We start from the raw sequence: 72,089 nt of genomic DNA on the forward strand, positions 1-72,089 counted from the left end.
GCCTGTTCCTCAGCCCATCCCTCCATCCCAGGGACCATCCCAGTGAACCTCCTGTAAACTGCCTCCAGTGAAATGTTCTCTCTCCTTCAATAGAGGGAACTAAAACTGCCCAGGGTACTCCAGATGTGGTCTCTCCAGCCCCCTGTACAGTTACAAGAGACTTCCCCACTCTTAAAGAGTCATATAGCACGGAAACAGACCCTTTGGTCCAACCCGTCCATGTTGACCAGATATCCCAACCCAATCTAGTCCCACCTGCCAGCACCCGGCCCATATCCCTCTAAACCCTTCCTATTCATATACCCATCCAGATGCCTTTTAAATGTTGTAACTGTACCAGCCTCCACCACTTCCTCTGGCAGCTCATTCCATACACGTACCACCCTCCAATCTAACCCCCACCTTTGAAATACAATCACAGCTGATTCTCTATCTCATGCCAAATTCTCACCTTTTCCTCTTGGTGCAGAGTTGTTGCAAGATGGCGGCAGAATAGGACGCTGTGCCTGTTCTCCTCTTTTCCTTCTTCAGTACTCTTTTTTCTTCTTTTCCTCGTCTTTTTCTCTTCAATTCCTGGCCTCCCAGCGTTGGCATGCCAACCACCCAGCCTCCCTCAGGGGCCTTCCGGCGTTGGCATAGCAACCTCTTGGCCTCCCATAGGGGCAACCTGGCATTGGTATGGCAATCTCCCGACCTCCCAGCTTCCCATAGGGGCAACCTGGTGTTGGCATCGCGACCTCCCAGCCTCTCACAGGGGCCTCCCAGTGTTGGCATGGCGACTTCCCAGCCTCCTGCAGTGGCCTCCTCCCATAGGGGCCTCCCGGCATTGGTGTGTCACCGGTGCGGTGTGGAGCCAGGGCCCGGTGCGGTTTGGGAGCTAGTGGCCAGCGTGGCGTTGTTGTGTTGTACTGAACTTTAATTTTGGTAACGCCGGACCTTTCACTTCTCTCTCACGTCTGAGATCTTGTGACCGTGGAAGCTGTGCCTGCGTACCTTTGTATCTACGTCCCCCCTGTAATTGGCGGCGAGTAGACTTTACACCGCACCCGCTGAGTTGACGTGATGATAAAAGCCTACTCTGACACCTTCAATCTATCAATCGCAGCATCATTTCGGTGCAGGAAGCCTGTAATTGTGTCTGCACCCGGTCTATTCCCCCAGCACCAAATCTCCTGCTTCATCCCAGCCTCCCTACCCACCAGCTCTGTCCAAATCACCATCCGATTCCCCTTTGGAACGCCCTCAATTGATCAGTGCCTTCCAGACCCCAACTGCTCACTGGAGGGGGGAGTGGGGGGAGGGGGTGAAGAAAGACTTTCCTCACATCAACCTCGCTCCCTTTATGCGTCACTTTTAATTCACTTGCCCACCCCACCTTTGTCTGTGTTCCCTTCTCCGAGCGGGAACAGCTTCTCCCTGTTGGCTCTGTCCAGACACGCCCCCCCCCCACCCCTCATGATTCTGGAAAACCTCCATCAGATCTCCCTTCTCTCTCCCAGGACGCAGAACAGTCCTTCGGTCTCTCCTCATCCCTGGAACCGTTCCTGTAAATCACTGCCGCGTTCTCTCTCTCTCCGTCTCTGACGCGTTGATGCCTTCCCCATGATGTGTCGCCCCCCCCCCCCACGACTCTACGCCACGCTCCCGCTGAGCCCTGTGCGCGTATCGATCACCGTTTCTCGGATGTACCCAGCAGCCCGGCCTCCACTTCCAACCTCCGAGTAATGCAGCGCCTCGGGCCTACACCTTATCCTGAACCTTATTCAATTATATTCACTGGAATTCAAGAACAAGGGTGGGGGGGGAATCTTCTAGAAACGTATACAATTATATAGGAAATAGTTAAGATAGAAGCAGCAAGGATGTTTCCACCGTTGGGCGAAAGGTGTAGCGTCAAGGTTAGAGGAAGCAGACTTAGTTCTCTCTCAGTAGAGTCCTGAGGGTTGTGAAGTTGTGAAATTCCTTGCCCAGTGAAGTAGTTGACGCTAACGTTTTAAAAGCGAAGACTTTTTTTGAAGGAATTAAGGGATACGGTGATCTGCTGGGTAAATGGAGACGAGTCCACGATTGTGGGAAAAGATCTCCCACCCCACACAGAACACGGAAATACAAGGAATACCCAGAATGCCTCAGCATTGATCAAACAGGCCAACGAGGGAGACCAGACATCACCGCAATCACTCGCAGACCGGGGAAATACCCTTCCCAAGGCAAATGGATAATAAGGGTCCCAAAGCCCTAAGGGCAGTCTCATAGCCCAGTGACAGCAAAGCCACACAAAGGATAGGTTAGCTGGAGAGGCACCAGAATACCTCGCTCACAGGAGAGCAACAGCGGAAACACCTTTCTGCTTTAGAAGGGAAGGTTCCCTCAAGAGATGCCTCCTCCGACCCAGGAGAACACAGTCTCTCCGACTGCTCAATGGCCCCACGACGCCACCTCAGAGCGGTGGTCACTGCCGGAACTGCAGGTCTGACTGTAATGTTATGGCGTTGACCCTAGCCCAGATCCCCCCATGGAGCTCCACCGTCCCCTCCCCCACTCCTCCCAGAACAACCCACTACACCTACCCTCCTGATCCCATCAAGAACTGATTGATGCTGCCGAGGATGCTCCATTATATCGACGATCAGGACATTTTTTCTGATAACTGCTTTGTAATTATCACTATTGTATTTCCCCCATTCTAATCAGCCTCATTGTATACAAAACCTGGTTTGATTCTCAGCTCTGGGAAGAGAGTTCCAGCAACTTGGACAGATTGTGCTGTTTGAGAGTCATCGATTTCTCTTCTGTGATATCGCTGTGTTAATAAACTTTTTTAATTTCACTTCGATCAGTGCTCTGTCAGCCCTGCTTTTTTTTAATTGGGCTAATTTCTCCAACAATGATAAATAACCGTCATGATCTTATTGAATGGGGGACTAACCAACCCCTGCTCCTCCAGTCCACTATCGCCCCAGTCGAACCCACCTCTCCTCATACGACAGCCCTGCTGTCCCCAGCACCAGCCAAGAGCACCCCTCTCTGTGGCAATTAAATCCTCTCTCTGAAATGGGGAGACAGAAACAGTCCAGGAGTGTTCTCACCGAGATTCAGTGTAACTGCAGGAAAAGAGAGAGACAGACAGGAAGAGAGAGACAGACAGAGAGAGAGAGAGAGATACAGAAATAGAGACACAGAAAGAGAGAGAGAGAGACAGACACAGAGATAGAGAGAGAGACACAAAGATAGACAGACACAGAAAGACAGAGAGATAGAGAAAGAGACAGAGAGAGAGATAGAGCAACACAGAAAGAGACAGAAGAAGCACCATATCACGACTGCTCTGTACCATACTGAATGAATGTTCTTTTGAGAACCTGCATCCACCTCTGTGGTTGTTTTGGAGGGGGGGGGCGGGGGAAGGGAAGTGGAGGTTAAGAGGACCATGGGGGAACTGGGCAGGTGTCAACGCCATGCATCAAGGTCAGGCCCGCAATTCCGGTAGTGACCTCCGCTCTGGGGTGGCGCCAGTGGGACCATTGAGTAGTTCGAGGGACAGTGTTCTCCTGGGATGGAGGATGCATCTCTCGAGTGAACTGTCCCCAATCCCCACCACCTTCCCCTACCTTTGGGGGTTGATGGGGTGGAGAAGGTTGGGTGTTTCAACTCTTTATGGAGTTGTGTGGATGACCCCTGACCCTGAGGGCTCAGACACCCAGTCAGGTCAAAGGGCACAGTGCTGAGAATCTTTGATCTTCGTCGGCCTCAATTGTTTCTCGTTGAGTCTTTAAGATGGGAGACAGATCTCTCCGAGCCGGAGGCCGTTCAGGCTATCGGGCTTATGCTAGCCCCTTTGGAAAAGCTCTCCAATTAATTCCCCATCTCTAGTCTCTGCTAACCCCCAATTCCTGCAACAGCCCTGGGAAATCACCTTCAAGCACTTCCCCAATTGTCTCCCCACCATGTTTGACTGGGTCAAATAGGAGTGAACTGGAAGGGGATTGATCCATTGGGATTGGCTCCTAGGAAGTGAACTGGAAGGGGTTTGATCCATTGGGATTGTGCTCAATGGGAACACAAAAGGGATGGGAGTTGACCCATTGGGATTGTGTCCAATGGGAGCGAACGGGAAAGGAGTTGAACCATTGGGATTGTGTCCAATTGGAATGAACAGGAAAGATGACCCATTGGGATTGTGTCCAATGGGAGTGAATGGGAAAAGAGTTGACCCATTGAAATAGGGTCCATTTGGAATGAACAGGAAAGGAGATGACCCATTGGGATTGTGTCCAATGGGAGCGAACGGGAAAGGAGTTGAACCATTGGGATTGTGTCCAATGGCAATGAACAGGAAAGGAGTTGAACCATTGGGATTGTGTCCAATGGCAATGAACAGGAAAGGAGATGACCCATTGGGATTGTGTCCAATGGGAGTGAATGGGAAAAGAGTTGACCCATTGAAATAGGGTCCATTTGGAATGAACAGGAAAGGAGTTGACCCATTGGGATTGTGTCCAATGGGAGCGAACGGGAAAGGAGTTGAACCATTGGGATTGTGTCCAATGGCAATGAACAGGAAAGGAGATGACCCATTGGGATTGTGTCCAATTGGAATGAACAGGGAAGGAGATGACCCATTGGGATTGTGTCCAATGGGAGTGAGCAGTATGGTGGGAATCTCCTCCTGAATGCTCCTTTGACTCTCCCATCAATAGACAGAGACAACTCGGAGACCTGGAACTTTTTAAGAAAAGTCTTTATTCTCATAAAACAATACTTTTTCTTTCATGTAGAAATGTATAATAAATTATGGAATGTTTTTACATATTTATATATAATATAGCTATCTATATATCTATATCTATATATATCTATCTATGTCTATATATCTATATATATATACACACACACATATACATATATACACACTCAGCCCAAATAACTTCTGAACAGACAAAATTAAAACAGAACTGATTGTATATGTGTCTGTTAGCCATTTTTCCCCAATTGACATATTAACCTCTCACCTTTGACTTGCCTTGCAGCCCCAGACATGGCGACAGGGTCGTGACCCTGCCCCCCCCCGCAAGAACGTGGAACCATGTGGGACACCAAACGGAAAGTAAGCGTCTCCTTCTTTAGATATAAAAGCCCTTAAAGAAATATTTACTAACCTTTTGAATTCTCGTGCCCCTGAAATTGCTTTTCGTGTTTAAATCGCGAAGGGAATCTTCAAAGCAAAAACAAAGAGAAGCCATGAAATGCGAGACCACTTCGTCAACACATGTCCTGTCACGGTCGGCAGCCATCTTGTTTTTCAGGGCGGCAGCAGCGGGAAAATAAAGCCTGGAGGTTGGAGATGGCGTGACTGAAGGTTTACAGATTGAGAGTGAGGCTGTGAATGGTCACCCTACAGACCCCTCCCACCAGCCTTAAAAACAAATGGCGACCCGAGCTAGTATTTAAAGAAACGTGCAGGCTTTTGGCCTAGTCAATCCTTGGGTTTTCGGCCTGCGTTATGGGACAGCCCAAAATTAATGGTCCTTTGGGTTCAAATATTCTTCGGCCAAGGCTTTACTAGGCCCAGAGCCCATCCTGAGGCCCTGTCTTTCTGACTAATTTAGTCCCCAAGTTGGTATGGTTTGTAAGAAGGCCCGAGGGTTTGGCCGATGGTGTAACCGCTCCTCCTAACTCAGCCATCACCTATCCCCTCCTCCGGACACCACCCAACCCTTCTTTCCCCATCCCATCCCTCCTCCCCACCCCGCTGTGCGTCTCCATGACAACCTGGGCCCAGGACGATGTGTTTGGTCCTACTCTGACCGCCTCTGATGCAAGAAAATGCCTGCTCAGATTAGGCCAAGCCCTAAGATTGGTGGTATCGCGGCACAGTGGAGATGGTTATCTAAGCTTACAACAGGATCTTGATCAATTGGGCCAATGGGCTGAGGGGTGGCAGGTGGAGTTTAATTTTGATAAATGCAAGGTACTGCATTTTGGTTAAACAAACTGGGGCAGGAGGTCTTCAGTTAACGGTGGGGCCCTGGGCAGGGCAGTGGTGTAGAGCAGAGAGACCGAAGGGCTCAGGGTCATAATTCTTTGAAGTTTGCGTCACAGGGTGGTTAAGGAGGTGTTTAGCACACTTGCCTTCATTGCTCAGATCTTTGAGTATAGGAGTCGGGGACTTCAAGTTGAGGTTGTACAGGACATTGGTGAGGCCTCGTGTGGAGAACTGTGTCCGGTTCCGGTCGCCCTGTTACAGGAAGGAGATTATTAAACTGGGGAGGGTTCGGAAGAGGTTTACCAGGATGCTGCCAGGCCTGGAGGGTTTCAGACCAGAGGCCTGTGACCAGTGGAGTGCCACAAGGATCGGTGCTGGGTCCTCTACTTTTCGTCATTTATACAAATGATTTGGATGTGAGCATAAGAGGTAGAGTTGGTAAGTTTGCAGATGACACCAAAATTGGAGGTGTGGTGGACAGCGAAGAGGGTTACCTCAGATTACAACAGGATCTGGACCAGATGGGCCAATGGGCTGAGGAGTGGCAGATGGAGTTTAATTCAGATAAATGTGAGGTGCTGCATTTTGGGAAAGCAAATCTTAGCAGGACTTATACACTTAATGGTAAGGTCCTAAGGAGTGTTGCTGAACAAAGAGAGCTTGGAGTGCAGATTCATAGCTCCTTGAAAGTGGAGTCGCAGGTAGATAGGATAGTGAAGGCGGTGTTTGGTATGCTTTCCTTTATTGGTCAGAGTATTGAGTACAGGAGTTGGGAGGTCATGTTGCGGCTGTACAGGACATTGGTTAGGCCGCTGTTGGAATATTGTGTGCAATTCTGGTCTCCTTCCTATCAGAAAGATGTTGTGAACCTTGAAATGGTTCAGAAAAGATTTACAAGGATGTTGGAGGGTTTGAGCTAAAGGGAGAGGCTGAACAGGCTGGGGCTGTTTTCCCTGGAGTGTCAGAGGCTGAGGTTTATAAAATGATGAGGGGCATGGATAGGATAAGTAGACAAGATGTTTTCCCTGGGGTGGGGGGAGTCTAGAACTAGAGGGGCATAGGGTTAGGGTGAGAGGGGAAAGAGACCTGAGAGGCAACATTTTCACACAGAGGGTGGTACGTGTATGGAATGAGCTGCCAGAGGAAGTGGTGGGGGCTGGTACAATGACAGCATTTAAAAGGCATCTGGATGGGGACATGGATAGGAAGGGTTTGGAGGGAGATGGGCCGGGTGCTGGCAAATGGAGCTAAATTGGGTTGGGATATCTGGTCAGCATGGACGGGTTGGGCCAAGTGTTCTGTTTCCGTGCTGTACATCTCTCTGACTGTACGAGAGGCTGGGATTTATTCCCCTGGTGCGTAGGAGGCTGAATGATGACCTTAGGGAAAAGATATGTATGATTTGATAAACTTTTCCTGAGATGGGGGATTTCAGGACTGATGGACATATGTTTAAGGTGAGAGAAGAAAGATCTAAAAAAGAGAGAGAGAGAAAGACAGAAGGAGAGAGAGAGACAGAGCAAGAGATAGAGAGAGAGAGAGCGAGGTTCGAGGGGGCGATTGAGTGAGAGATAGATGAGAGAGAGACAGACGAGAGAGAGAAAGAGAGAGGGATAGATGAGAGAGAGAGAGAGAGAGAGAGCTCACCGTGCTCCCATTGGCTGAGAACGATGGGTACTAGTTGGGAGAGAAATGGCCAAGGGAGCCTGGGATCAGAGGGCCTGTGTCCAGTTTCCCACCCCAAACCATTCCTCCCCCAACCTAAAAACCAGGCAGATGGGAGGTCAAAGGTCACCTAGAGGTTGCAGTCTGAACCATGTCCTGACAATAGGGCCGCCCACCAACCTTCCATCTTGGGGGTTAAAACAAACAAACTTTCAAAAGCAAAGACGGGAGGTCGGTGGGACAAGGGGGGGGGGGGTGTAGATGGAGCGGGGAAAACAAATATTAACCTTTGACCTCATGTCACTAAGAGGGCCAATCTCAGGTTACCGTGCCCGCCATTTGGATGAGACACATTGGTGTAGAGTCATAGAGATGTACAGCACGGAAACAGACCCTTCGGCCCAACCCGTCCACGCCGACCAGATATCCCAACCCAATCTAGTCCCATTTAGAGTCAGATAAATGTACAGCATGGAAACAGACCCTTCGGCCCAACTCATCCATGCCGACCCAGATATACCAACCCAATCGAGCCCCATTTGCCAGGACTTGCCCCGTATCCCTTTAAACCCTTCCCTATTCATGTCCCCATCCAGATGCCTTTAAAATGTTATCATTGTACCAGACTCCATCACTCTGGGATGTCGGTCTCACAATATCCCCCCCCCCCCCCGGGCTCTTTTTGCCCCTCCTCAGACTCCCTAGCTCCTTTTGCGGCCTAACTTGAGGCCTTGCTCCCCCTCAGAACCTGGCACTCCTCGCTCACCACCACTGGGCTGGGGCTTCGGGCCTGGTCACCCGTCGGTTTCTTCTTCCTCAGGGTGTCGATCCAGCTGGAGCTGGAGCGGCTGGCGAAACTGGACAGGGCCAGCGAACTCAGGCACATGTTCTTGCCGGAGGTGATGAGCTCGCCGAAGCCTTCCTGGTGAGAGAAGGCGTAGCCTGATCGCCAGGTCCCCGTCTGGCCCGCCCTCCTCAGGCAGCGATGCGGAGGCTTCTGCTTCTTCCAGACCAGCTGCGTGTAGCGGACCTGGGGGGGTGGGGGGGTGACAAGAGAAACAGGAGTGAGAACCAGGCAAAGGCCTGAGGCCTACCGATCAGGAGACGCAGCGGGAGGGCCTGGGGCCCGTCGCTTGGGAAAGGAAAGGCCAAGCTGCAAGAGGGGGCCAACAACGACAGGAAAGAAGACCAGGGAGGGCCAATCACAAAAGGGCGGGAGGGCCAATCACAAAAGGGCGGGAGGGCCAGAGAGGGCCAATCACAAAAGAGCGGAGGGCCAATCACAAAAGGGCGGGAGGGCCAATCACAAAGGGGCAGGAGGGCCAGGGAGGGCCAATCACAAAAGAGCGGAGGGCCAATCACAAAAGGGCGGGAGGGCCAATCACAAAGGGGCAGGAGGGCCAGGGAGGGCCAATCACAAAAGGGCAGGAGGGCTAGGGAGGGCCAATCACAAAAGAGCAGAGGGCCAATCACAAAAGGGCGGGAGGGCCAATCACAAAGGGTAGGAGAGCCAGGGAGGGCCAATCACAAAGAGTAGGAGAGCCAGGGAGGGCCAATCACAAAAGGGCGGGAGGGCCAATCACAAAGGGTAGGAGAGCCAGGGAGGGCCAATCACAAAAGGGCGGGAGGGCCAATCACAAAAGGGCGGGAGGGCCAGGGAGGGCCAATCACAAAAGGGCGGGAGGGCCAATCACAAAAGGGCGGGAGGGCTAAGACAAATGAATATAAGGCTGATAAAAGGCCCTGGATTGGACCAGTTGACCAAGATCCCCCGCCTGCCTCGTCCATACAGTCCACGGAACCGGGACAAGGGGTGGTCGGGATCTGCTAGCTGGGCGGGTTACTCCAAAACCTGGAGGGTGGGATCTTACCGTGTCAGCAAGCCGGGGCTTCAGCTCCGGTTTGAGGAAGCGAAAGGCAACGACGGGCACAATGCAGATGACGGTGGTTAAGGCGATGGTAAACCAGACAGTCAGCTGGGCCAGGGGGTTGTTGGCATTGGCTGTGGGTCAGACACAACAGGTACACCGTCAGCTCCCCAACATCACAGGACGGATAATCCCCACACCCCCCCTCCCCTCCTCACCGGGCGACAGTCACAGACACACAGCAAGATCCCGCTAAAAGGAAAAACCACCATGGGGGCAGCACAGGGGTTAGCGCCGCTGCCTCACAGCGCCAGGGACCCGGGTTCAATTCCCACCTCGGGTAACTCTCTGTGTGGAGTTTGCACATTCCCCCTGTATCTGCGTGGGTTTCCTCCGGGTGCTCCGGTTTCCTCCCACAGCCCAAAGGGGGAAATCGGTCATGTTAAATGGTCCCATAGTGTCAGGTGCATTAGTCAGGGGTGAATGTAGGGGGGTGGGCTGCTCTTCGGAGGGTCGGTGTGGACTTGTTGGGCCGAAGGGCCTGTTTCCACGGTATTGGGAATCTAATCTAATACAGCACAATTATGGACAGTTAGCAGGGCACGGCATGGCCCACTGGAGTACCAGGAACACAAGGGAGGAAACCTCCAACCTGGTCACCCAACAGGGAGACACAGGAACGGACTGACACCCAGACAGGTTCTGGGTCAGTGGTGCTGAAGAGCAAAGCAGTTCAGGCAGCATCCAAGGAGCAGCGAAATCGACGTTTCGGGCAAAAGCCCTTCATCAGGAATAAAGGCAGTGAGCCTGAAGCGTGGAGAGATAACCACACACAATGCACTCATACACTGTAGACCGGGCGCTGTGTGAACACTCTCTGTAGACCGGGCGCTGTTTGAATACTCCCTGTAGACCGGGCGCTGTTTGAATACTCCCTGTAGACCGGGCGCTGTGTGAATACTCCCTGTAGACCGGGCGCTGTTTGAATACTCCCTGTAGACCGGGCGCTGTTTGAATACTCCCTGTAGACCGGGCGCTGTTTGAATACTCCCTGTAGACCGGGTGCTGTTTGAATACTCCCTGTAGACCGGGCGCTGTGTGAATACTCCCTGTAGACCGGGCGCTGTTTGAGTACTCTCTGTAGACCAGGCGCTGCTTGAATAGACTCTATGACTCTAAACAACGTCCGGTCTACAGAGATGTACAGTGCGGAAACAGACCCTTCGGTCCAACCTGTCCATGCCGACCCGATATCCCAACCCAAATCTAGTCCCACCTGCCAGCACCCGGCCCATATCCCTCCAAACCCTTCCTATTCATATACCCATCCAAATGCCTCTTAAATGTTGCAATTGTACCAGCCTCCACCACATCCTCTGGCAGCTCATTCCATACATGCACCACCCTCTGTGTGAAAAAGTTGCCCCTTAGGTCTCTTTTATATCTTTCCCCTCTCACCCTAAACCTATTCCCCTCTAGTTCTGGACTCCCCCCACCCCAGGGAAAAGACTTTGTCTATTTACCCTATCCATGCCCCTCATAATTTTGTAAACCTCTATAAGGTCACCCCTCAGCCTCTGACGCTCCAGGGAAAACAGCCCCAGCCTGTTCAGCCTCTCCCTGTAGCTCAAACCCTCCAACCCTGGTAACATCCTTGTCAATCTTTTCTGAACCCTTTCAAGTTTCACAACATCTTTCCGATAGGAAGGAGACCAGAATTACACGCAATATTCCAACAGTGGCCTAACCAATGTCCTGTACAGCCACAACATGACCTCCCAACTCCTGTACTCAATACTCTGACCAATAAAGGAAAGCATAATAAATGCCACCTTCACTATCCTATCTACCTGCGACTCCACTTTCAAGGAGCTATGAACCTGCACTCCAAGGTCTCTTTGTTCAGCAACACTCCCTAGGACCTTACCATTAAGTGTATAAGTCCTTCTAAGATTTGCTTTCCCAAAATGCAGCACCTCGCATTTATCTGAATTAAACTCCATCTGCCACTCCTCAGCCCATTGGCCCATCTGGTCCAGATCCTGTTGTAATCTGAGGTAACCCTCTTCGCTGTCCACCACACCTCCAATTTTGGTGTCATCTGCAAACTTACTAACTGTACCTCTTATGGTCACATCCAAATCATTTCTGTAAATGACAAAAAAAGTAAAGGACCCAACACCGATCCTTGTGGCACTCCACTGGTCACAAGCCCCCAGTCTGAAAAACAGCCCTCCACCACCACCCTCTGTCTTCTACCTTTGAGCCACTTCTGTATCCAAATGGCTAGTTCTCCCTGTATTCCATGAGATCTAACCTTGCTAACCAGTCTCCCATGGGGGACCTTGTCGAACGCCTTACTGAAATCCATATAGATCACATCCAACACTCTGCCCTCATCAATCCTCTTTGTTACTTCCTCAAAAAACTCAATCAAGTTTGTGAGACGTGATTTCTCACGCACAAAGCCATGTTGACTATCTCGAATCAGTCCTTGCCTTTCCAAATACATGTCCATCCTGTCCCTCAGGATTCCCTCCAACAACTTGCCCAGCACCGAGGTCAGGCTCACTGGTCTATAGTTCCCTGGCTTGTCCTTACCGCCCTTCTTAAACAGTGACACCACATTTGCCAACCTCCAGTCTTCCGGCACCTCACCTGTGACTATCGATGATACAAATATCTCAGCAAGAGGCCCAGCAATCACTTCTCTAGCTTCCCACAGAGTTCTGGGGTACACCTGATCAGGTCCTGGGGATTTATCCACTTTTACCCATTTCAAGACATCCAGCACTTCCTCCTCTGTAATCTGGACATTTTGCAAGATGTCACCATCTATTTCCCTACAGTCTATATCTCCCATATCCTTCTCCCCAGTAAATACTGACGCAAAATATTCATTTAGTTTCTGCAGCTCCACACAAAGGCTGCCTTGCTGATCTTTGAGGGGCCCTATTCTCTCCCTAGTTACCCTTTTGTCCTTAATATATTTGTAAAAACCCTTTGGATTCTCCTTAATTGTATTTGCCAAAGCTATCTCATGTCCCCGTTTGTCCCTCCTGATTTCCCTCTGAATTTTTACTCCTACTGCCTTTATACTCCTCTAAGGATTCACTCGATCTATCCTGTCTATATCTGACATATGCTTCCTTCTTTTTCTTAACCAAACCCTCAATTTCTTTCGTCATCCAGCGTTCCCTATACCTACCAGCCTTCCCTTTCACCCTGACAGGAATATACTTTCTCTGGACTCTCATTATCTCATTTCTGAAGGCTTCCCATTTTCCAGCCGTCCCTTTACCTGCGAACATCTGCCCCCAATCAGCTTTTGAAAATTCTTGCCTAATACCGTCAAAATTGTCCTTTCTCCAATTTAGAACTTCAACTTTTAGATCTGGTCTATCCTTTTCCATCACTATTTTAAATCTAATAGAATGATGGTCGCTGGCCCCAAAGTGCTCCCCCACTGACACCTCAGTCACCTGCCCTGCCTTATTTCCCAAGAGTAGGTCAAGTTTTGCACCTTCTCTAGTAGGTACATCCACATACTGAATCAGAAAATTGTCTTGCACGCACTTAAGAAATTCCTCTCCATCTAAACCCTTATGACTATGGCAGTCCCAGGCTATGTTTGGAAAGTTAAAATCCCCTACCATAACCACCCTATTATTCTTACAGATAGCTGAGATCTCCTTACAAGTTTGTTTCTCAATTTCCCTCTGACGATTAGGGGGTGTCTATAATACAATCCCAATAAGGTGATCATCCCTTTCTTATTTCTCAGTCCGAACCAAGTAACTTCCCTGGATGTATTTCTGGGAATATCCTCCCTCAGCACAGCTGCAATGCTATCCCTGATCAAAATCACCACTCCCCCTCCTCTCCTGCCTCCCTTTCTATCCTTCCTGTAGCATTTGTATCCTGGAACATTAAGCTGCCAGTCCTGCCCATCCCTGAGCCATGTTTCTGTAATTGCTATGATATCCCAGTCCCACGTTCCTAACCATGCCCTGAGTTCATCTGCCTTCCCTGTTAGGCCCCTTGCATTTAAATAAATGCAGTTTAATTTATTAGCCCTTCCTTGTCCCTGCTTGCCCTGACCGTTTGACTCACTTCTGTTCTCAGCTGTACCGGTCTCAGATCGATCTCTTTCCTCACTATTTTCCTGGGTCCCACCCCCACCTGACTAGTTTAAATCCTCCCGAGCAGTTCTAGCAAATCTCCCTGCCAGTATATTGGTCCCCTTCCAATTCAGGTGAAATCCATCCTTCTTGTACAGATCACTTCTACCCCAAAAGAGATTCAAAAATGTGAACCTTTTTCAGCTCCTCAGCCACGCATTCATCCACCCTTTCCTCCTCTTCCCACCCTCACTAGCTCATAGCACCGGGAGAAATCCAGATATTCCCACTCTTGCGGTCCTCCTTCGCAAATTCCTGCCTAACCTCCTACGTCTCCCCCTCAGAATCTCATCCTTTTCCCTTCGTTGGTGCCACTGTGGACCGTGACCTCCTGCTGGTCCCTCTCCCCCTTTGAGAATCACCTCTCAACCTCCGACACTCCAGGGAAAAACGTCCAAGCCTCTCCTGACAACTGAAACCTTCCACTCCCAGCAACATCCCGGGAAATCTCATCCTGAGCCCTCTCCAGCTGGATAATATAATTCTGGGGCTCAGTATTGGTTCCCTCGTCCAAGGACTGGATTAAAAACAGTTCAGAAAAAAAGTCTACGCATCTAATACCTGGGTAAAAACAAGGACTGCAGATGCTGGAAACCAGAGTCTAGATTAGAGTGGTGCTGGAAAAGCACAGCAGGTCAGGCAGCATCCGAGGAGCAGGAATATCGACGTTTCGGGCAAAAGCTCTGCCTGGACAGGCTAGGTTTTTGTCTGAACAAAGACTAGACCTGTTTTCCACTTTAACTAACAACAACTAGGAGATTACAGGTTTAGGGTGAGAGGGGAAAGATATAAAACAGACCTAAAGGGTAGCTTTTTCACACAGAGGGTGGTACGTGTGTGGAATGAGCTGCCAGAGGAAGTGGTGGAGGCTGGTACGATTGCAACATTTAAGAGGCATCTGGATGGGGACATGAATAGGAAGGGTTTGGAGGGATATGGGCCGGGTGCTGGCAGGTGGGACTAGATTGGGTTGGGATAGCTGGACGGGTTGGACCGAAGGGTCTGTTTCCGTGCTGTACATCTCTATAACGGGTTGGGCCGAAGGGTCTGTTTCCGTGCTGTACATCTCTATGACGGGGTGGGCCGAAGGGTCTGTTTCTGTGCTGTACGTCTCTATGACGGGTTGGGCCGAAGGGTCTGTTTCCGTGCTGTACATCTCTATGACGGGGTGGGCCGAAGGGTCTGTTTCCGTGCTGTACATCTCTATGACTCTATGTCTCTAAGAACCTGAGGGTATGGGAATATAGAACATGAAAGCCAGGGAAGGGTTAAAGCATGGAGACCACTGTTGCAAGGGGTCTGTGGAAGGCAGGGTGGGATCAGAACAGTGGAACGCTGTTACATCATAGAACATAAAACATAGAAAAATACAGCGCAGTACAGGCCCTTCGGCCCTCGATGTTGCGCCGATCCAAGCCCCCCTAACCTACACCAACCCACTTTCCTCCATATGCCTATCCAATGCCCGTTTAAATGCCCATAAAGAGGGAGAGCCCACCACTGTTACTGGCTAAATTAGTAGAGTAAGGTTGAGGCTGAAAGATCACCATAGCAAGATACGATAACACAGTTAGTAAAGTTAACCTCCCCATTCAATATCGTCATGACAAATTTGAGACCATAAATATTTTAGACATGACATTTAATGTCTGATCAATAGTTCGTAGAGTCAGCCTGCTTGAGACTATTGACAATAAATATCTAATCACGACATTAGGTGGGGTCTAGAATGAAAGCTGACGCTCAATATCTGACCGTGACATTAGAATAACATTAAGTAGAACGTAGGAAAAACTACAGTGGGACAACTGAGGGGATAATGAGAACTAACCTCACTGGTTTATTGTGTAGTTCGAGTGAGGTACGTTGGTTAATATAGTTGGACATAAGCTAACAGAAACATAATTAAATAAAAGATATAAAAATCCACGGACCCTGAGGTTCGTGGGCATTTGAGAATCTGCTTTCTGAGTGTCACGGTTTTTTTATTTGCAAATAAAAGTTCTTGAAGAACTCTCTGCGTCTCCTGGAGATTTTCTACATGGCATTGTGGGTGGCACAGTGGTTAGCACTGCTGCCTCACAGTGCCCGAGACCAGGGTTCAATTCCCGCCTCAGGCGACTGACTGTGTGGAGTTTGCATGTTCTCCCCGTGTCTGCGTGGGTTTCCTCCGGGTGCTCCGGTTTCCTCCCACAGTCCAAAGGTGTGCGGGTCAGGTGAATTGGCCATGCTAAATTGCCCGTAGTGTTAGGTAAGGGGTAAATGTAGGGGTATGGGTGGGTTGCGCTTCGGCGGGTTGGTGTGGACTTGTTGGGCCGAAGGGCCTGTTTCCACACTGTAAGTAATCTAATCTAATCTAAAAAAGAGCTCTTAGCAGTATTGATGTAGAAAGAATATCTCTCCTCTGGTCAGAGATTCCCACTGGTTCCAAAGTGGGAATCCCGCATTCAGGATCAGGACAGGGCAGAATCTCTTCGCTTTTCTCAGAGAGTCCTTCGAATTTCTGTCCTCCAGACGGCTTTCAGAGCTCCTCGAAAGTGGAGCCTCAGGTCGACAGGACAGGGAAGAAGGCGTTTGGTAACGCGTTCCTGTCTGCCTCGGGTGCAGGAGGTCACGTTGCGGCTGTGGCTGGTGAGGCCACTTCGGAATACTGCCTGCAATCCTGGTCTCCCGGCTGCAGGAAGGACGCCGTGCGACTCGAAAGGGTTCGGAGAAGGGTTGACAAGGATGTTGGGGGGTTTGAGCAGCAGGGAGAAAGGGCAGGGGCCAGACGCAGAGGCTGGAAAAGCTCAGGTTGCTTTCTCTTGGTGGGGGGGGAGGGAGAGTCGATAGAAGTCTGTAAAAATTGTGCATGGATAATGTTGACAGAATACTTTTCCCAGGGCTGAAATGTCTGATACCATTTAAGGTGAGAGAGGGGGAAAGTTCAAAGGTGACGTGAGGGGCAGGTTTGTTTTTTTAGATGGAGAGTGACAGGGGTCTGGAAGGTGGTGCCAGGGATGATGGTGGAGACAGGCACGATTGGAGCGTTTAAGGGGTTTTTAGATCAGCACATAGATCGACAAGGGATGCAGACAACAAGAGCGTTTAAGGGACTTTTGGATAAGCCCATGAATTTGCAAGGAATGGAGGGATATGGACCGAGGGCAGGCAGAAGGGATTAGTTTAATAACACCGTGGGCCATTGGGCCCGTTCCTGTGCTGTCCCTAGTCTGTGAGAGGCTGAACAGGCTGCGGGCTGTTTTCCCTGGAGCATCGTAGGCCGAGGGGTGACCTTATAGAGGTTTCCCAATAGGGTAAATAGACAAGGTCTTTTCTCTGGGGTGTGGAGGGGGGAGTCCAGAACTAGAAGGGGATAGGTTTAGGGTGAGAGGGGAAAGGGCAACTTTTTCACACAGAGAGTGGTACGTGTATGGAATGAGCTGCCAGAGGAAGTGGTGGAGGCTGGTACAATGACAGCATCTAATAGGTGGATGGGGACATGGATAGGAAGGGTTTGGAGGGATAGGGGCCAAACGGGACTCGATTGGTTGAGGATATCTGGACGAGTTGGACCGAAGGGTCTGTTTCTGTGCTGCATGGCTCAATAGCAAAGGCGAGTCCTGATTTATTTCTCAGGCAGCGGTTGCTAGGTCAGGGAGGGTCAAAGGTTACCAGAATCAGGCAGCACTGTGGGGCCTGTGAAACCGCCGTAACTGAACTGAACGGGGCGGGAAAACAGGTTCAAGGTGTAGAAGGTGTCGATCCTAATGTTGCGCTCGCACTTACGTTGACGTTATTTAAGGACAATAATCGAAATATTTCACCCTTTTACCCGCGTGGGCGCCCCTTGAACCCACTCGATGTCCGCGGGGTCTCAAGGTTGAGTCTCTTTTTCTCAAACTCGGAATTCCTCCTCCGATGGGATCAGAGACGACGGTCCCATGGGTTGGTTTGAAATCACAGGCTTCCCCTTCACCAGGCGACGTGAGAGGGGAGCACCGCAGACACACAACGCTAAATGTGAAGTGATTCACTTTGGTAAGAGTAACAAGAAGATGGAGTACTGGGCTAATGGTCGGCTACTTGGTAGTGTGGATGAGCAGAGGGATCTTGGTGTCCATGTACACAGATCTCTGAAAGTTGCCACCCAGTTAAATAGTGCTGTGAAGAAGGCATATGGTGTACTGGGCTTTATTGGTAGAGGAATCGAGTTTTTTTTTAGATTAGATTAGATTACTTACAGTGTGGAAACAGGCCCTTCGGCCCAACAAGTCCACACCGACCCGCCGAAGCGCAACCCACCCATACCCCTACCCCTACATTTACCCCTGCCCCTAACACTAAGGGCAATTTTTAGAATGGCCAATTCACCTGACCCGCACATCTTTGGACTGTGGGAGGAAACCGGAGCACCCGGAGGAAACCCACGCAGACACGGGGAGAACGTGCAAACTCCACACAGTCAGTCGCCTGAGGCGGGAATTGAACCCAGGTCTCTGGCGCTGTGAGGCAGCAGTGCTAACCACTGTGCCACCGTGCCACCCCGGAGTCCTGAGGTCATGTTGCAGTTGTATAAGACTCTGGTGCGGCCGCATCTGGAGTATTGTGTGCAGTTTTGGTCGCCATACTATAGGAAGGATGTGGAGGTACTGGAACGGGTGCAGAGGAGGTTTACCAGGATGTTGCCTGGTATGGTAGGAAGATCGTATGAGGAAAGGCTGAGGCACTTGGGGCTGTTCTCATTGGAGAAAAGAAGGTTTAGGGGTGACTTGATAGAGGTGTACAAGATGATTAGGGGTTTAGATAGGGTTGACCATGAGAACCTTTTTCCACGTATGGAGTCAGCTATTACGAGGGGGCATAGCTTTAAATTAAGGGGTGGTGGGTATAGGACAGATGTTAGGGGTAGATTCTTTACTCAGCGAGTCGTGAGTTCATGGAATGCCCTGCCAGTAGCAGTGGTGGACTCTCCCTCTATATGGGCATTTAAACGGGCATTGGATAGGCATATGGAGGAAAGTGGGCTAGTGTAGGTTAGGTGGGCTTGGATCGGTGCAACACCGAGGGCCGAAGGGCCTGTACTGCGCTGTATTTTTCTATGTTCTATGTTCTAACGCATAGGCCGAGAGATCCCAGCAAGGTAACCCCAGGGAGTTCAGGACGAGTGGTGTGGCGAGGAGTGCTGGACTGAATGTGAGGCCGAATAATAATAATGTCCCCCGCGGGTGGTCAGATGAAGGAACACACAGCCGACTAGCGAATGAAGAGGTGGTCTACAGACCGAGTGTAAGGCAGCGAGACCGTTGTCGAGAGTGCGGTGTTGCAAAGGCCCAGCAGGTCCGGCAGCATCCGGGGAGCAGGAGAATCCACGTTTCGGGCATGAGCCCTTCATCAGGAATGAGGCTTGTGGGCCAGGGTGGGGTGCTGAGAGGCTAATGGGGGGTGGGGTTGGGAAAGAAGGTAGCTGACAGAGCAATGGGTAGGTGGAGGTAATGGTGGTAGAAGGGGAGGGCGGAGCTGATGGGTGGGAAAGGCGATGGACGGGTCAGGAGGGCGGTGCCGAGATGGAGGGATTGGGATACGGTGGGGGGGGGGGGGGGAGGGGATATGGAGAAACTGGTGAAGCCCTGGGGTTGGAGCGTTCTTCCTCCAGGCGTCTGGTGGTGAGGGAGCGGCGGTGGAGGAGGCCCAGGACCTCCATGTCCTCGGCAGAGTGGGAGGGGGGAGTTGAAATGTTGGGCCACGGGCCGGTGGGGTTGATTGGCGCGGGTGTCCCGGAGATGGTCCCTAAAGCGCTCTGCTCGGAGGCGCCCAGTCTCCCCAATGTAGAGGAGGCCGCATCGGGAGCAACGGGTACAGTAGATGATATTAGTGGATGTGCAGGTGGATATCTGTTGGAAGTGGAAGGCTCCTGTGGACGGAGGTGAGGGAGGAGGTGTGGACGCAGGCTTTGCAGTTCCTACAGTGGCAGCGGAAGGTGCCGGGATGGGAGGGTGGGGATGGTGGGACCTGACAAGGGTGTCGGACAGGGAAGGGTCTCTCCAGAACGCTGATAGAGGTGGGGAGGGAAATATATGTGGTTGGACCCGTTACAAATAATGAAAACCAAGGTGGTGCTGCAGACAAACCAAATGCCTGGACTAACAGGATGGGGGTAGGAATATTCCGCTAACTAGAGAAACAAGCCATCCAAAAACGGTACCACCTCATGAAGTTAAAAATCTCACAACACCGGGGTATAGTGCCACAGGCTAATTAGAAACCACTGGCTTTCAGACCAGCCTGAGGAAGGGGCAGTGCTCCGAAAGCTGGTGCTTCCAAATAAAGCTGTTGGACTCTCACCCGGTGTTGGGTGACTGTTAACTCTGTCCACCCCACAGTCCAACACCCACGTCAAACCCACGAAGGTAGAGGGACCGTAACAATTTGTCACGGTGTCAAAACAGGAAGGAAGATTTTACAGACGGACTTCAAAATAGAGGGAGTTTTCCCTGGAGTGTCGGAGGCTGAGGGGTGACCTTATAGAGGTTTATAAAATCATGAGGGGGCATGGACAGGGTGGACAGCCTTCCTCCCAGGGTAGGAGAGACCAACATTAGAGGGGCATAGGTTTAAGACAAAGTGGGAAATGTTTAAAAGGGACCTAAAGATGATAGACAAGGTCTTTTCCCAGGGGTGGTCCAGAGCAAGTGGGCAGAACCTGGGTGGCACGGTGGGTCAGTGGTCAGCACCGCTGCCTCACGGCGCCAGGGTCCTAGGTTCGATTCCAGCCTCAGGGTGACTGTCTGTGTGGAGTTTGCACGTTCTCCCTCCGGGTCTGTGTGGGTTTCCTCCGGGTGCTCTGGTTTCCTCCCACAGTCCAATGATGTGCAGGTTAGGGTGGATTGGCCATGCTAAATTGTCCCGTAGTGCCCAGGGATGTGCAGGTTAGGGTGGAGTGGCCATGCTAAATTGTCCCGTAGTGCCCAGGGATGTGCAGGTTAGGGTGGAGTGGCCATGCTAAATTGTCCCGTAGTGCCCAGGGATGTGCAGGTTAGGGTGGAGTGGCCATGCTAAATTGTCCTGTAGTGCCCAGGGATGTGCAGGTTAGGGTGGATTGGCCATGCTAAATTGTTCCGTAGTGCCCAGGGATGTGCAGGTTAGGGTGGATTGGCCATGCTAAATTGTCCTGTAGTGCCCAGGGATGTGCAGGTTAGGGTGGATTGGCCATGCTAAATTGTTTCGTAGTGCCCAGGGATGTGCAGGTTAGGGTGGATTGGCCATGCTAAATTGTCCTGTAGTGCCCAGGGATGTGCAGGTTAGGGTGGATTGGCCATGCTAAATTGTTCCATAGTGCCCAGGGATGTGCAGGTTAGGGTGGATTGGCCATGCTAAATTGTCCCGTAGTGCCCAGGGATGTGCAGGTTAGGGTGGATTGGCCATGATAAATTGTCCTGTAGTGTCCAGGGATGTTCAGGTTAGGGTGGATTGGCCATGCTAAATTGTTCCATAGTGCCCAGGGATGTGCAGGTTAGGGTGGATTGGCCATGCTAAATTGTCCTGTAGTGTCCAGGGATGTGCAGGTTAGGGTGGATTGGCCATGCTAAATTGTTCCGTAGTGCCCAGGGATATGCAGGTTAGGGTGGATTGGCCATGCTAAATTGTCCCATTGTGCCCAGGGATGTGCAGGTTATGGTGGATTGGCCATGTTAAATTGTTCTGTAGTGTCCAGGGATGTGCAGGTTAGGGTGGATTGCCCATGCTAAATTGTCCCGTAGTGTCCAGGGATGTGCAGGTTAGGGTGGATTGCCCATGCTAAATTGTCCCATAGTGCCCACGGATGTGAAGGTTAGGGTGGGTTGGCCATGCTAAATTGTCCCATAGTGCCCAGGGATGTGCAGGTTAGCAGTCGTGTCAAGGGTTGTGTCGGTTAAGTGCATTAGTCAGGGGTAAATGTAGAGTAATAGGGTGGGTGTAATGGGTCAGGGTGGGATACTCTTCAAAGGGTCTGTTTCTGCACCTAGCGATTCTATGCATTTTCGGGTGAGAGGGGCAAGAGATAAAAGGGCAACCTTTTCACACAGAGGGTGGTGCGTGTGTGGAACGAGCTGCCAGAGGAAGTGGTGGAGGCTGGTACAATGACAGCATTTAAGAGGCATCTGGATGGGGACATGAATAGGAAGGGTTTGGAGGGAGATGGGCCGGGTGGGACTAGATTAGGTTGGGTTGTCAGGTCAGCATGGACGATATGGGCCGAAGGGTTTGTTTCTGTGCTGTACATCTCCCTGACTGCATGTTGGGGTTGTACAGGACATTGGTGAGGTATCGTCTGGAGAACTGTGTCCAGTTCTGGTCACCCTGTTACAGGAAGGAGGTTATTAAACTGGAGAGGGGTCAGGAGACATATACCAGGATGTTGCTAGGAATGGGGGAGTTTGAGTTCAAAGGAGAGACTGGATAGACTGGGACATTTTTCACTGGAGTGTTGGAGGTTGAGAGATGACATTATAGAGCTTTATAAAACCATGAGGAGTACAGATAGAGTTAATGACAGCTGTCTTTTCCTGGGGATAGGGGGATTTCAAGGTGATGGGGGACATTTTTAAGGTGAGAGAAGGAAGATTTGAAAAGCTCATGAGGGGACGATATGTTTTTCACAGAGGGTAGTTTGCATGTAGAATGATCCTTGGAAAGCACCCGCTCCATCAGCGCTAACCCTCCGACAGCGCCCACTCCCTCAGCACTGACCCTCCAACAGCACCCACTCCCTCAGCGCTGACCCTCTGACAGTGCATTCCCTCAGCACTGACCCTACGAAAGCACCCACTCCCTCTGCGCTGTCCCTCTGATAGAGCCCGCTCACTCAGCACTGACCCTCCCACAGCGTCTGCCCTCTCAGCACTCACCCTCTGTCAGCACCTACTCCCTCAGCGCTGACCGTCCAACAGCACCCACTCCCTCAGCGCTGACCCTCTGACAGTGCCCGCTCCCTCAGCGCTGACCCTCTGACAGTGCCCGCTCCCTCAGCGCTGACCCTCTCACACTGCCCGCTACCTCAGCACTGACCCTCCGACATTTCCCGCTACTCAGCACTGACCCTCCCACAGCGCCCACTCCCTCAGCACTGACCCTCCGACAGCACCCACTCCCTCAGCTCCGATCCAGTGGTGGATTGTGGGTATAGTTAAAAGACATTTGGATTAGCACATGGGCAGGAAAGCTTCCGAGGTCCGGGAGAAGGTCTAGTTTAGTTTGGGAATGATGAACATGTCGGGCTCAAAGGTCTGTTTCCGTGCCATGTGACTCCGAATTGGGGTGCGGGGGAGGGGGAGGGCAAGGCAGAATCGCACCAGCAGAGACTGATGGCCCTCGAGAACGATCACAACGCTGACCTTTGGGTTCCTGACTCGGGATACCTGACACCCACCCCCCCACCTCCCCCTACCCCGAACGCCCTGGCATTTCTGACCCTTGTCCGCCCCAGTCCAGCGCTTGCACATCGGAAAACCGAACGCTTGTTCCGTTCTGCGGTCGGTTCCGAAGGAATCTTACTGTCTGTCTCCAGAGATGAAGAGAACTGAGGGAGCCATCTTGTCACGGAGTCCTGACTCGATGAGTACCAGCCAGAAGGAGAGGTTCCCTGGCTCGTCTTAGCGTCTCTCGCCCGTAGGTGTTCAAAGTTTGGGAGAAGATTTGTAGCTCGGGTGCTCGTTGTTGTGGTTGTGTTCGCTGAGCTGGGAATTTGTGTTGCAGACATTTCGTTCCCCCTGTCTGGGTGACACCCTCAGTGCTTGGGAGCCTCCTGGGAAGTGCTTCTGTGTTGTTTCCTCCGGCATTTATAATGGTTTGTCTCTTCCGGTGGTCAGTTCCAGCTGTCCGCTGCAGTGGCCGGTATATTGGGTCCAGGTCGATGTGCTTATTGATAGAATTTATGGATGAGTGCCATGCCTCTGGGAATTCCCTGGCTGTTCTCTGTTTGGCCTGTCCTATAATAATAGTGTTGTCCCAGTCGAACTCATGTTGCTTGTCATCTGCGTGCGTGGCTCCTAAGGATAGCTGGTCGTGTTGTTTCGTGGCTAGTTGGTGTTCATGGATGCGGGTTGTTAGCTGTCTTCCTGTTTGTCCTATGTAGTGTTTTGTGCAGTCCTTGCATGGGATTTTGTACACTACGTTGGTTTTGCTCATGCTGGGTATCGGGTCCTTCGTCCTGGTGAGTTGTTGGCTGAGAGTGGCTGTTGGTTTGTGTGCTGTTATGAGTCCTAGTGGTCGCAGTAGTCTGGCTGTCAGTTCGGAAATGCTCCTGATGTATGGTAGGGTGGTTAGTCCTTTGGGTTGTGGCATGTCCTCGTTCCGTTGTCTTTTCCTGAGGCGTCTGTTGATGAAATTGCGCGGGTATCCGTTTTTGGTGAATACATTGTATAGGTGTTCTTCTTCCTCTTTTTGCAGTTCTGGTGTACTGCAGTGTGTTGTGGCCAGAACAGCTAGACTACTGCGACCACTAGGACTCATAACAGCACACAAACCAACAGCCACTCTCAGACAACAACTCACCAGGGCGAAGGACCCGATACCCAGCATGAGCAAAACTAATGTCGTGTACAAAATCCCATGCAAGGACTGCACAAAACACTACATAGGGCAAACAGGAAGACAGCTAACAACCCGCATCCATGAACACCAACTAGCCACGAAACAACACGACCAGCTATCCTTAGTAGCCACACACACAGATGACAAGCAACATGAATTTGACTGGGACAACACTGCTATTATAGGACAAGCCAAACAGAGAACAGCCAGGGAATTCCCAGAGGCATGGCACTCATCCACAGATTCTATCAATAAGCACATCGACCTGGAACCAATATACCGGCCACTGCAGCGGACAGCTGGAACTGACAACCGGAAGTGGCAGGTATAAATCATTATAAATGCCGAAGGAAATATCACAGAAGCACTTCCCAGGAGACTCCCAAGCACTGAGGGTGTCACCCAGACAGGGGGACGAAACGTCTGCAACACAAATTCCCAGCTCGGCGAACACAACCACGAGCCAGATTCCCTGCTCAGTTCTTGATCTGTCATTCTTTTTTTAACCACGTTCATCCACAGAATGTGGGTGTTGCTGGCTGGGTCCCAGCATTTATTCCCCGTCCCTAATTGCCCCAGCTCGAGAAGGTCTGGGTTGGGGGGGGGGTCGAGTTGCCATCTTGAATCGCTCCAGTTCCCCTCTCCCCTTCCCCGTGTGGTGTAGGGACACAGGGCCCCCGTCAGGGAGGGAGTCCCAGGATTCTGACCCCAAAGGAACGGCCGAGATATTTCGGGATGGTGTGTGTGTGTGTGTGTGTGTGTGTGTGTAGGGGGGGGGATCACAGAGGGGCTGGTGTTCCCCATGTATCTGCTGCCCCCCCGCCCGTCCAGCGGGGGAGAGGGGACGGGTTTAGGAAGGTGCTGTCTAAGGAGCCTGGCTGCAATGGGTCTTGTAGACGGTACACCCTGCTGTGACTGGGAGGGGGGTGGGAGGGTGGAAGGGAGGGAAGGTCTGATATATCGATTGACACACATACACCCCCACCCCACACACACTGACTCAACTCACACAATCACTCAGAGAATCAGTGCTGAGGGATTGGGCGCTGTCGGAGGGTCAGTGCTGAGAGAGCAGATACTGTCGGAGGGTCAGTGCTGAGGGAGGGGATGCTGTGGGAGGGTCAGCACTGAGGGAGCGGGCGCTGAGGGAGCAGGCGCTGTGGGAGGGTCAGTGCTGAGGGAGCGGGTGCTGTGGGAGGGTCAGCGCTGAGGGAGCGGGCGCTGTGGGAGGGTCAGTGCTGAGGGAGTGGGTGCTGTCGGAGGGTCAGTGCTGAGGGAGCGGGTGCTGTGGGAGAGTCAGCGCTGAGGGAGCGGGTGCTGTGGAGGGTCAGTGCTGAGGGAGTGGGTGCTGTCAGAGGGCCAGTGCTGAGTGATCGGGCACTGTCAGAGGGTCAGTGCTGAGGGAGCGGGCGCTGTCGGAGGGTCAGTGCTGAGGGAGTGTGCGCTGTCAGAGGGTCAGTGCTGAGGGAACGGGCGCTGTCACAGGGTCAGTGCTGAGGGAGTGGGTGCTGTCACAGGGTCAGTGCTGAGGGAGCGGGCCCTGAGGGAGGGTCAGTGCTGAGTGAACAGCCAAAAATATTTTCTGTTTGTGGAACATTGCTGTGTGGAAACCGTCACAATCGTCACAACATCGCAATTTGTGAAAGAAATTACCAAACGGTGTGGATCGATCCGAGGCGCTATGGCAATGCAACTTTAGTCAAAGCCTGGGAAAGGTCAGGGGCATGTTTTACTTAAATATTTATTGAATTGAAAAGCGATAAAATATTTTAAATTCAATCATTCTTCAGAGAGAGGATTGCCCTCAAACTGTGCACCAAAAATCAATATTTTCCTTCAAATATCAGAACATCGGAACCTTTGCGTGTTGAGGACTGTGCCCTCCCTCAGTAAAGACCCCCCCCCTCCCTCACCAGAACCCCCCATGTCAGCCTCCAAATTCCCCTGCTTCCTGCTCCAACCCCCAAATCTACTCCAGGATCCATTCAAGGCCTGGTGGAGTTCATCTTCCTCCCCACCATCCCTTCCTGCCCCTCCTTCTGCTCATTGGCACCGCTTCCAGGTTCAGCGGTGGCCTCAGAGTGGGGTGGAAGGAGTGGGAGCAGCATGGGCACCCTGTACCCACCCCCACTCCTCACCCCAGTATGGTCCCCCCTCTGGTAGGCCGGAGCTGGCATTACACAAAATGGCGGCTGGAAGCTTGACCTTTCACCCCCGCCCCCAACAGGCTTTTGTCGCCTCGTTAGGCCCGAGCTGGGTTGCCCTTGGCGCCCGCTGAAAGGGGTGGGGGTGATGGGGGTGGTAGTGGGGGAAGGGGATTTGGAGGGTGTCCTTGGATCCCAGAATCAACATTCGTTTTCGGTTTTGTGGAGATTGCTAAAGGTGCAGGATTGTCATTGACGCTCACTCAGAGGCCCCGCGGTCAAATAAACACCGGTGACATCTGACGGGGTAGGCCTCGGTCACCTGGGAGAGTTGAGAAAACTCTCCGGGCCTTCGAAAAGAAAATCCCCAGCACAAGTTGGCGGGGCCTACTGCCGGCGAGACTCCTAAACAGGCTCCTCCGCGGCCTCCTCTGATTCAGCTTGAGGTTCGGCCTTGACGTCCTTCACCTCCTCTTTGGCCGACACGGGCTCCGCGTGGTGCAGGTCGATGAGGAGCGTGTAGGCCAGGCTGCCTAATACGCCACCAATCAGGGGCGCGACGATAGGGATCCACCACCAGCCGTTCCCAGCCCTGAGGGCACAGACAGAGGGTTAGCCTGGTCCCAGTTGGCGCCATTTTCCCTGCCCCCCACCTTCTCCTTCCTAAACCAGTGTCCCTGTTCCTCCTATTTTCCTGCCACCTTCAACGATTCAGTCAGAGACACAGCGATCAGGGGTTGGATTTCAAACCTACAGGACGGGACCCACTCCCTCAGCACTGACCCTCCCACAGCACCCACTCTCTCAGCACTGACCCTCCCAGAGAGCCCACTCCCTCAGCACTGACCTTCCCACAGCACCCACGCCCTCAGCACTGACCCTCCCACAGCGCCCACTCCCTCAGCACTGACCCTCCCACAGCACCCACTCCCTCAGCACTGACCCTCCCACAGCGCCCACACCCTCAGCACTGACCCTCCCACAGTGCCCACTCCCTCAGCACTGACCCTCCCACAGCGCCCACTCCCTCAGCACTGACCCTCCCATAGCGCCCACTCCCTCAGCACTGACCCTCCCACAGCGCCCGCTCACTCAGCATTGACCCTCCCACAGCGCCCGCTCACTCAGCACTGACCCTCCCACAGCGCCCGCTCACTCAGCACTGACCCTCCCACAGCACCCGCTCCCTCAGCTCTGGCCCTCCCACAGTGCCTGCTCCCTCAGCACTGACCCTCCCACAGCACCCACTCCCTCAGCACTGACCCTCCGATAGTGCCCGCTCCCTCAGCGCTTGCTCTCCAACAGTGCCCTAGTCACTCTGCACTGAGCCTGTAACAGTATGGGTGCTGTCGGTGGGTCAGTGCTGAGGGAGCGGGTGCTGTCGGAGGGTCAGCGCTGAGGGAGCGGGTGCTGTTAAGAGTCAACCACACTGCTGTGGGTCTGGAGTTACAAGTTGGCCAGGCCAGGTAAGGATGGCAGATTCCTTTGCCCCTCGCATCTCCTTGGAACTTTCCCCCTTGCAGCTTCAGTACGTACTCCTGGTATAAGATATTTCAGCTCTGGGAAATGTATTCGAACAGTCACCCCTATCTGTGCATCTTAAAGCCTTCTATCGAGTCTCCCCTCAGACTCCCAGAGAAAGCAATCCGGGATTTTCTAGCCTCTCCTTTTAGCTCGCGCCCCCTAATCCAGGGAGCTCCCTGGTAAACCCTGTTCCGCACCCTCTTCACAACCTCCCTGTTAACGTGGCGCCCAGAATTGAACGCAGTGCCACATTTAAACCAACACTTTTTGTATGTTTCCCCCCACCGAACTGTTTATATAAATGCTGCTGTTGCATTCTGTGTGCTTGCTCGCGTGAGTTCTGCTAACGTTCCCATAATTCCTGTTGTAAAATCGCCAACTCCACCTGGATGTCATGTCAATTTGATTTCCTCCTCCGGTGCAGGCGATATGCAGATGTCAGCCGCTTACATGAAGTATGGGCAGATTCAAAGCTCTTTCTGAGCAGGAGATATGCAAAGGGATCTCTGATTATTGGTGGATCCCAGATTACAACAGGATCTGGACCAGATGGGCCAATGGGCTGAGAAGTGGCAGAAGGAGTTTAATTCAGATAAGTGCGAGGGGCTGCATTTTGGGAAAGCAAATCTTAGCAGGACTTATACACTTAATGGCAAGGTCCCAGGGAGTGTTGCTGAACAAAGAGACCTTGGAGTGCAGGTTCATAGCTCCTTGAAAGTGGAGTCGCAGGTAGATAGGATAGTGAAGGTATGCTTTCCTTTATTGGTCAGAGTATTGAGTACAGGAGTCGGGAGGTCATGTTGTGGCTGTACAGGACATTGTTAGGCCACTGTTGGAATATTGCGTGCAATTCTGGTCTCCTTCCTATCGGAAAGATGTTGTGAAACTTGAAAGGGTTCAGAAAAGATTTACAAGGATGTTGCCAGGGTTGGCGGGTTTGAGCTACAGGGAGAGGCTGAACAGGCTGGGGCTGTTTACCCTGGAGCGTCGGAGGCTGAGGGGTGACCTTATAGAGGTTTACAAAATTATGAGGGGCATAGATAGGGTAAATAGACAAGGTCTTTTCCCTGGGGTGGGGGAGTCCAGAACTAGAGGGGCATAGGTTTAGGATGAGAGGGAAAAGATATAAAAGAGACCTAAGGGGCAACTTTTTAACACAGAGGGTGGTACGTGTTTGGAATGAGCTGCCAGAGGGAGTGGTGGAGGCTGGTACAATGACAACATTTAAGAGGCATTTGGATGGGTATATGAATAGGAAGGGTTTGGAGGGATATGGGCCGGGTGCTGGCAGGTGGGACTAGGTTGGGTTGGGATATCTGGTCAGCATGGACGGGTTGGACCGAAGGGTCTGTTTCCGTGCTGTACATCTCTATGACTCTATAAAGGACTATGTGACATCAATCTGTAAGTCTGTTTATGGGCGGCATGGTGGCTCACTGGTCAGCACTGCAGCCTCATGGCGCCAGGGACCGGGGTTCCATTATCCCCCTTGGAGTGACTGTCTGTGTGGGGTTTGCAAAATCTGTACCATCGCGCCCACCCCCCATCCTCATGTCTGTGCGGGTACTCCAGTTTTCTCCATCAATTCAAAGGTTTGGAGGGTGGGATGGATTGGCCATGCTAAATTGTCCCATAGTGCCCAGGGATGTGCAGGTTAGGGTGGATTGGCCATGCTAAATTGTCCCATAGTGCCCAGGGATGTGCAGGTTAGGGTGGATTGGCCATGCTAAATTGTCCCATAGTGCCCAGGGATGTGCAGGTTAGGGTGGATTGGCCATGCTAAATTGTCCCGTAGTGCCCAGGGATGTGCAGGTTAGGGTGGATTGGCCATGCTAAATTGTCCCGTAGTGCCCAGGGATGTGCAGGTTAGGGTGGATTGGCCATGCTAAATTGTCCCGTAGTGCCCAGGGATGTGAAGGTTAGGGTGGATTGGCCATGCTAAATTGTCCCATAGTGCCCAGGGATGTGCAGGTTAGGGTGGATTGGCCATGCTAAATTGTCCCATAGTGCCCAGGGATGTGAAGGTTAGGGTGGATTGGCCATGCTAAATTGTCCCATAGTGCCCAGGGATGTGCAGGTTAGGGTGGATTGGCCATGCTAAATTGTCCCATAGTGCCCAGGGATGTGCAGGTTAGGGTGGATTGGCCATGCTGAAATGTCCCATAGTGCCCAGGGATGTGCAGGTTAGGGTGGATTGGCCATGCTAAATTGTCCCATAGTGCCCAGGGATGTGCAGGTTAGGGTGGATTGGCCATGCTAAATTGTCCCATAGTGCCCAGGGATGTGCAGGTTAGGGTGGGTTGGCCATGCTAAATTGTCCCATAGTGCCCACGGATATGCAGGTTAGGGTGGGTTGGCCATGCTAAATTGTCCCATAGTGCCCAGGGATGTGCAGGTTAGGGTGGATTGGCCATGCTAAATTGTCCCATAGTGCCCAGGGATGTGCAGGTTAGGGTGGGTTGGCCATGCTAAATTGTCCCATAGTGCCCAGGGATGTGCAGGTTAGGGTGGATTGGCCATGCTAAATTGTCCCATAGTGCCCAGGGATGTGCAGGTTAGGGTGGGTTGGCCATGCTAAATTGTCCCATAGTGCCCAGGGATGTGCAGGTTAGGGTGGATTGGCCATGCTAAATTGTCCCATAGTGCCCAGGGATGTGCAGGTTAGGGTGGATTGGCCACGCTAAATTGTCCCACCTCCTCCCCCTTCCCAACTCCCGATCCCACTCGGAGAACCTGTTCACACCAACGTATGGACCCCAGAAAGAGTCACAAATTCCTGACAGAGTGGAAGGAGGCCATTCGGCCCATTGAGTCCACAGCAACCCTCCACAGAGCATCCCAACCAGTCCCTGCACATGCCAATCCACCCTAACCTGCACATCCCTGGGCACTACGGGACAATTTAGCACGGCCAATCCACCCTAACCTACACATCTCTGGACACTATGGGACAATTTAGCACGGCCAATCCATCCTAACCTGCACATCCCTGGGCACTATGGGACAATTTAGCATGGCCAATCCACCCTAACCTGCACATCCCTGGGCACTATGGGACAATTTAGCATGGCCGATCCACCCTAACCTGCACATCCCTGGGCACTACGGGACAATTTAGCATGGTCAATCCACCCTAACCTGCACATCCCTGGGGGACTATGGGACAATTTAGCATGGCCAATCCACCCTAACCCTACACATCCCTGGGGGACTATGGGACAATTTAGCATGGCCGATCCACCCTAACCTGCACATCCCTGGGCACTATGGGACAATTTAGCATGGCCAATCCACCCTAACCTGCACATCCCTGGGCACTATGGGACAATTTAGCATGGCCAATCCACCCTAACCTGCACATATTTGGACTGCGGGAGGGAACCGGAATACCAGGACCAAACCCACACAGACACGGGGAGAATGTGTAAACTCCACCCAGACAGTTGCCTGAGGCTGTGAATTGAAGCTGGGACCTTGGTCACGTGAGGAAGCTGTGTTAACCACTGAACCACCGTGCCACCCAGCTGAATGTGGGTCAGTTTTGTGTCAATAGCATGGGTGCTTGATTTGGCGTGGCGCTGTGTCTGTAGCTGCCCAGAGTCTGCCTGCGCGGGGACCTTGATGGGTGCCGGGTGAGCGAGCTCTGGGTCATACTTGAACACTTCAGTCCCCCAGCCAGCCACGAAGGTGAAGAGTCTGGGTCCGAGGTCTCTCGCTGGGTTGATGGCGTAGCCGGTGTTGGCACCCATAGCAGCACCGATGACGAGTACCGAGAATGAGATCAGCAACGGCTGCAGGAAAGCTGGGGCACCAGCATTTTTGGCGTCGCCAACGCTCAAGACACAAATCAACAAAACAGCGGTGCCAATTACCTGGGGGGTTGGAGAGATATCGAGGTTAGCACCATGACTCAGGGACACAGCGACATCCCCAAGCCTATTACTGGACGCCACAATGGACCCCAGACCAGACACCAACACCACCAACGTCAACACCACCAACCCAACACCAACACCACCAACCCAACACCAAGACCAATAACCCAACACCAACACCATCAACACCAACACTATCAACACCAACAACCCAACACCAACAACCCAACACCAACCCCACCATGCCAACACCACCAACCCAACACCAACACCACCAACCCAACACCAACACCACCAACACCATCAACACCAACAACCCAACACCAACACCAACAACCCAACACCACCAACGTCAACACCATCAACAACAATACCACCACCATCAATAGCAATACCAATAACCCAACACCAACACCATCAACACCAACAACCCAACACCAGCAACCCAACACCAACACCACCATGCCAACACCACCAACCCAACACCAACACCACCAACCCAACACCAACACCACCAACACCATCAACACCAACAACCCAACACCAACACCAACAACCCAACACCACCAACATCAACACCATCAACAACAACACCACCACCATCAATAGCAATACCAATAACCCAACACCAACACCACCAACCCAACACCAACACCATCAACACCAACAACCCAACACCAGCAACCCAACACCAACACCACCATGCCAACACCAACACCATCAACACCAACAACCCAACACCAGCAACCCAACACCAACACCACCATGCCAACACCACCAACCCAACACCAACCCAACACCAACACCACCAACACCAACACCACCAACCCAACACCAACACCACCAACACCACCAACCCAACACCATCAACAACAGCAACACCAACACCATCAATAGCAATACCAATAACCCAACACCAACACCATCAACACCAACAACCCAACACACCAACAACCCCAACAACCCAACACCAACACCACCATCCCAAAACCACCAACCCAACACCAACACCACCAACACCATCAATAACAACAACACCATCAATAGCAATACCAATAACCCAACACCAACATCACCAACCCAACACCACCAACCCAACACCAACACCACCAACCCAACACCAACACCATCAACACCAACACCATAAACACCAACAACACCACCATCAATAGCAATACCCCAACCCAACACCAACACCAACTCCATCAACACCAACACCGCCATCAATAGCAATACCACCAATCCACCACCACCAATGACAACACCATCAACAACACCACCACCACCAACAGCAATACCACCAACCCAACCCAACACCAACACCACCAACCCAACACTATCACCATCAACGCCAACACCATCAACACCCACAGCATCAACATCAACACCCACAGCATCAACACCAACACCATCAATACCAACACTATCACCACCCACAGCATCAACACCAACACTATCAAAACCAACACCATCAACATCCACACCAACAACACCAACACCATCAACACCAACAGCATCAAAACCAACACCAACAACATCAACACCAACAACACCCATACCACCAACACCATCAACACCCACACCATCAACCCCCACACCATCAACACACAACAACATCAACAGCAACACCATCAACACCAACACCATCAACGCCCACACCATCAACACCAACACAATCAACACCAACACCATCAACACCAATACAATCAACATCAACACCCAGACCATCAACACCAACACCGTTAACACCTGCACCATCAATACCAACACCATCAACACCAACACCCACACCACTAACACCGCACCATCAACACCCACACCATCAACATCAACACCATCAATACCAACATCACCAACACCATCAACACTAACACGATCAACACCAACACCATTAACACCAACACCATCAACACCCAAACCAGTGACACCAACACCATCAACACCAACACCACCAACACCCACACCACCAAAACCGACATCATCAACGCCAACACCATCAACACTCACACCATCAAAACCAACACAATCAACACCAACACCAACACAATCAACACCAACACCCACACCATCAACACAAACACCACCAACACCGACGCCATCAACACCCACACCGTCAACACCCACACCAACAACACCAACACAATCAACACCCACACCATCAACAACAACACCTTCAACATCAACACCATCAACACCCACACCACCAACACCCACACCAACACCATCAACACCAACACCATCAACACCAACACCACCAACACCAACACCACCAACACCAACACCACCAACGCCAACACCATCAACTCCAACAACATCAACTCCAACACCATCAACACCAACACCATCAACACCAAAACCATCAACACCCACACCAACACCCGCATCATCAACACCAACACCAACAACACCAACACCATTAACACCAACACCACCAACACCAACACCCACACCATCAACACCCACACCATCAACACCCATACCAACAACACCAACACCATCAACACCAACACCATCAAAACTCACACCATTGACACCAACACCATCAACACTCACACCATCAACACCAAAATCATCACCAACACCATGGAACACCCACACCATCAACACCCAAACCATCAACACACACACCATCAACAGCAACACCATTAACACCCACACTATCATCACCTACACCACCAACACCAACACCATCAACACCAACACCATCAACTCCAACACCCACACCATCAACACCAACACCATCAACACCAACACCACCAACATCCACACCACCAACACCAACACCATCAACGCCAACGCCATCAACACCCACACCATCGACACCAACACTGTCAACACCCACACCATCAACACCAACACTGTCAACACCCACACCATTAACACCACCAACACCAACCCCACCAACACCCACACCACCAACACCATCAACGTCAACACCATCAACACCCACACCAACAACACCCACACCATTGACACCAACACCATCAACACCCAGACTATCATCACCAAAATCAACACCAACACCATCAACACCCACACTCTCAACACCCACACTATCAATACCAAAATCAACATCCACACCATGAACACCAACACCATGAACACCATCACCATGGACACCCACACCATGAACACCCAAACCATCAACACACACACCATCAACAGCAACACCATCAACACCCACACCATCAACACCTACACCACCAACACCAACGCCATCAACATCAACACCATCAACTCCAACACCCACACCATCCACATCAACACCACCAACACCCACACCACCATCAACACCATCAACACCAACACCATCAACACCCACACCATCGACACCAACACTGTCAACACCCACACCATCAACACCAACACCACCAACACAAACCTCACCAACACCCACACCAACACCCACATCATCAACGTCAACACCATCAACACCCACACCAACACCACCAACACCAACACCATCAACACCCACAACACCAACACCCACACCAACAACACCAAAACCATCAACACGAACAACATCAGCACCAACACTATCAACACCCACACCAACAACACCAACACCATCAACACCAACACCATCAACACCGACACCCATGCCATCAACACCAACACCATCAATACCAACACCATCAACACCAACACCAACACCATCAACACCCACACCAACAACACCAACACCATCAACACCAACACCATCAACACCAACACCATCAACACCCACACCATCAACACCAACACCATCAACGCTAACATCATTAATACGCATACCAACAACACCATCACCATCAACACCAACACCATCAACTCCAACACCATCAACACCCACACCAACACCAACACCATCAACACAAACACCAAAAACACCAACACCATCAACAGCAACACCATCAACACCAACCCCATCAACACCGACACCCATACCATCAACAGCAACACCAGCGTCACCACCACCATCAATACGCACACCAACAACACCATCACCATCAACACCAACACCATCAACTCCAACACCATCAACACCCACACCATCAACACCATCAACACCTACACCATTAACACCAACAACACCCACACCATCGACTCTAACACCATCTACACTAACACCATCAACACCCACACCACCAACACCCACGCCATCAACACCAACACCATCAACGCCAACACCATCAACTCTAACACCATCAACGCCCACACCATTAACACCAACACTACCAACATCAACACCCACACCATTAACACCACCACCAACACCAACACCATCAACACCAACACCATCAACACCCACACCATCAACACCCACACCATCAACACCAACACCATCAACGCTAACATCATTAATACGCATACCAACAACACCATCACCATCAACACCAACACCATCAACACCAACACCAACACCATCAACACAAACACCAAAAACACCAACACCATCAACAGCAACACCATCAACACCAACCCCATCAACACCGACACCCATACCATCAACAGCAACACCAGCGTCACCACCACCATCAATACGCACACCAACAACACCATCACCATCAACACCAACACCATCAACTCCAACACCATCAACACCCACACCATCAACACCATCAACACCTACACCATTAACACCAACAACACCCACACCATCGACTCTAACACCATCTACACTAACACCATCAACACCCACACCACCAACACCCACGCCATCAACACCAACACCATCAACGCCAACACCATCAACTCTAACACCATCAACGCCCACACCATTAACACCAACACCATCAACACCAACACCATCAACACCCACACCATCAACACCCACACCATCAACACCCACGCCATCAACAGCAACACCATAAACACCAACACCATCACCACCCCACCATCAACTCTATCACCATAAACACCAACACTATCAACACCCACACCACCAACACCCACGCCATCAATACCAACACCATCAACGCCAACAAAAACACCCACACCACCAACACCAACACCATCAACACCAACACCACCAACACCCACACCATCAACACCAACACCATCAATATCCACACCACCACCATCAACACCACCAACAACACCACCAACACCAACACCACCAACACCAACACCACCAACGCCAACACCATCAACTCCAACAACATCAACTCCAACACCATCAACACCAACACTATCAACACCAACACTATCAACACCAACACTATCAACACCAACACCATCAACACCAACACCATCTACACCCACACCAACACCCACACCATCAACACCCACACCATCAATACCCACACCATCAACACCAACACAATCAACACCAACACCATCAGCACCATCAACACCCACATCAGCAACACCAACACCCACACCATCAACACCATCACCATCAACACCCACACCATCAACACCATCAGCACCAACACCACAAACACAAACACCATCAACACCCACACCTTCAACACCATCAACACCAACACCATCAACACCCATACCATCAAGGAGAAAATGAGGTCTGCAGATGCTGGAGATCAGAGCTGAAAATGTGTTGCTGGAAAAGCACAGCAGTTCAGGCAGCAGCCAAGGAACAGGAGACTCAACGTTTCGGGCACAAGCCCTTCTTCAGGAACACTGAAGAAGGGCTTATGCCCGAAACATCGAGTCTCCTGTTTCTTGGCTGCTGCCTGACCTGCTGCCCTTTTGGGCTTATAAGTGACTCCAGATCCCCACAGCAATGGGTCTGGGCCTACACGTGACTCCAGATCCCCACAGCAATGGGTCTGGGCCTACACGTGACTCCAGACCCCCACGGCAATAAGTCTGGGCCTACACGTGACTCCAGACCCCCACGGTGACAGGTCTGGGCCTACACGTGACACTAGACCCCCACGGCGATGGGTCTGGGCCTACACGTGACTCCAGACCCCCACGGTGACAGGTCTGGGCCTACACGTGACACTACACCCCCACGGTGACGGGTCTGGGCCTACACGTGACACTTGACCCCCACGACGATGGGTCTGGGCCTACACGTGACTCCAGATCCCCAAGGCGACGGGTCTGGGCCTACATGTAACTCCAGACCCCCACGGTGATGGGTCTGGGCCTACACGTGACTCCAGACCCCCATGGTGATGGGTCTGGGCCTACACATGACTCCAGACCCCCACGGCGACGGGTCTGGGCCTACGCGTGACTCCAGACCCCCACGGGGGCGGGTCTGGGCCTACACGTGACTCCAGACCCCCACGGGGACGGGTCTGGGCCTACGCGTGACTCCAGGCCCTCCAGGGCGACGGGTCTGGGCCTACGCGTGACTCCAGACCCTCCACGGCGACGGGTCTGGGCCTACATGTGACTCCAGACTCCCACAGTGATGGGTCTGGACCTACACTGACTCCAGACCATCCACGGCGACGGGTCTGGGCCTACGCGTGACTCAGACCCTCCACGGCGACAGGTCTGGGCCTACGCGTGACTCCAGACCCTCCACGGCGACGGGTCTGGGCCTATGCGTGACACCAGACCCCCACGGCGATGGGTCTGGGCCAACACGTGACTCCAGACCCCCACGGTGATGGGTCTGGACCTACACTGACTCCAGACCCCCACGGCGATGGGTCTGGGCCTATACGTGACTCCAGACCCCCACGGCAATGGGTCTGGGCCTACACGTGACTCCAGAACCCCACGGTGATGGGTCTGGGCCTATACGTGACTCCAGACCCCCATGGCGATGGGTCTGGGCCTACAAGTGACTCCAGACACCCATGGCGACAGGTCTGTGCCTACACGTGACTCTAGACTCCAACGGCGACAGGTCTGTACCTACACATGACTCCAGACTCCCACGGCGACGGGTCTGGGCCTACACGTGACTCCAGACCACCACGGCGACGGGTCTGGGCTACACGTGACTCCAAACCCCACGGTGACGGGCCTGGGCCTACACGTGACTCCAGACCCCCACGGCGACAGGTCTGGGCCTAAACGTGACTCCAGATCCCCACAGCGGTGGGTCTGGGCTTACACGTGACTCCAGACCCCCATGGCAATGGGTCTGGGCCTACACGTGACTCCAGACCGCCACGGCGATGGGCCTGGGCCTACACGTGACTCCAGACCCCCACGGTGATGGGTCTGGGCTTATACGTGGCTCCAGACTCCCACGGTGATGGGTCTGGGCCTACCAACACCCACACCATCAACACGCACACCTTCAACAGCAGCAACACCAACACCATGAACACCAACACCCACACCATCAACACCAACAGAAACACCCACACCATCAACACCAACACCATCAACGCCAGCACCATCAACACCCACACCATCAACACCAACAGAAACACCCACACCATCAACACCCACACCATCAACACCAACACCATCAACGCCAGCACCATCAACACCCACACCATCAACACCAACAGAAACACCCACACCATCAACACCAACACCATCACCACCAACACCATCACCACCAACACCAACACCATCAACACCAACACCTTTAACACCAACACCACCAACACCATCAACACCAACACCTTTAACACCAACACCACCAACACCATCAACACCAACACCATCAGCACACACCACCAATAACACCATCAACATCCACACTATCAACACCAACACCATCAACACCCATACCACCAACACCAACACCACCAACACCCACACCATCAACACGCACACCTTCAACAGCAGCAACACCAACACCATGAACACCAACACCCACACCATCAACACCAACACCATCAACACCCACACCATCAACACCCACACCACCAACACCATCAACACACACACCACCAACACCAACAACATCAACACCCATACCATCAACACCAACACCATCAGCACCCACACCATCAACACCAACACCATCAACACCAACACCATCAACACCCACACCATCAACACCAACACCATCAACACCAACACCATCAACACCAACACTATCACCACTCACAGCATCAACACCAACACCATCAACACCCACACCAACACCCACACCATCAACACCAACACCATCAACACCAACACCTTCGACACCAACACCATCAACACCAACACCATCAACACCAACACCATCAACATCAACACCATCAACACCAACACCATCAACACCAACACTATCACCACTCACAGCATCAACACCAATACTATCAACACCAACACCATCAACACCCACACCAACACCCACACTATCACCACCCACACCATCAACACCAACACCATCAACGCCAGCACCATCAACACCCTCACCATCAACACCAACAGAAACACCCACACCATCAACACCAACACCATCACCACCAACACCATCAACACGCACACCTTCAACACCATCAACACCAACACCATCAACACCAACACCTTTGACACCACCACCATCAACACCCATAGCATCAACACCCATAGCATCAACACCAACACCATCAACACCCACACCATCAAAACCAACACCATCAACACCAACACCATCAACACCAACACCTTCGACACCAACACCATCACCACTCACAGCATCAACACCAACACCATCAACACCCACACCAACACCCACACCATCAACACCATCAACACCCACACCATCAACACCAACACCATCAACACCAACACCATCAATGCCCATACCATCACCACCAACACCATCACCAACAACACCATCAACATCAACACCATCAACACCAACACCACCCACACCATCAACACCAACACCACCCATGCCACCAATGTCAACACTATTAACACCAACACCACCAATACCAACACCATCAACACCAACACCATTAACACCAACACCATCAACACCAACACTAACACTGTCAAGCCTCGCAGCGTCAACACCAACACCATCAACACCAACACCACCAACATCAACACCATCAACACCAACATCAACGCCAACACCCCTAATGCCAACGCCATCAATACCCACACCATCAACACCAACACCAACAACACCAACACCATCAACTTCAACACTACCAACTCCAACACCATCAACACCCACACCATCAACACCAACGCCATCAATGCCCATACCATCACCACCAACACCAACACCATCAGCATCAACACCAACACCACCCACACCATCAACACCAACACCACCAACGCCAACACCATCAACACCAACACCAACACTATCAACACCCACACTATCAACATCAACGCCACCAATGCCAACACCATCAACTCCCACACCATCAACTCCCACATCATCAACTCCCACACCATCAACACCAACACCATCAACACCAACACCATCCACGCCAACACCATCAACAACACCACCAACACCAATGCCACCAACACTAACACCGTCAACACCAACACCATCAACACCTGCACCACCAACACCAACACCACTCACACCAACACCATCAACACCAACACCATTAACACCAACACCATCAACACCAACACTAACACCGTCAAGCCTCGCAGCGTCAACACCAACACCATCAACACCAACACCACCAACATCAACACCATCAACACCAACAACACCAACATCACCACCATCAACACCCATACCATCAACACCACCAACACCAGCAACGCCAACACCATCAACACCAACACCATCACCAACAACACCACCCACACCATCAACACCAACACCACCAACGCCAACACCATCAACACCAACACCATCAACACAACACCAACACCAACACCACCCACACCATCAACACCAACACCACCAACGCCAACACCATCAACACCAACACCATCAACACAACACCAACACCATCAACACCAACACCATCAACACCAACACTAACACCGTCAAGCCTCGCAGCGTCAACACCAACACCATCAACACCAACACCACCAACATCAACACCATCAACACCAACAACACCAACATCACCACCATCAACACCCATACCATCAACACCACCAACACCAGCAACGCCAACACCATCAACACCAACACCATCACCAACAACACCATCAACACAAACACCATCAACACCAACACCACCCACACCATCAACACCAACACCACCAACGCCAACACCACCAACGCCAATACCATCAACACCAATGCCAACACCACCAGCACCAACATCACCAACTCCAACTCCACCAACAACACCAACACCCACACCATCAACACCAGCACCATCAACACCAACACCATCAACACCCACACTATCAACACTAACGCCACCAATGCCAACACCATCAACTCCCACACCATCAACTCCCACATCATCAACTCCCACACCATCAACACCAACACCATCAACACCAACACCATCCACGCCAACACCATCAACAACAACACCACCAACACCAACACCATCAACACAACACCAACACCAACACCACCCACACCATCAACACCAACACCACCAACGCCAACACCATCAACACCAACACCATCAACACAACACCAACACCATCAACACCAACACCATCAACACCAACACTAACACCGTCAAGCCTCGCAGCGTCAACACCAACACCATCAACACCAACACCACCAACATCAACACCATCAACACCAACAACACCAACATCACCACCATCAACACCCATACCATCAACACCACCAACACCAGCAACGCCAACACCATCAACACCAACACCATCACCAACAACACCATCAACACAAACACCATCAACACCAACACCACCCACACCATCAACACCAACACCACCAACGCCAACACCACCAACGCCAATACCATCAACACCAATGCCAACACCACCAGCACCAACATCACCAACTCCAACTCCACCAACAACACCAACACCCACACCATCAACACCAGCACCATCAACACCAACACCATCAACACCCACACTATCAACACTAACGCCACCAATGCCAACACCATCAACTCCCACACCATCAACTCCCACATCATCAACTCCCACACCATCAACACCAACACCATCAACACCAACACCATCCACGCCAACACCATCAACAACAACACCACCAACACCAATGCCACCAACACTAACACCGTCAACACCAACACCATCAACACCAGCATCACCAATACCAACACCACTCACACCAACACCATCAACACCAACACCAACAACACCCACACCATCAACACCAACACCATTAACACCAACACCATCAACACCAACACTAACACCGTCAAGCCTCGCAGCGTCAACACCAACACCATCAACACCAACACCACCAACATCAACACCAACAACACCAACATCACCACCATCAACACCCATACCATCAACACCACCAACACCAGCAACGCCAACACCATCATCACCAACACCATCACCAACAACACCGCCAACGCCAACACCATCAACACCAACATCATCAACACCAACACCATCAACACCAACACCATCAACACGATCACCACAGACTCCAGCCACAACACCAACACCAAAACGATCAACACCAACACCATAAACACCAACACCATGAATGCCAACACCATCAACACCCACATAGTCAACGTGAACACCACCAACACCAACACCATCAAACCCACACCATCAACACCATCAACACCCACACCACCAATGTCAACACTATTAACACCAACACCACCAACACCAACACCATCAACACCACCAACACCAACACCATCAACACCAACATCACCAACACCACCATTTCCAACACCACTATTGCCAACACCACCAATGCCAACAACACCAACACCAATACCACCAATGCCAACACCAACACCACCAACACCAATGTCAACACCACCAACGCCAATACCATCAACACCAATGCCAACACCACCAGCACCAACATCACCAACTCCAACTCCACCAACAACACCAACACCCACACCATCAACACCAGCACCATCAACACCCACACCATCAACACCAACACCATCAATGCCAACACCACCAATGCCAACACCATCAACTCCAACACCATCAATAACCAACACCACCAACACCAACACCATCAATACCAACACCATCAACACCAACACCATCAATGCCAGCACCACCAATGCCAACGACATCAGCACCAACACTACCAACACCATCAACACCAGCACCATCAATGCCACCAATCCCAACACCACCAACGCCAACACCACCAACTCCAATACCACCAATGCCAACACCAATACCAATGCCAACACCACCAACACCAACACCACCAACACCAATGATGGGACAGTGTACGGGGATGGGCTTAGATTATTTCACAGGTCAGCGCAACATTGAGGGTCGCAGGGCCTGTTCTGCGTTGTATTGTTCATTGTTCTATGATAGAAAGAAAACAAAGAAAGAAATGCAGATGAATACTGAACATGTGAGAGAGAGAGGGAACGAGGAAAGGAGGAAGACAGTAAAAGAGAGAGAGAAGTGGAAAAAGAGAGAGAATGAAGGAGATAGTGAAATAATGAGAGAGAGAGAGAAAGGGAGAGGTAGAAAGCCGAAGTGAGAAAGGCAGAGAGAGAGAGAGAGAGAGAGAGATGGAATGGGAGAAATAAAAAAAGAGAGAAAGGATCAGAGAGAGAAAGAAGCACAAGGAATAAGAGAGAGGGGGGGAAAGGAAGGGCGAGAGGAGGAGAGGAAGTCACCTCCCCAGCATTCCCATCCTCATCAGGATAACCCCTTCCTGGGAGGAATTAGTCGAGGGAATCTCGGAAAGCTAATGGAATCATTGACAGGGTTGGGGAGAGGAAATGAACACAAGGGGATATTGATTTAATTTGATCTATTGTTGTCACGTACACCGAGAGACAGTGAAAAGTAGTGTTTTGCGAGCCATCCTGGCCAGTCATAAAGACGTACAGCACAGAAACAGACCCTTCGGCCCAACCCGTCCGTGCCGACCGGATATCCTAACCCAATCTCGTCCCACCTGCCAGCACTTGGCCCATCTCCCTCCAAACCCCTTCCTATCCATGTCCCCATCCAGATGCCTTTTAAATGCTGTCATTGTACCAGCCCCCACCACTTCCTCTGGCAGCTCATTCCACACACGTATCACCCTCTGTGTGAAAAAGTTGCCCCTCAGGTCCCTTTCCCCTCTCACCCCAAACCTAAGCCCCTCTAGTTCTGGACTCCCCCCACCCCAGGGCACAGTTCTTGCCTATTTACCCTATCCATGCCCCCTCATGACTTTACAAACCTCTATAAGGTCACCCCCTCAGCCTCCGACGCTCCAGGGAAAACAGCCCCAGCCTGTTCAGCCTCTCCCTGTAGCTCAGACCTTCCAACCCTGGTAACGTCCAATCCTACCTTCCATAAGTACATCAGGGCGAGAGAACAGAATACAGCGTGACAGTAACTATGGAAGGTGCACAGAAAGATCGAACAGGGGTCCGTTCGCAACCTGGTGAGGAGGTGGGGTAGTACACTCAAGAAGGGGGGAGTGCTTCAGGGGGAAGACTGAGGCAGCCTCATGTACTGAAGGAGGGAGAGGCGGGGTCAGACGTGGAGGGAAACGGCCCCCTTGCAGGAGCTGACAAGACCAACCAGTAATGGCTGGAGGCCATTCAGCCCCCCCTCCCCACCCACTCCCCCCAACCATCATGAGAGAACGGGCTTCCAAAATAGGAGGTTCCTCGAGCATGTTTCAGGCAGAGGTAAAGGGACTGGGTGGGCAGGGAGAGGGAGACCGCGATAGGGTCCGCCTTATTGAATGACAGTGGTGGGGGGAGGGGTCCGTTTCCACAACGAGGTGACCGTCGCAACCACCATGAGAGTCGATAGCCGCTTACCTCCGTGATGAAGCCGTTGCGGACAGACAGGTACTCCACGGGATACGTCGCAAAGATGCCAGCTGTCCCCCTCGGCCCACGCACGGTCAGATTGCCACCAGAGAACTCTTGGATGGCGTCTAGGCAGAGGGAGCAGAGTCATCATTCACTTCACTGCTGAGGGAGTGGGCGCTGTGGGAGGGTCAGTGCTGAGGGAGTGGGCACCGTGGGAGGGTCAGTGCTGAGGGAGTGGGCGCTGACGGAGGGTCAGTGCTGAGGGAGTGGGCGCTGTGGGACGGTCAGTGCTGAGGGAGTGGGTGCTGTGGGAGGGTCAGTGCTGAGGGAGCGGGCGCTGTCGGAGGGTCAGTGCTGAGGGAGTGGGCGCTGTGGGAGGGTCACTGCTGAGGGAGTGGGCGCTGTCGGAGGGTCAGTGCTGAGGGAGTGGGCACTGTGGGAGGGTCAGTACTGAGGGAGTGGGAGCTGTGGGAGGGTCAGTGCTGAGGGAGCGGGCGCTGTGGGAGGGTCACTGCTGAGGGAGCGGGCGCTGTGGGAGGGTCAGAGCTGAGGGAGTGGGCGCTGTGGGAGGGTCACTGCTGAGGGAGTGGGCGCTGTGGGAGGGTCAGTGCTGAGGGAGTGGGCGCTGTCGGAGGGTCAGTGCTGAGTGAGCGGGTGCTGTGGGAGGGTCAGTGCTGAGGGAGTGGGCGCTGTGGGAGGGTCAGAGCTGAGGGAGCGGGTGCTGTGGTAGGGTCAGTGCTGAGGGACCGGGCGCTGTGGGAGGGTCAGTGCTGAGGGAGTGGGCACTGGGGGAGGGTCAGTACTGAGGGAGTGGGAGCTGTGTGAGGGTCAGTGCTGAGGGAGCGGGCGCTGTCGGAGGGTCAGCGCTGAGGGAGTGGGTGCTGTGGGAGGGTCAGTGCTGAGGGAGTGGGCGCTGTGGGAGGGTCAGTGCTGAGGGAGTGGGCGCTGTGGGAGGGTCACTGCTGAGGGAGTGGGCGCTGTCGGAGGGTCAGTGCTGAGGGAGTGGGCGCTGTCGGAGGGTCACTGCTGAGGGAGTGGGCACTGTGGGAGGGTCAGTGCTGAGGGAGTGGGAGCTGTGGGAGGGTCAGTGCTGAGGGAGCGGGCGCTGTCGGAGGGTCAGTGCTGAGGGAGTGGGCACTGTCGGAGGGTCAGTACTGAGGGAGTGGGAGCTGACGGAGGGTCACTGCTGAGGGAGTGGGCACTGTCGGAGGGTCAGTGCTGAGGGAGTGGACACTGTGGGAGGGTCAGTGCTGAGGGAGTGGGCACTGTGGGAGGGTCAGAGCTGAGGGAGCGGGTGCTGTCGGAGGGTCAGTGCTGAGGGAGTGGGCGCTGTGGGAGGGTCACTGCTGAGGGAGTGGGCGCTGTCGGAGGGTCAGTGCTGAGGGAGTGGACACTGTGGGAGGGTCAGTGCTGAGGGAGTGGGCACTGTGGGAGGGTCAGAGCTGAGGGAGCGGGTGCTGTCGGAGGGTCAGTGCTGAGGGAGTGGGCGCTGTGGGAGGGTCAGTGCTGAGGGAGCGGGCGCTGTCGGAGGGTCAGTGCTGAGGGAGCGGGTGCTGTCGGAGGGTCAGTGCTGAGGGAGCGGGTGCTGTCAGAGGGTCAGTGCTGAGGGAGTGGGCGCTGTGGGAGGGTCAGTGCTGAGGGAGCGGGTGCTGTTGGAGGGTCAGTGCTGAGGGAGTGGGCGCTGTGGGAGGGTCAGTGCTGAGGGAGTGGGCGCTGTGGGAGGGTCACTGCTGAGGGAGGGGGCGCTGTCGGAGGGTCAGTGCTGAGGGAGTGGGCACTGTGGGAGGGTCAGTGCTGAGGGAGTGGGCGCTGTCAGAGGATCAATGCTGAGGGAGCGGGTGCTGTCGGAGGGTCAGTGCTGAGGGAGTGGGCGCTGTTGGAGGGTCAGCGCTGAGGGAGCGGGTGCTGTGGTAGGGTCAGTGCTGAGGGACCGGGCGCTGTGGGAGGGTCAGTGCTGAGGGAGTGGGTGCTGTCGGAGGGTCAGAGCTGAGGGAGCGGGTGCTGTGGTAGGGTCAGTGCTGAGGGACCGGGCGCTGTCGGAGGGTCAGTGCTAAGGGAGCGGGTTCTGTGGGAGGGTCAGTGCTGAGGGAGTGGGCACTGTCGGAGGGTCAGTGCTGAGGGAGTGGGCGCTGTTGGATGGTCAGTGCTGAGGGAGTGGGCGCTGTGGGAGGGTCAGTGCTGAGGGAGAGGGCGATGTCGGAGGGTCAGTGCTGAGGGAGCGGGCACTGTCAGAGGGCCAGTGCTGAGGGAATGGGCGCTGTCGGAGGGTCAGTGCTGAGGGAGTGGGCGCTGTCGGAGGGTCAGTGCTGAGGTAATGGGCGCTGTCGGAGGATCAGTGCTGAGGGAGAGGGCGCTATCGGAGAGTCAGTGATGAGGGAGCGGGCTCTGTGGGAGGGTCAGTGCTGAGGGAATGGGCGCTGTGGGAGGGTCAGTGCTGAGGGAGTGGGAGCTGTGGGAGGGTCAGTGCTGAGGGAGCGGGCGCTGTCAGAGGGTCAGTGCTGAGGGAGAGGGCGATGTCGGAGGGTCAGTGCTGAGGGGCCGGATGCTGTCGGAGGGTCAGTGCTGAGGGAGCGGGTGCTGTGGGAGGGTCAGTGCTGAGGGACCGGGCGCTGTCGGAGGGTCAGTGCTAAGGGAGCGGGTTCTGTGGGAGGGTCAGTGCTGAGGGAGTGGGCGATGTCGGAGGGTCAGTGCTGAGGGAGTGGGCACTGTCGGAGGGTCAGTGCTGAGGGAGTGGGCGCTGTTGGATGGTCAGTGCTGAGGGAGTGGGCGCTGTGGGAGGGTCAGTGCTGAGGGAGAGGGCGATGTCGGAGGGTCAGTGCTGAGGGAGCGGGCACTGTCAGAGGGCCAGTGCTGAGGGAATGGGCGCTGTCGGAGGGTCAGTGCTGAGGGAGTGGGCGCTGTCGGAGGGTCAGTGCTGAGGTAATGGGCGCTGTCGGAGGATCAGTGCTGAGGGAGAGGGCGCTATCGGAGAGTCAGTGATGAGGGAGCGGGCTCTGTGGGAGGGTCAGTGCTGAGGGAATGGGCGCTGTGGGAGGGTCAGTGCTGAGGGAGTGGGAGCTGTGGGAGGGTCAGTGCTGAGGGAGCGGGCGCTGTCAGAGGGTCAGTGCTGAGGGAGAGGGCGATGTCGGAGGGTCAGTGCTGAGGGGCCGGATGCTGTCGGAGGGTCAGTGCTGAGGGAGAGGGCGATGTCGGTGGGTCAGTGCTGAGGGAGCGGGTGCTGTCTGACGGTCAGCACTGAGGGAGTATTCGCTGTCGGTGGGTCAGCACTGAGGGAGCAGAAAGTAGAGCCAGCCAAGTACAATTGAAATTGACATTGTACGCACAGGAAGATCCCGTGGCGAAGTCCCTCCCCAGACAGTGAGCCAAACGTGTAACGTCACCCTCCCGAGGAGCATACGGGGAAGTTGGCGCTGCAGCCCCCTCTGAGGTCATGTCAACATGTCATGCTGCAGTCCTGGCCTCCCGTCACCGGCGGCGCTGCAGCCCCCTCCGAGGCCATGTCAACATGTTACGCTGCAGTCCCGGCCTCCCGCCACCGGAGGCGCTGCAACACCCTCCGAGGCCGTGTCAACATGTCACGCTGCAGTCCCGGCCTCCCGCCACCGGAGGCGCTGCAACACCCTCCAAGGCTAAGTCAACGTGTCACGCCGCAGTAACGGCCTCCCACCACCAGTAGCGCTGCAGCCCCATCCGAGGTCTTATCAACATGTCACACTGCAGTACTGGCCTCCCGCCACAGGAGGCGCTGCAACACCCTTAGAGGCTATTGCAACACGCCACACTGCTGTACCGGCCTCCCACCACCGGTAGCACTGCAGCCCCCTTCGTGGCCATGTCAACGTGTCACGCTGCAGTATCGACCTCCCGCCACTGGCGGCACTGCACCCCCCTCTCCAAGGTCATGTCAATGCATCATGCTGCAGTACCGGCCTCCCGCCACCCACAGCGCTGCAACGCCTCAGTTGGCGACCTCCGGGTGGCCAAGGCCTGAGGTGGGTGGGTGGGGGAGGGGGAGGGGTTGGCGGGTGCCCACTTGACGCCCCCTGCACCCCTCCCCCCGCCAATGTTTGCCCCCGCCAGCCTTACCGTAGTAGAGGGTGAACGTGGTTGCCGAGGCGACGAATGACCCCAGGCACTCGGAGATGGTGTAGAACGGAAGCTTTCTCCAGGGAAACCGACCCAAGACGCACAGGCTAAGGGTCACTGCCGGGTTCAAGTGAGCCCCTGGGGGGGTGAGGGGAGGTGGGGGGGTGGGGGGAGGTGAATGAAAAAGAACAACTCAGGAGAGCGGTGAGCTCCGCGTTGACTCGGCGACCGTCCTGAACAGGAACCGGGCCATTCGGCCCACCATCTCCATGCCAACCGCGACGCCCAATCGTGTTTGCCAGCACCGGGCCCGCCTCCCTCCATCGCCAGCCCCGGTAAATAGGGTGATTGGACAAGGTCTTTTCCCCAGGGTAGGGGGGTGGGAGTCCAGAACTTGGCGGGCATAGGTTTAGGGTGAGAGGGGAAAGGGACCTGAGGGGCAACTTTTTTTTCCACACAGAGGGTGGTGCGGGTATGGAATGAGCTGCCAGAGGAAGTAGTGGAGGCTGGTACCATGACAGCATTTAAAAGGCATCGGGGTGGGGAAATGAATGGGAAGGGTTTGGAGGGAGATGGGCCAAATGCTGCCAAATGGGACTAGATTGGGTTAGGATATCTGGTCAGCATGGACGGGTTGGGCCGAAGGGTCTCTGTGACCTCTAGTGTTCCGCCCAAGTGCTGACAGATACTTGGAACAAAAGCGGACCCATCATTGCGTCTGTAAATCAACCCTTGCCCTTTGAGATACCAGGGAAAATAATCTCCAGTTTTATCTCATCGCTCCCAGGTGATGACTTAACCTTTGGAGCCCCAGGTATCGCTCAGACGCATCTCCGGTCAAAACTGAACCAACTGTTCACAGGATAGGGAGCGAGCAACACACACCCAGACTCTCTCTCTCTCACACACACACACACACAGACACACACACAAACAAAATCCCTCACCCACACACACACACACACACGCAAAATCCCTCTCTCACACTCACACATAGACACAGAATCACTCACACAGACACACACACACACACAAAATCACTCACACACACAATCACACTCACACGTTCACAAACGCACACACTCACGCGCGCACACAAACTACACGCTACATTACAGTACACTCAGTATAAAAGCATGAACTCAGCAAGACCCTCCCATTGGGAAATGAGCTCTCAACAGCAGCCCGAACCCCGCGATTAGATTCCAGTCTGTAACCACCTCCTGGGTATCTGTTATTCTGTATATAACCCACCCCGAACCCCTCGATTAGATTCCAGTCTGCAACTCCCTCCCGGGTATCTGTTATTCTGTATATAACCCACCCCGAACCCCGCGATTAGATTCCAGTCTGTAACTCCCTCCCGGGTATCTGTTATTCTGTATATAACCCACCCTGAACCCCTCGATTAGATTCCAGTCTGTAACTCCCTCCCGGGTATCTGTTATTCTGTATATAACCCACCCCGAACCCCGCGATTAGATTCCAGTCTGTAACTCCCTCCCGGGTATCTGTTATTCTGTATATAACCCACCCCGAACCCCTCGATTAGATTCCAGTCTGTAACTCCCTCCCGGGTATCTGTTATTCTGTATATAACCCACCCCGAACCCCGCGATTAGATTCCAGTCTGTAACTCCCTCCCGGGTATCTGTTATTCTGTATATAACCCACCCTGAACCCCTCGATTAGATTCCAGTCTGTAACTCCCTCCCGGGTATCTGTTATTCTGTATATAACCCACCCCGAACCCCTCGATTAGATTCCTGTCTGTAACTCCCTCCCGGGTATCTGTTATTCTGTAGATAACCCACCCCGAACCCCGCGATTAGATTCCAGTCTGTAACTCCCTCCCGGGTATCTGTTACTCTGTATATAACCCAACCCGAAGCCCTCGATTAGATTCCAGTCTGTAACTCTCTCCCGGGTATCTGTTATTCTGTATATAACCCACCCCGAACCCCTCGATTAGATTCCAGTCTGTAACTCCCTCCCAGAGTATCTGTTATTCTGTATATAACCCACCCCGAACCCCTCGATTAGATTCTAGTCTGTAACTCCCTCCTGGGTATCTGTTATTCTGCAAATAACCCACCCCGAACCCCTCGATTAGATTCCAGTCTGTAACTCCCTCCCGGGTATCTGTTATTCTGCATATAAACCACCCCGAACCCCTCAATTAGATTCCAGTCTGTAAATGCCTACCGGGTATCTGTTATTCTGTATGTAACCCACCCCGAACTCCTCAATTAGATTCCAGTCTGTAGCTCCCTCCCGGGTATCTGTTATTCTGTATATAAACCACCCCGAACCCCTCAATTAGATTCCAGTCTGTAACTCCCTCCTGGGTATCTATTATTCTGTATATAACCCACTCCGAACTCCTCGATTGGATTCCAGTCTGTAACTCCCTCCTGAGTATCTGTTATTCTGTATATAACCCACCCCGAACCCCTCGATTAGATTCCAGTCTGTAACTCCCTCCCGGGGATCTGTTATTCTGTGTATTAACTCTGAAAGGTCATGGTGTACCTGAGACTCCAACTGAGGCGTAAATCCCAAACAGAACTCCAGCAGCATAGCCAATGTTAATCGATAAATAGGTCCCTTTCTGATCGAAGTTTGTCACCACCTGAGCCACTGCCGCTGTGCCCATGAGCTGGGGAAGGAGATTTGTCTCATCAGTACGGGACGCAGTTGGGAATGTGCAGAGGACGCTGGGCCGGACAGGAACTGAGGGGCTTTCAGTGGAGACAGCACTCCCACGGACTCATAGAGGTACTGTGTGTCAGACACAGTGTAGAGGGAGCTTTACTCTGTATCTAACCCTGTGCTGTCCCTGGGATGGGGGGACAGTGTAGAGGGAGCTTTACTCTGTATCTAACCCCGTGCTGTGCCAGTCCCTGGGATGGGGGGGCGACAATGTAGAGGGAGCTTTACTCTGTATCTAACCCCGTGCTGTCCCTGTCCCTGGGATGGTGGGGCGGGACAGTGTAGAGGGAGCTTTACTCTGTATCTAACCCCGTGCTGTCCCTGTCCCTGGGATGGTGGGGCGGGACAGTGTAGAGGAAGCTTTACTCTGTATCTAACCCCGTGCTGCCCCTGTCCCTGGGATGGGGGGGACAGTGTAGAGGGAGCTTTACTCTGTATCTAACCCCGTGCTGTCCCTGTCCCTGGGATGGGGGGGACAGTGTAGAGGGAGCTTTACTCTGTATTTAACCCCGTGCTGTCCCTATTCCTGGGATGGGGGGAATAGCGTAGAGGGAGCTTTACTCTGTATCTAACCCCTTGCTGTCCCTGTCCCTGGGATGGGGGGGACAGTGTAGAGGGAGCTTTACTCTGTATCTAACCCCGTGCTGTCCCTGTCCCTGGGATGGGGGGGACAGTGTAGAGGGAGCTTTACTCTGTATTTAACCCCGTGCTGTCCCTGTCCCTGGGATGGGGGGACAGTGTAGAGGGAGCTTTACTCTGTATCTAACCCCGTGCTGTCCCTGTCCCTGGGATGGGGGGGACAGTGTAGAGGGAGCTTTACTCTGTATTTAACCCCGTGCTGTCCCTGTCCCTGGGATGGGGGGGACAGTGTAGAGGGAGCTTTACTCTGTATTTAACCCCATGCTGTCCCTGTCCCAGGGATGGGGGAATAGCGTAGAGGAAGCTTTACTCTGTGAAGATTTAGCAATGGTGCAGGCGGGAGAGGGGATCAGAGTGCGACCCGGAGCTGGAGGGAGGGGGACCGTAGGGAGGCAGGGTGGAGGAGCGGGGAACCGTTCGAACTTACAATGAGCATGTATTCCCCAATGAATTCAGCCAGGCATTCCCGGGCCAGCCTGTTCCTGATCTGCAGCTTCTGACGAAGGCTCCGCATCCCAGTTGAGGCCTTGTTGATAGCTCGCCTGACCGGGGTCAAAGGTCGATCGCCATCGCCATCGCTAACTCTACCCTGAGCCGAGGGGGGAGCAGAGACAGCATGGTGTCAAACCGAGCACAGGACAACCCCCTGTACCCCTCCCTATCTCTGTCACCCCCTCCAACCCCCCACACCCCCTCCCTATCTCTATCACCCCCTCCAGCCCGCTACACCCCCTCCCTATCTCTGTCACCCCCTCCAGCCCCCCACACCCCCTCCCTATCTCTGTCACCCCCTCCAGCCCCCCACACCCCCTCCCTATCTCTGTCACCCCCTCCAACCCCCCACACCCCCTCCCTATCTCTGTCACCCCATCCAGCCCCTACACCCCCTCCCTATCTCTGTCACCCCCTCCAGCCCCTACACCCCCTCCCTATCTCTGTCACCCCCTCCAGCCCCCTACGCCCCCTCCCTATCTATGTCAGCCCCTCCAGCCCCCTACACCCCCTCCCTATCTCTGTCACCCCCTCCAGCCCCACACCCCCTCCCTATCTCTGTCGCCCCCTCCATCCCCCACATCCCCTCCCCATCTCTGTCACACCCTCCAGCCCCCTACACCCCCTCCCCATCTCTGTCTACCCCCCCAGTCCCCTACACCCCCTTCCAACTCTGTCACCCCCTCCAGCCCCCTACACCCCCTCTCTATCTCTGTCACCCCCTCCAGCCCCCTACACCCCCCTCCCTATCTCTGTCACCCCCTCCAGCCCCCTACACCCCCTCCCTATCTCTGTCACCCCCTCCAGCCCCCTACACCCAGGATGCTCTGTGGGACCCTCAGGGAGAACCTGATTGGCCCGAGCATTGGGGTGGGTCCACAGAACTACCCACTCCACTTGGGCTGTGAGTGACGGTGCGTGAGGGTGGCAATTGTTAGCTTCAACAGAATGCTGGCTGCCCCTTTCCACCGCTCACCCCCCCAACGAACAACCACAGCCCTCCCCACTCGCGATCAGTTTCCTCACCTCCCACCGTGGAGACAGAGAGGGGTATGTGGGCTGGGGCCATTGCAGCCTCGTCATAGTGTCTACCCAGCAACAATGGAGTACTCCCCGATGACTGAACCTCTGAGGATCCCCTTCCTTGGGGTCCTGTGTGTGGGTGGGGCCGTTTGGTTTGGGCTGGTTCATATCCATTGTCCATCCGAGGGTCGGGGCACGGCCTGGCTCAGGCCTCCTCTGGGGTGGGTGTCGTCAAGCGAGGCCTAACTCAGGCCTCCTCTGAGGGGCGTTATCGAGCGAGGCCTAACCAGGTTTCCTCTGTGGTGCGTCGTCAAGTGAGGCCTATCTCAGGCCTCCTCTGAGGGGCATCGTCAAGCAAGGTCTAACTCAAGCCTCCTCTGAGGGGCGTCATCAAGCATGGCCAAACGTAGGCCTCTTCTGGAGGAGGCATCGTCAAACAAGGCCTAACTCAGGCCTTCTCTGAGGGGCGTCGTCAAGCGAGGCCTAACTCAAGCCTCCACTAAGGGGCATCATCAATCGAGGCCGAATGTAGGCCTATTCTGGAGGACACGTCATCAAACGATGCCTAACTCAGGCCTCCTCTAGAGGAGGCATCGTCAAGCGAGGTCTAACTCAGGCCTCTTCTGAGGGGTGTCATCAAGTAAGGCCGAACGTAGGCCTCTTCTGGCGGAGGCGTCATCAAGTGAGGCCTAACTCAGGCCTCCTCTGGTGGAGGTGTCGTCAAGTGAGGCCTAACTCAGGCCCCCTCTGGTGGAGCCGTCATCAAGCGAGGCCTAACTCAGACCCCCTCAGGCGGAGGCGTCGTCAAGTGAGGCCTAACTCAGGCCCACTCTGGCGGAGGCGTCGTCAAGCGAGGCCTAACTCAGGCCCCCTCAGGCGGAGGCGTCGTCAAGCGAGGCCTAACTCAGGCCTCCTCTGGCGGAGGTGTCGTCAAGCAAGGCCTAACTCAGGCCCCCTCTGGTGGAGGCATCATCAAGCAAAGCCTAACTCAGGCCTCCTCTGGCGGAGGCATCGTCAAGCGAGGCCTAACTCAGGCCCCCTCTGGTGGAGGCGTCATCAAGCAAGGCCTAACTCAGGCCTCCTCTGGTTGAGGCGTCGTCAAGCGAGGCCTAACTCAGACCCCCTCTGGCGGAGGCGTCGTCAAGTGAGGCCTAACTCAGGCCCACTCTGGCGGAGGCGTCGTCAAGCAAGGCCTAACTCCGGCCCCCTCTGGTGGAGGCGTCGTCAAGTGAGGCTTAACTCAGGCCTCCTCTGGTGGAGGCATCATCAAGCGAGGCCTAATTCAGGCCTTCTCTGGTGGAGGCGTTGTCAAGCAAGGCCTAACTCAGGCCTCCTCTGGTCGAGGCGTCGTCAAGCAAGACCTAACTCAGGCCCCCTCTGGCGGAGGTGTCGTCAAGCAAGGCCTCCTCTGGAGGAGGCATCGTCAAGCAAGACCTAACTCAGGCCTCCTCTGAGGGGCATCGTCATGCGAGGCCTAACTCAGGCCTCATCCGAGAAGCATCATCAAGCGAGGCCGAACGTGGGCTTCTTCTGGTGGAGGCGTCGTCAAGCGAGGCCTAACTCAGGCCTCCTCTGAGGGGCATCATCAAGCGAGGCCGAACTTAGGCCTCTTCTGGAGAGGCCTTGTCAAGCGAAGCCTAACTCAGGCCTCCTCTGAGGGGCATCGTCAAGCGAGGCCTAACTCAGACCTCCTCTGAGGGGTGTCATCAAGTAAGGCCGAACATAGGCCTCTTCTGGCGGATGCGTCGTCAAGTGAGGCTTAACTCAGGCCTCCTCTGGTGGAGGCGTCGTCAAGCGAGGCCTAACTCAGGCCCCCTCTGGCGGAGGCGTCGTCAAGCGAGGCCTAACTCAGGCCCACTCTGGCGGAGGCGTCGTCAAGCGAGGCCTTACTCAGGTCCCCTCTGGCGGAGGCGTCGTTAAGTGAGGCCTAACTCAGGCCTCCTCTGGTGGAGGCGTCGTCAAGGGAGGCCTAACTCAGGCCCCCTCTGGCGGAGGTGTCGTCAAGCAAGGCCTCCTCTGGAGGAGGCATCGTCAAGCAAGACCTAACTCAGGCCTCCTCTGAGGGGCATCGTCATGCGAGGCCTAACTCAGGCCTCATCCGAGAAGCATCATCAAGCAAGGCCTAACTCAGGCCCCCTCTGGTGGAGGCATCATCAAGCAAAGCCTAACTCAGGCCTCCTCTGGCGGAGGCATCGTCAAGCGAGGCCTAACTCAGGCCCCCTCTGGTGGAGGCGTCATCAAGCAAGGCCTAACTCAGGCCTCCTCTGGTTGAGGCGTCGTCAAGCGAGGCCTAACTCAGACCCCCTCTGGCGGAGGCGTCGTCAAGTGAGGCCTAACTCAGGCCCACTCTGGCGGAGGCGTCGTCAAGCAAGGCCTAACTCCGGCCCCCTCTGGTGGAGGTGTCGTCAAGTGAGGCTTAACTCAGGCCTCCTCTGGTGGAGGCATCATCAAGCGAGGCCTAATTCAGGCCTTCTCTGGTGGAGGCGTTGTCAAGCAAGGCCTAACTCAGGCCTCCTCTGGTCGAGGCGTCGTCAAGCAAGACCTAACTCAGGCCCCCTCTGGCGGAGGTGTCGTCAAGCAAGGCCTCCTCTGGAGGAGGCATCGTCAAGCAAGACCTAACTCAGGCCTCCTCTGAGGGGCATCGTCATGCGAGGCCTAACTCAGGCCTCATCCGAGAAGCATCATCAAGCGAGGCCGAACGTGGGCTTCTTCTGGTGGAGGCGTCGTCAAGCGAGGCCTAACTCAGGCCTCCTCTGAGGGGCATCATCAAGCGAGGCCGAACTTAGGCCTCTTCTGGAGAGGCCTTGTCAAGCGAAGCCTAACTCAGGCCTCCTCTGAGGGGCATCGTCAAGCGAGGCCTAACTCAGACCTCCTCTGAGGGGTGTCATCAAGTAAGGCCGAACATAGGCCTCTTCTGGCGGATGCGTCGTCAAGTGAGGCTTAACTCAGGCCTCCTCTGGTGGAGGCGTCGTCAAGCGAGGCCTAACTCAGGCCCCCTCTGGCGGAGGCGTCGTCAAGCGAGGCCTAACTCAGGCCCACTCTGGCGGAGGCGTCGTCAAGCGAGGCCTTACTCAGGCCCCCTCTGGCGGAGGCGTCGTTAAGTGAGGCCTAACTCAGGCCTCCTCTGGTGGAGGCGTCGTCAAGGGAGGCCTAACTCAGGCCCCCTCTGGTGGAGGCGTCGTCAAGGGAGGCCTAACTCAGGCCCCCTCTGGCGGAGGCATCGTAAAGCGAGGCCTAACTCAGGCCCCCTCTGGCGGAGGCGTCGTCAAGCGAGGCCTAACTCAGGCCCCCTCTGGCGGAGGCGTCGTCAAGCGAGGCCTTCTCGCATCATGAGGTACCCTCCATCCCACCCCACCCGCCCCCCCCCCCCAAGCATTCTGCCCCGCCCAGCCTCCCAGGTACATTTGAGACATCGACGCTCACCCGTCTCCTGACAGACCCCAACCCGACGCGCCCTCCTTATCTCAGCCCGTCTTATCTAAGGAGCCGCCTGAGGACTGACGGTCGCCAAGGAGCTGGGGGAGGTGGGGTGGGGGAAATGGGGCCAAAAGCCTGTTAGCTGCTCACCTGAGACATGGCTGTCTTTGATTTGCCTGATAGGAAGGAGTTGGGAGTTGAGGGGGAGGGGGGAAAACGAGGAGGGGTAGGTGTGAAAAGGAGATGCCCTTCTTTCTGAGAGAGAGAGGGAGAGACAGTGACAGCGAGCGAGAGATATCAAAACAAAACAAAAGCCACCCTTGACACTCAATCCGACAGGATTGGAGTCAGATTCCAGAGTCCACTCGAGGTGTTTTTTTAACCCTCCCTTCCCCGGTCGCTAGGTCGTGGTCAAGGGACGGAGGGCAGTTGGAGGAGGCTAGACAGAAAGACGGTTATGGGAGGGGAGATTCCGACTGGAATGTTGGGCACACACGGGCAGGCGTTCGAAGCTAGGGATTCTCTCTGACAGTTAACTGACGCCTGGCGCTGAGGGGGAACGGGGGGGAGGGGGAGGGGTGGAGAGAGGGTTCTGTCCCAATTGACGTTGGACGCCAACTGCGACGTTGTTATGAGGTGGGCAGGTTACGTGATCACCAATCGTTCTTCTCCCCCCCCCCCTCCACACCCCAAATGTGAGAAAGGGCTACTAGGGAAGGGGCGACAAATCTGGATTTGAGCCCGGGACGAGGGGAGGCAGAATGTGCTGTCGAGGGGTCAGTGCTGAGGGAGCGGGCGCTGTCGAGGGGTCAGTGCTGAGGGAGCGGGCACTGTCGAGGGGTCAGTGTGAGGGAGTGGGCGCTGTCGGAGGGTCAGTGTGAGGGAGCGGGCGCTGTCGAGGGGTCAGTGTGAGGGAGTGGGCGCTGTCAAGGGGTCAGCGCTGAGGGAGGGGGCGCTGTCGGAGGGGTCAGTGTGAGGGAGTGGGCGCTGTCGGAGGGTCAGTGTGAGGGAGCGGGCACTGTCGGAGGGTCAGTGCTGAGGGAGTGGGCGCTGTCGGTGGGTCAGTGCTGAGGGAGTGGGCGCTGTCGGAAGGTCAGCGCTGAGGGAGCAGGCACTGTCGGAGGGTCAGTGCTGAGGGAGTGGGCGCTGTCGGTGGGTCAGTGCTGAGGGAGTGGGCGCTGTTGGAAGGTCAGCGCTGAGGGAGCAGGCACTGTCGGAAGGTCAGTGCTGAGGGAGCGGGCACTGTCGGAGGGTCAGCGCTGAGGGAGTGGGTGCTGTGGGAGGGTCAGCGCTGAGGGAGTGGGTGCTGTGGGAGGGTCAGTGCTGAGGGAGTGGGTGCTGTGGGAGGGTCAGCGCTGAGGGAGTGGGCACTGTCAGAGGGTCAGTGCTGAGGGAGTGGGCGCTGTGGGAGGGTCAGCACCAGACTTGGATGAGGGGCTGGTGACATGACAGATCTCCCTGAGCTCCTGGAGGCAGTGATTTCCTGTTGACCAACACCCCTGAGAGTGAGAGCTATGGGCCCGATCACGCCTGTACTCTCTGGGATCCTGCTGTGCACGGAGTCGCGCTCTGTGAAAGTCACCCCGAACCCCTCTGCCCCGAACCCCACCTCAGCGGGGAACCCCCGGCAAATCTTCCCCCCTTCCCCCTCCAAGAAACCTTCCCCATGTCACTGTTGGTCCCAGGCTACATTCCTGACAGTGACAGTCGGTGAGTGTGGCGCTGGTGAGACTGGGCCTGCAACTTGACCACCCTCCGAGAGGTCACTCCCCCCACCCCCCCCCCCCCCCCCGAGTCTGTTGTCCCCACTCCCCCTCCCCACTGGATCTGGCTCCGAACTGCCCCCCCAACCTTGGGGGAAACCCCACAGGATATCCTGCAGAGAGTGTCAGACTTGGGCATAGAAACAGGCCCAAAATGGAGGCCTGACCCGCAAAGGGTTGACGTCTTTCTGGGTTAGGAGTCAGAGGTCAAGGGGCGAGGAGGGCCACGTTTTTCTGTAGAAGGGAAAAGACTGGAGTCACGTGTAGGTCAGGACCCATCGCTGTGGGGGACTGGAGTCACGTGTAGGTCAGGACCCATCACTGAGGGGGACTGGAGTCACGTGTAGGTCAGGACCCATCACTGAGGGGGACTGGAGTCACGTGTAGGTCAGGACCCATCACTGAGGGGGACTGGAGTCACGTGTAGGTCAGGACCCATCGCTGTGGGGGCCTGGAGTCACGTGTAGGTCAGGACCCATCGCTGTGGGGGACTGGAGTCACGTGTAGGTCAGGACCCATCGCTGTGGGGGACTGGAGTCACGTGTAGGTCAGGACCCATCGCTGTGGGGGACTGGAGTCACGTGTAGGTCAGGACCCATCGCTGTGGGGGACTGGAGTCACGTGTAGGTCAGGACCCATCGCTGTGGGGGACTGGAGTCACGTGTAGGTCAGGACCCATCGCTGTGGGGGACTGGAGTCACGTGTAGGTCAGGACCCATCGCTGTGGGGGACTGGAGTCACGTGTAGGTCAGGACCCATCGCTGTGGGGGCCTGGAGTCACGTGTAGGTCAGGACCCATCGCTGTGGGGGCCTGGAGTCACGTGTAGGTCAGGACCCATCGCTGTGGGGGACTGGAGTCACGTGTAGGTCAGGACCCATCGCTGTGGGGGACTGGAGTCACGTGTAGGTCAGGACCCATCACTGTGGGAGACTGGAGTCACGTGTAGGTCAGGACCCATCACTGTGAGGGCCTGGAGTCACGTGTAGGTCAGGACCCATCGCTGTGGGGGCCTGGAGTCACGTGTAGGTCAGGACCCATCGCTGTGGGGGACTGGAGTCACGTGTAGGTCAGGACCCATCACTGTGGGGGACTGGAGTCACGTGTAGGTCAGGACCCATCGCTGTGGGGGACTGGAGTCACGTGTAGGTCAGGACCCATCACTGTGGGGGCCTGGAGTCACGTGTAGGTCAGGACCCATCACTGTGGGGGACTGGAGTCACGTGTAGGTCAGGGCCCATCACTGTGGGGGACTGGAGTCACGTGTAGGTCAGGACCCATCACTGTGGGGGCCTGGAGTCACATGTAGGTCAGGACCCATCACTGTGGGGGACTGGAGTCACGTGTAAGTCAGGACCCATCACTGTGGGGGCCTGGAGTCACGTGTAGGTCAGGACCCATCACTGTGGGGGCCTGGAGTCACGTGTAGGTCAGGACCCATCGCTGTGGGGGCCTGGAGTCACGTGTAGGTCAGGACCCATCGCTGTGGGGGACTGGAGTCACGTGTAGGTCAGGACCCATCACTGTGGGGGCCTGGAGTCACGTGTAGGTCAGGACCCATCGCTGTGGGGGACTGGAGTCACGTGTAGGTCAGGACCCATCACTGTGGGGGACTGGAGCCATGTGTAGGTCCGGACCCATCGCTGTGGGGGACTGGAGTCACGTGTAGGTCAGGACCCATCACTGTGGGGGCCTGGAGTCACGTGTAGACATACACCCATCGCTGTGGGGGACTGGAGTCACGTGTCGACATACACCCAACGCTGTAGGGGTTGGGAGTCGTAGGTAGGCCCGCACCATCGCCGTTGGGGTCTGGTGTCACGTATAGGTTCACACCCCTGGCCATGGTGGCATGGAGTCACGTATAGGTCCGCATCCATCACCATGGAGGTCTAGTATAAGCTGTAGGCCCAGACCCATCGCCGTGGGGGTCTGGAGTCACGTGTAGGCACAGACCCATTACCGTTGGGGTCTGGAGTCACGTGTAGGCCCAGACCCATCACCGTGGCGGTCTGGAGTCACGTGTAGGCACAGACACATCGCCGTGGGGGTCTGGAGTCACGTGTAGGCCCAGACCCGTCCACGTTGGGGTTTGGAGTCACGTGTAGGCCCAGACCCGTCCCCGTGGGGGTCGGGAGTCACGTGTAGGCCCAGACCCATCGCCATGGGAGTCTGGAGTCACGTGTAGGCCTAGACAAGTTCCCGTGGGGGTCTGGAGTCACGTGTAGGCCCAGACCCGTCGCCGTGGAGGGTCTGGAGTCACGTGTAGGCCCAGACCCATCACCGTGGCGGTCTGGAGTCACGTGTAGGCCCAGACACATCGCCGTGGGGGTCTGGAGTCACGTGTAGGCCCAGACCCGTCCACGTGGGGGTTTGGAGTCACGTGTAGGCCCAGACCCGTCCCCGTGGGGGTCGGGAGTCACGTGTAGGCCCAGAGCCATCGCCGTGGGAGTCTGGAGTCACGTGTAGGCCTAGACAAGTCCCCGTGGGGGTCTGGAGTCACGTGTAGGCCCAGACCCGTCGCCGTGGAGCGTCTGTAGTCACGTGTAGGCCCAGACCCATCACCGTGGCGGTCTGGAGTCACGTGTAGGCCCAGACCCATCTCCGTGGGGGTCTGGAGTCACCTGTAGGTCCAGACCCATCGCCGTGGGGGTCTGGAGTCACGCGTAGGCCCAGACCCGTCGCTGTGGGGGTCTGGAGTCATGTGTAGGTCCAGATCCATCACCGTGGGGGTCTGGAGTCATGTGTAGGTCCAGATCCATCACCGTGGGGGTCTAGTGTCACGTGTAGGCCCAGATCCATCACTGTGGGGGTCTGGAGTCACGTGTAGGCCCAGACCCATGGCCGTGGGGGTCTGGAGTCACGTGTAGGCCCAGACCCGTCACCGTGCGGGTCTGAAGTCACATGTAGGCACAGACATGGCGCTGTGGGGTCTGGAGTCACGTGTAGGCCCAGACCCATCACCATGGGAGTCTGGGGTCACGTGTAGGCCCAGACCCATCACCGTGGGGGTCAAGTGTCACGTGTAGGCCCAGACCCATCACCGTGGGGGTCTGGAGTCACGTGTAGGCCCAGACCCATCACCGTGGGAGTCTGGAGCCACGTATAAGCCCAGACCCATCACCGTGGGGGTCTGGAGTCATGTGTAGGCCCAGGCCCATCGCCGTGGCGGTCTGGAGTCACGTGTAGGCCCAGACCCATTGCCATGGGGGTCTGGAGTCACGTGTAAGCCCAGACCCACCGCTGTGGGGATCTGGAGTCACGTTTAGGCCCAGACCTGTCGCCGTGGGGGTCTGGAGTCACGTGTAGGCCCAGGCCCGTCACCGTGGGGTTTGGAGTCACGTGTAGCCCAGACCCGTCGCCGTGGTGGTCTGGAGTCACGTGTAGGCCCAGACCCGTCGCCGTGGGAGTCTGGAGTCACGTGTAGGTACAGACCTGTCGCCGTTGGAGTCTGGAGTCACGTGTAGGCACAGACCTGTCGCCATGGGTGTCTGGAGTCACTTGTAGGCCCAGACCCATCGCCATGGGGGTCTGGAGTCACGTATAGGCCCAGACCCATCACCGTGGGGTTCTGGAGTCACGTGTAGGCCCAGACCCATTGCCGTGGGGGTCTGGAGTCACGTGTAGGCCCAGACCCGTCGCCGTGGGAGTCTGGAGTCACGTGTAGGTACAGACCTGTCGCCGTTGGAGTCTGGAGTCACGTGTAGGCACAGACCTGTCGCCATGGGTGTCTGGAGTCACTTGTAGGCCCAGACCCATCGCCATGGGGGTCTGGAGTCACGTATAGGCCCAGACCCATCACCGTGGGGTTCTGGAGTCACGTGTAGGCCCAGACCCATTGCCGTGGGTGTCTGGAGTCACGTGTAGGCCCAGACCCATCGCCGTGGGGGTCTGGTGTCACGCATAGGCCCAGACCCGTCGCCGTGGAGGGTCTGGAGTCACGCGTAGGCCCAGACCTGTCACCGTGGAGGGTCTGAGTCACGCGTAGGCCCAGACCCGTCACCGTGGAAGGTCTGGAGTCAGTGTAGGTCCAGACCCATCACTGTGGGAGTCTGGAGTCACATGTAGGCCCAGACCCGTCGCCATGGAGGGTCTGGAGTCACGCGTAGGCCCAGACCCATTGCCGTGGAGGGTCTGGAGTCACGCTTAGGCCCAGACATGTCGCCTTGGGGGTCTGGAGTCACACATAGGCCCAGACCCGTCGCCCTGGAGGGCCTGGAGTCACGCGTATGCCCAGACCCGCCCCCGTGGGGGTCTGGAGTCACGCGTAGGCCCAGACCCGTCGCCGTGGGGGTCTGGAGTCACGTGTAGGCCCAGACCCATCACCATGGGGGTCTGGAGTCACGTGTAGGCCCAGACCCATCACCGTGGGGGTCTGGAGTTACATGTAGGCCCAGACCCGTCGCCTTGGGGATCTGGAGTCACGTGTAGGCCCAGACCCATCGCCGTGGGGGTCAAGTGTCACGTGTAGGCCCAGACCCGTCACCGTGGGGGTGTAGTGTCACGTGTAGGCCCAGACCTGTCACCGTGGGGGTCTGGAGTCACGTGTAGGCCCAGACCCATCGCCGTGGGGGTCTAGTGTCACGTGTAGGCCCAGACCTGTCACCATGGGGGTCTGGAGTCACGTGTAGGCCCAGACTTATTGCCGTGGGGGTCTGGAGTCACGTGTAGGCCCAGACCCATTGCTGTGGGGATCTGGAGTCACTTATAAGCCCAGACCCGTCACCGTGGGAGTCTGAAGTCACGTGTAGTCCCAGACCCGACGCCGTGGGGGTCTGGAGTCACATGTAGGCCCAGACCTATCGCTATGGGGGTCTGGAGTCACGTTTCGGCCCAGACCCGTCGCCGTGGGGGTCTGGAGTCACGTGTAGCCTGGTCCGATTTCCTTGCCCCCGGCTATGACTTGGGGTGTTTTTATCACCATTATTCGGAACGTCCCTTTCCCCCCTAACCGAGGGAAGTTCTGTTTCACACCCCCTCCCCCCATGGCTGATCTCCCACAGCCTGGGGTTCGCCAGGGGGTGGGGGGGGGGAGCCCGGGGTGGACTGAGCTGACCGCACCTTCCTGAGCCGCGCGCGCGGCCGATTCCCACCGACTGGTTGACGGCGCCTCCCTCGCTCGCTCCTCCCGCACCCACCCCCTCCGTGCCAAGCCTCTGTGGGCAATGCGACCCTTCCCTTCCCCCGCGTCCCCCACTCCCTCTCCTCCCCCCGCCCCACCCCATCCTGACCTAACTCTCCTGAGGAACTGGTAACGTCCGTGCTCTGAGGCAGTTGGCATCAATCTGACCCCTTCCCCACCAGGCGTACAGGCGCACCCACCGACTGCAGCCGCCACGCATCACCCCTGCTGAGCCGATTTCGATTTTGTTGGGGGGAGGAAGGAATCGCGGGACTTAGCTGCCATCTGCCTGACTGCCCTCCCTCCCCACAGCAATGGGGGACCCCCCGGATCTATATCTTCCCCAGAATTATCGACGATTTGGGGACCAGGGTTCACTCATTCATCAGTCACCGCCGCACTCAGAGAAATTGTTTCGGAGTTCAAGGGAGCGGGGAGAATTTTAACCCAGCTCAATTCAACTATAACCTTTCACTTTAATATAATGGAGGCCTCACCTCATGGTAAAAGGAGAGACTTTAAGACCGCCTCACTCCCCGCGCTCTCTAAACCAGCTCACGAGACCGCACGCTCGGTCAGAGGCTGGGAATCCCGCAGAGAGTATTCCTCCCCTCCTGACTCCCTCCTCCCTGTCCCACCATCGGCGAGGCACGAGTCAGGAGGGTGGGGGAATACTCCCCACTCGCCCCTGGATGAGGGACAACACTCGAGAAGCTCGGCACCGTCCAGGGACAAAGCACCTCCCCCATTCCCCCCTCGATCGGCACCACACCCACAAACACCACCCCCTCCCCTCCCACTCCCCCCAGTCGCAGCAGGGTGTACCGTCTACAAGACCCACTGCAGCCAGGCTCCTGAGACAGCACCTACCCGACCCCATCACCTCAACCCCCCTGGACGGGTGGGGGTGGGGAAGCAGGGTGGGGAACACCAGCCCCTCTGTGACCCCTCCCTCACACACACACACACACCATCCCGAAATATCTCGGCCATTCTTTCGGGGTCAGAATCCTCCCTAATGGGGGCTCTGTGTCCCTACACCACACGGTGTGGGGGGGAGGGGGGAATGCAACGGTTCAAGATGGCAGCTCACCCCTCCCCGCCACCCCCTTCTCAAGGGGCAATAAATGCTGCTCCTTGGATGCTGCCTGACCTGCTGTGTTTTTCCAGCACCGCTCTAATCTTGACTCTGATCTCCAGCATCTGCAGTATCCAATTAGAGGCATAGAGATGTACAGCACGGAAACAGACCCTTCGGCCCAACCCGTCCATGCCGACCAGCTATCCCAACCCAATCTAGTCCCACCTGCCAGCACCCGGCCCATATCCCTCCAAACCCTTCCTATTCATATACCCATCCAAATGCCTCTTAAATGTTGTCATTGTACCAGCCCCCACCACTTCCTCTGGCAGCTCGTTCCACACACGTACCACCCTCTGTGTGAAAAAGTTGCCCCTCGGGTCCCTTTTATATCTTTCCCCTCTGCCCAATAAATGCTAGGCCCAGCCAGTGACACCGTAGGGACAGGAATAAACAGGCCCATTAGATATTGGGTCTCTCTCTGTCCTCTGGAGAGTGACCCTCCCCATTGCATAACACCCTCCCCCACCCTGAAACACACATCCACACACACACAAAAATACAAACCCACATCCGCACACACATAAACATACAAACACACACACACAAACACATAAACATACATCCGCACACACATAAACATACAAACACACACACACAAACATATAAACACACATCCGCACACACATAAACATACAAACACACACACAAACATACTAATACACACACACAAAAACAGACACAAACACACACACAAACATACAAACACACACACAAATACACACACACAAACATACAAACACAGACACACACAAATACACACGCGCAAACATACAAACACACACACACAAACATACTAACACACACACACAAACATACTAACACACACACAAAAACAGACACAAACACACACACAAATACACACACACAAACATACAAACACACACACAAATACACACATACGCAAACATACAAATACACACACACAGACACAAAGACTTACACACACACAAACACACACACAGACACAAACACCCACACACTTACACACACACACAAACTCACTCACATACACACACACAGACATACACACACACGTGCGCACATGCACACAAACATACACACACACAAACACACACTCACATACACATGCACAAACACACACTTACACACACTCACTCATACACACATACAAACAAACACACATGCTCACACACACAGACACACTTACATAGACACACACACATTCATACACACTCACACACATGCACTTACACACACATACACAGACACACACAAACATACACACAGATACACTCACTCACGCACCCACATTCTCAGTCTCACACACACACACAGTCACCCACACACACACACAGACACACACACTCACACAGACACGCACTCACGCACATACACACACAGAGTCAGTTTTCCTTTAAATATTCCCGAATTTAATCTCACGTTTCAGTACACAATCAGAGAAGCAGCATTGGAAATGCGTATGATACAAGCGCTGGAGGGTGCAAGTAGAGAACGGGGGGGAATGGGAGGGCGAGGTAAGACACAGACATGGAACTCTCTCCTGTCTCCCCCCCCCTCTCCCCAGCATTCTCCTGCAGAGGGGTTATCTCCCAGCAGAGAATCAAACCAGTCGCTGCCGGTTGCTGACCGGCGGCTAAAGTACGATTCCTGGTGCCTCCGCACTCGGAGGTGAGAGTGGGCGGAGGTGGTTTCCCCGGGCAACGGGCAGGCTGAGGCCTAGTGTGCCAGGCTTCGGCAACCAGGCCTCAGAGCTCAGTGAGGGAGCTGTGTGGGGGGGTGTAAGTAGAGAGGGTGATGGGTGCCGACCCCATTGTTGCCAGGTCAGGGCGCCCCCCCCCCCCCCCCCACCTCCACTTTGTACCAGCTTCAAGCGTCGGGGTGGGGTGTCCGCAGTGCCCCGGGTCAAGGGTCAGAGTGCACTGTGCTAGGGTCAAGGATCGTGGCTTGGGTTGGGCCGAGGGGGAGATGTGGTGGGAGTGGGGCTGGAGTGGGTGACAGAGATAGGGAGGGGGTGTAGGGGGCTGGAGGGGGTGACAGAGATAGGGAGGGGGTGTTGGGGCTGGAGGGGGTGACAGAGATAGGGAGGGGGTGTAGAAGGAAACAGAGATAGGGAGAGGGTGTAGGGGGTGACAGAGATAGGGAGGGGGTGTAGGGGGCTGGGGGGGTGACAGAGATAGGGAGGGGGTGTAGGGGCTGGAGGGGGGTAACAGAGATAGGGAGGGGTGTAGGGGCTGGAGGGGGTGACAGAGATAGGGAGGGGGTGTAGTGGCTGGGAGGGGGTGTGAACCCTTGGATGGAATGGGCCACGCTGGTGTTGGGGGGAGGGGCGCATTTAGTGGACGGACGGGGTTGGGTCAGAAAGTGGTTGGGGTGGGGGAGGTGTGGACAGAAATTGGGGGGGGAGGGAGGGAGGGTGATGCTGACCACCTGACCCCGGCGACGGGAGTTCTCTGGTATCTGTTCGCTCACATCCCCAGCGCATCCCCCCACCCATCCATCCCTGGGAGGGATTCCGGGGGGGGGGGGGGGAGGTAACGTTGGGGGTGAAGATGGAGGGAGAGTAGACCTTCCCCACCCTCCGCCCCCCCCCCACCTTCCCGTTCACATCGCCATGACGAACTGGTCATCCGCTCCGGCCTTGTCCCTCCGCACGGCCGGGCCGTCCTTGCCCCCGGCAGCCGTCCCCTTCAGCGTCTCCTCAGCGGCGTAGTCGGCGGCACCCGACTTGGCCTCCAGGTGGTGCAGCTCCACCAGCAACTCGTAGACCAGGGCCCCCAGCACTGCGCCCACCATGGGCGCCACAATGGGGATCCACCACCAACCGTTCCCGGCCCTGTGGGCGGCAGAAACAAGGACAGGCGATTGGTCAGAGACAGTGACCGGTGACCACATCCCCCTCCCCTCCTCCGAACCCCTAACTAACCAACACTTCCGACCCCCACCCCCTCTGCCCAAGGAATGGCACCAGCCAACCTATCGAGGGTGGGCTCAACCCTCTCCAACCCCCTGCCCAGCCCCTCCCAACGGCCCCCATGGAATATGGCAACTCCCAACTCATTGATGGATGGCCGCAGGTCGACCGGAGCCCTCACCTTTGACCCCAGGCGGAAGGCGGTGAGCTCGAGGCGGACCCCGTGGTTTGATTGGACGTTTGACCACCTCAATCCTTGACCCCATCCCCCAGGATCAATACGATGCAAGAACTTGGTGACCTGACACTACCCACACCCCCACGGTGGGGTTGTTCAGAAGGAAGCCAATCACCTCAGAGTTGACCCCTCGGGGTATCATTTCCCAATGCCCCCCCCACCCCTCTTGCTCACTCTCTCGCTCACTCCCTCTCTCACTCTTGCACTCTCTCTCTCTGTCTCACTGTGGCGCTCTCACTCTATTTCTCTGTTACTCTCCCTCTTCCTATCCCTCTCTCTCTGTCACCGTTGCTCTCTGAATTGCTCCCTGTCTCACAAACTTTCTTTCTCTCTCTCTCTCTCCCTCTCTTACACACTATCCCTCCCTCTCTCTCTCTTGCTCTCTCTCCTTCCCACTCTCTCACACAATCCATCTCTCTCTCTCTCTCTGTCTCCCTTGGTCTCTCTCTCTCTCTCTCTCTTACTTTCTGTCTCTCACTATCTCTATCCCTCTCCCTCACTATCTCTCGCTCTCGCTCTCTCTCTCTCTCTCACACACACACACACTATCCCTCTCTCCCTCTCTCCCCCCCCCAACTCTCTCACACTATCCCTCTCTCTCTCTCTCAATATCGCTCCCTCTCTTACTCCTTCTCTCTCTCCCTCTCCCTCACTATCTCTCTCGCGCTCTCGCTCTCTCTTTCTTTCCCTCTCTTACTTTCTGTCTCTCATTATCGCTGTCCCTCTCCCTCACTATCTCTCTGGCTCTCTTTCTCTCTCTCTCTCCCCCCGACTCTCTCACACTATCCTTCTCTCTCTCAATATCGCTCCCTCTCCCTCACTATCTTTCTCCCGCTCTCACACACACACTATCCCCCTCTCTCTCTCCCCCCGACTCTCTCACACTATCCCTCTCTCTCTCTCTTTGACTATCACCCCCCCCCCCTTTCTCTCTCTCCTTCTCTCTCTCTTTCTCTCTCTCTGACTCAGCATCACCACCCAGGCGATGACTGCAGCTGGAACTGTGGCAGCCCCCGCACAGCAAGATCCCAGGTGGAAGGACGCCATCGACTGGGGGAGGGGGGGGTGGGGAAAGGGGCCCAGGCTGATCTGGGAGGGAGAGCGGGCAGGTGAGGGCAGGGGGTTATGGGGTAACAGGGAAGGGTGGGGTGAGGGGGGGTGGTTGGGCACGCCCAGCTGGTCCCAGTCCCGTGACTGGGGGTGAGGCGGGGGGGGGTGGGAGGGAGTTACTCACGTGAAGACTTCGGTGCCCCATCCCGCTGCCAGGGTGAGCAGACGCGGCCCGAAGTCTCGGGCGGGATTGATGGCGTAACCGGAGTTGGAGCCCATGGACATTCCAATGGCCACCACGGATAGGCCGATGAAGATGGGCTGAAGGATCTTGGGAGCGCCGTAGTTCTGGGAGTCCACCACCGCGAAGATGCACAGGAGGAGGGTGCCGGTGCCAATCAACTGCGGGGGGAGGCACGGAAGACGGGAGTCACCAACGGGCAAGGGGTGGGCTGCAGGGAAACGGCCCTCTGTTTCCCCTCCCCCCCCCCCCCATCGACACTGAGGCATTCTGGGAAATCCATCCCCGCCCCCAAACACGCTCACACCCACCATTCTCTCTCTCCCCACCCCACACCCTCTCTCCCCACCCCCTCACCCAACCACACCCCCAACCCCCCTCACAAATCTCCCCCTAATCTCCTCTCTCCCCACACCCTCACACATCTACTCCCCACCCCCTCTCTCCCCACACCCTCACACATCTACTCCCCACCCCCTCTCTCCCCACACCCTCACACATCTACTCCCCACCCCCTCTCTCCCCACCCCCTCACCCATCCACACCCCCAACCCCCTCTCACAAATCTCCCCCCAATCCCCTCTCTCCCAACACCCTCACACATCTACTCACCCAACACCTCCCTCACCTCTCTCTCTCCCTCTACCCCTTCCTCTCCCTCTTCCCCTTCTTCTCACCCTTCCCTTCCCTCGCCCCCTCCCTCTCTCCTTCTCTTTCACCCTCTATCTCTCTCTCCCTGCTGGTCTCTCTCTCTCTCTCTTTTTCTCTCTCACTTGCTCTCATGTTGCAGTCAGTGATAGAGACAGAGCGACTGAGTGGGCGCTGTGGGAGGGTCAGTGCTGAGGGAGTGGGTGCTGTCGGAGGTTCAGTGCTGAGGGAGCGGGCGCTGTGGGATGGTCAGTGCTGAGGGAGCGGGCGCTGTGGGAGGTCAGTGCTGAGGGAGCGGGCGCTGTGGGAGGGTCAGTGCTGAGGGAGTGGGTGCTGTGGGAGGGTCAGTGCTGAGGGAGCGGGCGCTGTGGGATGGTCAGTGCTGAGGGAGCGGGCGCTGTGGGAGGTCAGTGCTGAGGGAGCGGGCGCTGTGGGAGGGTCAGTGCTGAGGGAGTGGTTGCTGTGGGAGGGTCAGTGCTGAGTGTGCGGGCGCTGTCGGAGGGTCAGTGCTGAGGGAGCGGGTGCTGTGGGAGGGTCAGTGCTGAGGGAGTGGGTGCTGTGGGAGGGTCAGTGCTGAGTGTGCGGGCGCTGTCGGAGGGTCAGTGCTGAGGGAGCGGGCGCTGTGGGAGGGTCAGTGCTGAGGGAGTGGGTGCTGTGGGAGGGTCAGTGCTGAGTGTGCGGGCGCTGTCGGAGGGTCAGTGCTGAGGGAGTGGTTGCTGTTGGAGGGTCAGTGCTGAGTGTGCGGGCGCTGTCGGAGGGTCAGTGCTGAGGGAGTGAGCACTGTTGGAGGGTCAGTGCTGAGGGAGTGGGCGCAGTGGGAGGGTCAGTGCTGAGGGACCGGGCGCTGTGGGAGGGTCAGTGCTGAGGGAGCTGGTGCTCTGGGAGGGTCAGCGCTGAGTGTGCGGGCACTGTCAGAGGGTCAGCGCTGAGTGTGCGGATGCTGTCAGAGGGTCAGTGTTGAGTGTGCGGGTGCTGTCAGAGGGTCAGCGATGAGTGTGCGGGTGCTGTCAAAGGGTCAGCGATGAGTGTGCGGGTGCTGTCGGAGGGTCAGTGCTGAGTGTGCGGGTGCTGTTGGAGGGTCAGTGATGAGGGAGCGCATGCTGTGGTAGGGTCAGCGCTG

At 55.0% G+C, this 72,089-nt stretch overlaps 3 protein-coding genes across 5 annotated transcripts in view; all 3 read right to left on the reverse strand.

Annotated features, from left to right (window-relative positions):
• Nucleotides 1-8,369: 8,369 nt before the first annotated feature.
• On the reverse strand, nucleotides 8,370-22,737 carry LOC132805542 (phospholipid-transporting ATPase ID-like). Its single transcript, XM_060820652.1, has 3 exons — nucleotides 22,728-22,737; nucleotides 9,523-9,653; nucleotides 8,370-8,681 (listed from the first exon to the last, which is right to left on the reverse strand). The coding sequence occupies exons 1-3, from the start codon at nucleotides 22,735-22,737 to the stop codon at nucleotides 8,370-8,372; spliced, it is 453 nt and encodes a 150-aa protein (XP_060676635.1).
• Nucleotides 22,738-26,287: 3,550 nt separating this feature from the next.
• On the reverse strand, nucleotides 26,288-53,466 carry LOC132805490 (aquaporin-10-like). Its single transcript, XM_060820598.1, has 6 exons — nucleotides 53,368-53,466; nucleotides 52,122-52,248; nucleotides 49,590-49,727; nucleotides 45,510-45,628; nucleotides 31,574-31,791; nucleotides 26,288-26,987 (listed from the first exon to the last, which is right to left on the reverse strand). The coding sequence occupies exons 1-6, from the start codon at nucleotides 53,452-53,454 to the stop codon at nucleotides 26,801-26,803; spliced, it is 876 nt and encodes a 291-aa protein (XP_060676581.1). The 5' UTR covers nucleotides 53,455-53,466; the 3' UTR covers nucleotides 26,288-26,800.
• Nucleotides 53,467-67,267: 13,801 nt separating this feature from the next.
• The window catches only part of LOC132805488 (aquaporin-9-like), a 16,250-nt gene continuing 11,428 nt past the window's right edge, over nucleotides 67,268-72,089 (reverse strand). For all 3 annotated transcript variants that reach the window (XM_060820596.1, XM_060820597.1, XM_060820595.1), the window contains exons 6-7: nucleotides 70,265-70,482; nucleotides 67,268-68,714 (exon numbers count right to left, since the gene is read on the reverse strand). In XM_060820596.1, coding sequence (XP_060676579.1) covers nucleotides 68,483-68,714; nucleotides 70,265-70,482 — 450 coding nt within the window. In that variant the 3' untranslated portion in view covers nucleotides 67,268-68,482. The remainder of the gene's footprint in view (nucleotides 68,715-70,264; nucleotides 70,483-72,089) is intronic.

This window comes from Hemiscyllium ocellatum, chromosome 50 (assembly GCF_020745735.1).
Source record: "Hemiscyllium ocellatum isolate sHemOce1 chromosome 50, sHemOce1.pat.X.cur, whole genome shotgun sequence".
In the NCBI taxonomy this organism is placed as follows: domain Eukaryota; kingdom Metazoa; phylum Chordata; class Chondrichthyes; order Orectolobiformes; family Hemiscylliidae; genus Hemiscyllium; species Hemiscyllium ocellatum.

Bases quoted from the DNA above. Each gene is read 5' to 3' on its own strand.
- LOC132805542 (XM_060820652.1), bottom strand. The intron at 8,682-9,522 runs GTAAGATCCCAC...CCACCCCCCCAG, and splicing joins AGCCCCGGCTTGCTGACACG to GTCCGCTACACGCAGCTGGT.
- LOC132805490 (XM_060820598.1), bottom strand. From the start codon at position 53,454: ATGCGGAGCCTTCGTCAGAAGCTGCAGATCAGGAACAGGCTGGCCCGG. The intron at 52,249-53,367 runs GTAAGTTCGAAC...CTCCTTCCCCAG, and splicing joins TTGGGGAATACATGCTCATT to CTCATGGGCACAGCGGCAGT. The intron at 31,792-45,509 runs GTAAGCGGCTAT...CCAACCCCCCAG, and splicing joins GCAACGGCTTCATCACGGAG to GTAATTGGCACCGCTGTTTT.